At 44.1% G+C, this 72,089-nt stretch overlaps 3 protein-coding genes and 1 long non-coding RNA gene across 5 annotated transcripts; 1 reads left to right on the top strand and 3 right to left on the bottom strand.

The window, feature by feature from the left end:
* Positions 1-17,711: 17,711 nt before the first annotated feature.
* On the bottom strand, positions 17,712-18,476 carry LOC141021977 (uncharacterized). Its single transcript, XM_073497848.1, has 3 exons — positions 18,331-18,476; positions 17,910-18,219; positions 17,712-17,813 (listed from the first exon to the last, which is right to left on the bottom strand). The coding sequence occupies exons 1-3, from the start codon at positions 18,474-18,476 to the stop codon at positions 17,712-17,714; spliced, it is 558 nt and encodes a 185-aa protein (XP_073353949.1).
* Positions 18,477-20,845: 2,369 nt separating this feature from the next.
* On the bottom strand, positions 20,846-21,604 carry LOC141021979 (uncharacterized). Its single transcript, XM_073497849.1, has 3 exons — positions 21,298-21,604; positions 21,036-21,097; positions 20,846-20,938 (listed from the first exon to the last, which is right to left on the bottom strand). The coding sequence occupies exons 1-3, from the start codon at positions 21,602-21,604 to the stop codon at positions 20,846-20,848; spliced, it is 462 nt and encodes a 153-aa protein (XP_073353950.1).
* A 6,592-nt stretch (positions 21,605-28,196) lies between these two features.
* Positions 28,197-29,567, bottom strand: LOC120963104 (uncharacterized). Of its 2 annotated transcripts, XR_012182884.1 has the most exons (3): positions 29,438-29,567; positions 29,012-29,324; positions 28,871-28,920 (listed from the first exon to the last, which is right to left on the bottom strand). It is a non-coding gene; the product is annotated as an uncharacterized lncRNA (long non-coding RNA). The 2 variants fall into 2 exon arrangements; XR_012182883.1 differs by having other exon boundaries at positions 28,197-29,324.
* A 3,407-nt stretch (positions 29,568-32,974) lies between these two features.
* LOC109786023 (probable flavin-containing monooxygenase 1) lies at positions 32,975-36,141 on the top strand. The gene is made up of 5 exons (XM_040387514.3): positions 32,975-33,505; positions 33,616-33,856; positions 34,945-35,123; positions 35,247-35,599; positions 35,684-36,141. The coding sequence occupies exons 1-5, from the start codon at positions 33,029-33,031 to the stop codon at positions 36,012-36,014; spliced, it is 1,581 nt and encodes a 526-aa protein (XP_040243448.1). The 5' UTR covers positions 32,975-33,028; the 3' UTR covers positions 36,015-36,141.
* Positions 36,142-72,089: the final 35,948 nt, after the last annotated feature.

Raw genomic sequence — 72,089 nt, forward strand, 5'->3', positions numbered from 1 at the left:
TTATGCGGAGTAAATAAAAACAGAGGGAGTATACTATGGATGAGGGTCCCCTGATGTGGCCGAACCCATTGAGTAACTGACATGCGGGGCCTAGCAAGCATGGGGTCCGCCAGTAAGTGACCGAAAGGGAGGGTAAGGCAGGGATACCTACGTCAGAGGATCCACTTCCACTATACTACTTTGACCAAATGTTAGAGTAATAATATATGACATGCAACTTACACAAATGTTAGAGTAATAATATATGACATGCAACTTACACAAAGCATACAGGGTCTAATGCGTTTTTCGAGGCTAACTTTGACCAAATGTTAGAGTAATAATATATGACATGCAACTTACATAAAGCATACGGTCAAATTCGTATGTGAAAGGAGTTTCCAATGATATAATTTTCACATTATACATCTCATGTACTATTAATCTTGTCAATAGTTAAATTGGAAACCATCTCGAGTACAAATCTAGGAGTACGTACGAATCTAACAATATTGATTGGGCGTTGTTGAATGTTGATACCTTTTTGATCAAAGTAGAGATACTTTGACTACACATAAAACTTATATGTAAACTAGAAAGGATAGGGGGAGTATACTGAACGTTCAAAAACGAAACGAACATTGAATACCCTTTATATATGATTTGCGGATGCTATGATCACCGGTTCAAAATTTTGAATCCGCCTTAGGTATCACGTGCCCCCACTCGTTCCCTCTCGATTTCATCTTGGGGTCCGGAGATCTATTGAAAGAGGACTAGGGTGGGTACATGCGAATGATACTCGGCGGAATGTTCAAATGAGGCATGCGGGAGGATGCACTCGACTGGAGGGCGACATGATCGATGGAGAAGAGGGTTGGAGAGGAATGAGAAATAAGCAAACGCCACATGATTATACTTGAGCGGCTCAAATAAACAATAAGTTGTCTCGCTTGGCCTACATAGTGAAAGGCCTAATGCGCAACGCGGAGCACTGACGCTCGAATATGGTCGGGAAAACAGGGAAACCGACATGTGGGGCACACCCGTCGGGACGACGTAGCGCAGACTAGTCCAATGGAGGAGCTGGCCCACGACCTCCTCGCCACCGACAACCGTTCATGTGGGTCGTTGGGGCCAACAACGGGGCGCAGCTCCAGCACCGCCTCTGGACACGGCGACCGCGGTGAGCGAGACGCTCATATCGTCGCTAGACACGGTCGGTTTCAGTGTGCCGAGGGTGGCGTTAGTGCTGTGGCATGACCAACGGTATGTTTGGTTTGCGCCCAAGGTTGCCCCATCAAAGCATTGGGTAGCCAAAATTTTGGTTGAGGTATTGGTTGCCCATGATTTGGCCAACATTGGCAAGAAAAATGAACTAGAGTTGGCTAGAGTTCATTGGCATGCCAAAGAAATGGCAACCATCCAAACAAAGACCAATCATTGGGTCATGACCAAAATTTTGGTTGAGGTATTGGTTGCCCATGATTTGGCCGACATTGGCAAGAAAAATGAACTAGGGTTGGCTAGAGTTCATTGGCATGCCAAAAAAATGGCAACCATCCAAACAAAGACCAATCTTTGGGTCATGACCAAAATTTTGGTAAGGTGCACTTTGGCCACAATCCAAACACACCCCAACACCCGGCTCGTCGAGGATACACGGGGTGCCGCGACGCGTCCGCGGAGTGGTGTAGCGCGGCCAACTGCATCCTCTGGACCTGAGACCATGCCGAGTCGTCTTGCTTTTTGAATGACATGCAGGGATCGCATGTGAGCAAAGGGCATCTCCAACGTTGCCACGACCACAGCTGACTACCCTAGCACACCAAAACCCTCGTCCCTCGCGCCGTCGCGCGGTGTGTTCCCAGCCAGCGCCAGCTGCCCGCATTCATGCCATCCGTTCGTATGTCGTCATTAAGAGGCTCGGTGCCCGAGGAACCAACTCCGGCGACTTAATGACGCTCCCGGACGCTTGGCCTCACCGGAATGCGCTACTTAAAGCGGCAACGCCCAGCTAACCTCCACACCATAGCGCATCGTCCTCCTACCTGGCACCACATCCGCCATGACCGCAAGTGCGAACGCTCTGCGGGAGAGCTTGTCTTCGGGGATGAAGCTCGAGGTCGCCGCCCTCGCTCAAGTCGCCTCTCGCGACGCAATAGCGGTGTAGCCAGACGCGGACGCGACCGCCCAGGCGGTGGCCACGCTGGCGGCCGACGACGGGAGCACCGTCAGCCACGCGTCCTACTTGCCGCCGTCCAACGTCCGGCACCGCCGAGGTCGGGGACTCCTCCGAGGATGAGTAGGGCATGGGAGGCGGCAGGGCATGGTGTGCCAACTGGCCGATCCGTATCCCGTGTTCTACTCTTCCTCGCCGGAGACCGCACCTTCACTTCACGGGTCTTGAACCCCGCCCCCGTACATAGAGATCGCAGATGGAGGACGTCGGTCGCTGCCGTAGAATAGGTTTAGGGTCGGGTTTCTTTTATTTTTCTGTCCTATAAAAGTTCGAAATGTAATGAAAATCTGTCGTGTTTGCATTAATCTCGGCCGGTGTATATGAACTTTCACAATAATATACATATTGTAGGAGTACTAGCAAGATGCTCGTCCGTTGCACGGAAGATCAAGATCTTGTGGGAGAAAAGGATGAATGAGGGAAAGCCTTATCTGCAAATGTGGAGAGGAGTGCGGGTAAATTGTCATAGTTTCCTTCCTATCCGTTAGATATAGATCGGACGGCCTATATTGCAGGATGACAGGAACACCATCATCACCAACTCTGCTTTTTATTGAACTGAGACAAATCTAACATGCGAAGTAAAATAAACACATAGGGTCTATACATACACAAATTATCTTAGGCACTCCAATAGTATGTCCACTACACATTCACGCATTTCACATCTTTCTACATCTACGGGAACCTACGAAAGGGTTAACGTAAATTGCCTCTCTCTCTCCTCCCCTGATTTTCATGGTGGTGGGCCCCTCCCTCCCCCCAATCTACAATCAACAGCTCACACGTTTCACATTACGTTAATTACGTAACTGGGATTACGTAGGTGTAGCATTACTCGTCCTAAAAAACCCAACTAAGCCAACCTCCGAGCATATCGCGCGGGAAAAGACCCGGCCGCGCCGTTTTAGTCGGGATTACCGGATTACTAGTAGTAGTATCGATGGATCGCACGAAGCAACAAAAAAATTTTGAGGGGGCGAAGCACCTAGTTTAAAAGGAAAAAAGGCGGTACACTCACAGCACTCCTGTCGCGGTCGCATTGCACCCCACACACGTTCGGTCCTGCACACGGCTCACGCAAACGGAACGCGCTTCGGCTTGCCTCTTCACTGACACGTGGGACTACACTTGGAGAAACCGACCATGCGCCAAACTCCCCCCGCCCACCGCGCGAAAATCCTCCCCCCCCCCACACCCAAAAATTCCCCCCAAATCCGATTCAACCGCCCTTTGGCCAACTAGCCAATAATATTCCCCAAACCCCCCTCCCCCCTGTCCCCCTCCACTCCATTCGCTCCGCCAAAGCCGCCCTCCCCGCCGCGCCGATATGTCGGCGCCGCGGTTCGGCGATCCTCTCGCTCCCACGGTACGCTCTCGTAGACTGCCGTCCTCTAGCCGCGCCGCCACCTCTGGCTACGTTCTTGTGGAGGCGCACGGCGGTCAGCGCCGCCACCGCTGGCGACGTTCGTGTGGAGACGCACGGCGGTCAGCTTCTCCCACGGTACCCGCATTCTAGATTGAGGCCCTGTTCATGTCGGTGTAGCGCTGAATGTTAGCTGATAGACGTTGTTAATCTCACGGTTTGCCGAAGTAGTTTAATGTCAATATGCTCTGCTTAAGAAGCTTCCTTGCCCTGTTCTGCACTCAATCTGCTTAGCTGAGATGGCATGCCAAGGCCGATTAGTTGCTAAAATATCCTGCCATATATTTATTGTGACGTAGATTGCCATGGTCTAGTAGCCAATCTGTTAGATGAAATAGCTCTACACCGTTTTATACTCGATCTTTGTTGCTGCGATAGCCTTCGATAGTTCAACGGCTGTGTGCTCGGCCTCATTGACTGTTGAAACAGCCTGCCATAATTTGGCACTCAAATATGTTTGCTGAATTAGCTTTACATATATTTTTTTACTTAGATCTGCTCGTCCAAATATCTTGCCATAGCTTTAGACATCGACCTAGGTATTTTTTTCTGGACTTCATAAAAAAGCATATATGTTTTTCCTGTAATATCTAGTAGAAGAACTAATTTGTATGTCTAACAGATGGACAGGACTTGGATAACTTCTGCTCGAAGATTCTCCGCTGCATATGTCGAGGGGGTTGAAAACTTCATGAACTTTATCAGAGCTGAGTACGGTGGTCCGAAATCAGATGTGCTCTGCCCGTGTAGCAGTTGTATGAATTCAGTTACAAGACCCCAGTCAACTGTGCAAAATCATCTACACTTGTATGGGATGTCGGTCACATATACTAGGTGGATTCATCATGGTGAACCTGTGAACGTCAATGTTATTGACTACGTGGAAGCAACAGATCACCATCTTGATCTGCCTGATGCTCAGGTGGAAGAGGAGGAGGTGGTGGTGGCGGAGCCAGTGAGTTTGACCAACATTGAAACAATGCTACGAAATGCTCGTGCATTCCGTGAACTTTCACCTGCAGAAGAAAAACGGTGGGCCCGCATGTTGGCACAATGCAATGTTGTTGTCACCCCAGGAAATAAGCTGTCAGTATTCTCAGCTATGGTCACCTTTCTTCAGGTGAAGACATCTGAGCGGATGACCAACAAATCATTCGATGTGATGTTGGCTGCTTTCCGCGAATCTTTCCCAGATGCGTCTGAGCTGCCACACACCTACAGTAAAATGAAGAATTTCCTTCGTGCAGTTGGAATTGGATATGATATGATCCATGTTTGTAAGAATAATTGTGTTCTATTCCAGAAGGATTATGCCAACTTAAGTGAATGCCCGAAATGCAAATCATCAAGATGGAAAGATGGCGATGCTGTGAAGAGGATTCCTCATAATGTTCTGAGACATTTTCCAATTACACCAAGATTGCAGAGGTTGTTTCATGATGCTGAAACAAGAGAAGATGTACTGTGGCATTCTAGGAACCAGGAGTATAGAGATCATAATGTAATGAGCCATCCATCTCATGGTAGTGAGTGGAAAAGCTTCAATGATAAACACAAAGAGTTTGCTGCTGACCCGAGAAACATTAGACTTGGCTTAGCTTCAGATGGATTTAACCCATTTGGCCACCAGAGCGCCACATATAGCATGTGGCCAGTGCTTGTTATCCCTTACAACATGCCTCCAAATGTCTGCACCAAAGAATCAAACTACATGATGGCCTTGCTCATCCCAGGTCCAAAAAGTCCTGGAAAGGATTTCGATTTGTTCATGGAGCCTCTTGTAGAGGAACTTCAACAGCTATGGAAGGGTGTTCTCACTCGAGACCTATATAGCAGCCCACCAGCTGATTTCTTTCTGCGTGATGTTATAATTTGGTGCATCCATGATTATCCGGCTTTGGGCACTATGTCAGGACGAACGACACATGGTTACAATGCATGTGTTCGCTGTGACAGGAATTCGCTGTCATACGCAATACTTAGCAAGATCTGTTACATTGGACACTGCCGTTTCCTTGCCAAGGACAAGCCGCATCCTAGAAAATACCGAAGACATGTGTTCAATGCAAAGCATGAAAACCGTGATGCGCCAAAGAGGCTCACCGCCGATGAGTTGCAAGTGGAATTAGAGAAGGTCAGGCATACTACACCAGGAAACCATCCTGGTAATGGTAGCGGGAAAAGGAAGCGTGGCACGTTAGAAGAGAGATTATTGTTTACCCGCAGGTCCACTTTGTGGGACTTGGAGTACTGGAAAGATTTGGATCTGCGGCATAATCTTGATGTGATGCACATCGAGAAAAATATATGTGACAGCATTATCGGCACACTTCTTAATATTGAAGGCAAGACGAAAGATACCTTAAAATCTAGGATTGATTTGACACACCTGGGTATCAGAAAGGATTTGCAGGTGCAAGATGAAGGTAAACCACGGGATATGGCACCAGCAGTGTACGTCTTGGACAAGGTAAAAAAGAAAAGAATTCTGCGAGGTCCTGTCACGTGTGAGATTCCCACATGGATTTGCTTCCAACCCTGAAAGGAGAGTCAGTGAAGATGGAAACAAGGTACAAGGGTTGAAAACTCATGACTGCCACGTCCTACTTCAAAGGGTTTTACCTGTTATCCTTAGAGGATTGGGCCGCCCTGACTTATACAGAGCAGTTGCAGAGTTGGGACAATTCTTCAGGGAACTCTGCAGTAGGAATATCAGGATAGATGCTTTGGAGCGTCTTAGAGACAAGATACCAACTATCCTATGCGACCTTGAGAAGATATATCCTCCAGCCTTCTTTGATGTGATGGTGCATTTGGCTGTTCATCTACCTGATGAGGCACTACTTAGAGGTCCAGTACAGTATGGCTGGATGTACCCTATTGAAAGGCGGCTAGGCACTTTCAAGGGCTATGTTAGGAACAGAGCTAGACCCGAGGGTTCCATTGCAGAGGCCTACATTGCTACAGAAGCGTTGACATTCTGCTCAAAATACATTGAAACAGCTGATCAGCTTAGCAAAGAGGTGGGTGAAGACAATCCCGGGCTCAATGTTTTCGATTATTCTATTCGAGTTACAGGGAAGAGTCGACAAGAGGACAAACCTAAAGATTTGGACAAAATGGTTTGGTATGTGTTGAATAACTGTCCTGAGATACTACCTTATATCAAGTGCAGTACTGCAGCTTATACATCGTAATCTACTAAACTTGCAGCACATTCTTATATATTTAGATGTTTGACGCGATCACTATGTTGTGCAGCATCTACAATGAGGAGTTACTACCGCAAAATCCAAGAAACATTGACAAACTGGTTATGGCAGGATTTGCGAAATGGTTCAAGAACCATGTAAGCTTTTGAAGTGCACTGTCAGTTTTTTTAATATATTGAGTACATAAGATGATCAGCTTGTCTATTTTCTAACCATAGGTTAAGAAGATGCGGGAGGAGGGCAGGCAGTTGATGATGCCCTTTACTCACTAGCAATGGGTCCTGATACTCGGGTAAGACATTATGAATCTTGCGTTGTTGGAGATGTGCACTACAACACCCTTGCACGAGACGAAGGTAGGAAGACACAAAACAGTGCCATCATGAGCACGGATACGTATGACAAAGAGATAACTGAAATGTATGCTAACATAACAGACATTGTTCAGTTGCAGTATATCTCCAGTTTCGAGGATCATCGGTGTGTGGTTCTATTGTGTTGTTGTTGGTATAACCTGTTTTCCAGGATCGCAAAACCCAGAGCTGATGATTATTTCAAATCCATCAATGTCAAGGCGGCGACCAGACCAACGAGCCTTTTATTTTGGCAAATCAAGCAACACAGATATTTTTCTTGGAAGACACATTTGCACGTAGCGATGACTGGAGAGTATTGCAAAGGTTTGAGTAGAGGAATTCGTTTAATGAAGTTGCACAACAAGATGATGCTTACACTGCTCCTGATGTACAAGATAACACAGATGTTCCTAATATCTTTGAGAACCATCACCTCAATGACGCCGGCGAAAAGATTGCCTGTCATGCTGTGGACATACAAGAGTTGATCAAGAAGAAGCCAACGTTCGAGGACGTTGAGGACGAAGAAGAAGATGACACCATGGGGAATTACGATTCAGACTGATACACATGGCGAAGATGTTGACGCTGCTGCTGCGGATGATGATTACATTGCTTTTGTCGTATTTGCCTGTCAGAAGATGTTTTTTTATCTACTATGTGAAATTGTGTTTGCTATGACAACTGAAACCTGATGAACATGTTGTTTAGTATTTTGCTGTGAGAACATCACTTGTTATGTATGCTGATTTGTGTTTGGTGATTGTATGACAACTAAAACATGATGACATTGTTGTTTAGTTGTACTCATATTTGGCTGTGAAACTTGAATTTGATGACATAGTTTGTTGTTGGAATGCAATTTGCTCGACGTCTTCGAATGAGAACAAAGCTGACCCGACAGGGCCTCTGCTATTTATTTATTTATATGAGCAAAAGGGGATACCCCTGATTTCCGTTAATAGAAATCATTAGATGTTCACAACACTACGCCCAGCCTGCTACACAGGTTTCATTCATTACTAGTTTCAGCAAAGTGCTCATGTCGTAGCCACTGAATACATCACGAGTGCTACATACACTGCAAATAAAGAGACAATCATCCTACAGAGCACATCGATTTTGCCCATTATCTTCACAAGCTCTTTCATCTCCTCATTGCTGTCAAGGCCGTTCAGCAGCTGTTGCTTGGCCATGATCAGAGGAACTGCATCTTTAACCTTCTGCTCTGCATCTTCCTCTTCTGCCATTCCTTCAGTTACTTGTCCAACACCCCAACCTGCTGGTATTGGGATTCCTCGGCTAACCAAATAATCAGCGTAGTTGCATTCCCCCACATCAGCAACTTCCTAGAAATACAAATCACACGAATCTTCCCTTTTCTGCACGAATCAAATTGGAAGATCATCAACCAAACTATTAAAAAAATCAGCAACTGAAAGCAGCAGAACAACACTTAAACATATTATTACCCCATGATTCGGGCATTTGTAGAAGACTCGGCCAGGGTTGTGGATTGTGGTTGAGACGCGACGGATGACTCTGCGTGATTTGCAGCAGTGGCACCACACCAATGGCAGCGGGTTGCGATGAGCAATCGGCTGCAGTGTGCGTGCCGGCGGGGGTGTGAAGAGACCCACAGGCGATGGTACGGGTGGCAACTTGGCGCATATCTGGTTGTTGCCTGCTGAAGAGCAGATGGACGAGCAGCCAGCGGACATGGTTGCTGCGGCCAGAGCTTCTGATGCTAGGCAGAGTAAGTAGAGAAGAGGAGAAGCGAATGTTGGATATGTCAGTTTCATTACTTGCAGAGTAGCATAGCACCATATATAGTCATAGTCTAGGTTTGGATTCGAACCAGCTACAGGAGCACGTCTTTCTTTTTTCTAAAACTCGGCAACGTCTCTTTACTGGTACACTAGCTTGTTCTGTACGCCTTCCCAAGTCTTTGATTTTCTTTCCCTTTTTGCGAGGAAGGAAGAAGGACAAAATTGAGAGTTCCTGGGACTCGAACCCAAGACCTCTCGGATGAAAACCAAGGGTGCTAGTCACTTATGTGGCGAACGTTTCCTGTGAGGACGACGGCAGACGAACGCATTTTCCTCGCAGTTTTCTTCCTATATATAAAAAAGTATGCTACTTGGTGTCCGCTTAGTCAACAAACGATTGTGCCAACCTTGACCGTTGGATTGACATTCAACGTCTGTCGCGTTTCTTCAGTCTCTTCTTCCTCGAGCCGCCAAAGCCAAACCAGCGCCGGCGGGACCGCCTGCTCCCGCCTCCCACGGCTGGCTGTGATCTTCCCCGGCTCCTGTTTGTTCCTGTCCGAGGCCTCACCATCGTCCTCCGCCTTGGTTCGCTCGCCACGGCGCCGCCCTCCAGTGCTGTTAACATGGTCAACAACCGAGAGGAATAAGGAGATGACTATACATGGTGAGGATGACAGTAGGGACCCAGCATCGCGCGCAGTAATTTTGTTTTTTCGGGACGGAGAAGGGTATCAACTGGGTTGTGCGGGACCCGTGGCCCGTCTAGCCCAGGCTTTTATTTCATATGTTTAGCACATGACCAGCCCAATTTGTTTTTTTCCTTTCTGAAAATGGCTAGCCAGCTATTTTGTTTTTTGTAGAATAACCAACGTAGGCCTACTTGCTTTTCTACGCCCTGCTGGGCTGGAAATATTTCAAGACGAGGAGGGATGCATTTTGCGAAAATGGGGCTATAAGTTATAAGAAATGGGCTATAAGTAATAATAAATGGGCTGTAAAATGAAAAAAAATACAGCAAATATGCAATTAGCTCCAAAATACTGTTTTCTTTCGGATTTTGATATTTTAAATTTCATTGTTTTTGTGCGGGTAAAATTTCATTGAATTTAAATTAAGGTATATTTAGATTTAAAATTAATTTGAATCTGGCTAGAAATTTCGGGTTGTATGCTGTTTGGGACAGATTTGGAGGCTGACTTGTGGGTCTACTAGGTTGACGTGTACTTTGGCTTTGTCAACTTAGTCCACAAACGATTCTAGCAGCAGTGACCGTTGGATGTTAATCCAACGTCCGTGCTGCTTCTTCAATATCTGATCTTCTTGCTCCAGCCGCCCAAACTAGCTCCGGTGGGACTGCCTGCTCCCGCCTCCCGTGGCCGGCTGTGCTGCCGTGCAGGCCGCACCGCCCCACCCTACTTCATTGCTGGCCAGGCCATTCCTCTACTCACCCACACCTCCTGTTATTTTCCGGCGACGGCAGCCGGACCAGTAAACCCTCGTACTCCCCACCGTGTGGGCAACCATTGCCGAGTCTTCCCCGGCTCCGTGTCGTTCCCTTCCTAGGCCTCGCCGTCGTCCACCGCCATGGTGCTCTCGGCGCGGCCTGGTCAACATGGTCAACAAACGACATCCATCGGCCGTGGACTGTATGCGCAAAATAATGATTCCTCCACCTGACAGCTGGGACCCACCGGAAGGGCCTCTGTATTTCGCGAAAAAAACGTTCCCCCCGCTGACATGTCAGACCCACCAGCTATATCTTCGCACGCAAGGAAGTGCCTCCTTATTACGCACAAAAAAATGAATACCCCCTGCTAGCTGGGACCCACCATAGTGGGAGGATGACTTGTGGGCCAACTAAGTTGACGGGGACGAGGGCTTTGTCAACTTAGTCAATATGAACGATTCTAGCTCCAGTGACCATACGATGTCCATCCAACGGTCGTAGTGCTTCTTCAACCTCTGGTCTTCTTGCTCCAGCCGCCCAAAGCAGCGCCGGTCGTGCCGCATGCTCCTGCCTCCCGTGGCCGGCTGTGCTGCCGCGCAGGCCTCACCGCCCCCTACTATTCCCACCGCTGGCCAGGCCCTGCGGCGACGGCAGCCTCACACCGCAGCCGAATCAGTGAACCCTCGTACTCCTCTCCGAGCGGGCTTCCACTACCGCGTCTTCCCCGGCTCCGCTTCGTCCCCTTCCTAGGCCTCGCCGTCGTCCACCGCTGTGGTGCTCTCGGCGCGGCCTGGTCAACGTGGTCAAAAACGACTTCCATCGGACGTGGACTGTACGTGGAGAGGCTGACAGCTGGGTCCACGGCCGCAGCAAGGAAGTGCCTCCTTATTACGCGAAAAATAATGATTCCTCCACCTGACAGCTGGGACCCACCGGACGGGCCACTGTATTTCGTGGACAAAAGGTTTCCCCCTGACTGCTGGGACCCACCAGCTTCATCTTCGCATGCAAGGAAGTGCGTCTAGGCAAAAAACGATTCGCCCCCCTGACTGTTGGGACCCACCAGCTACACCTTCGCACGCAAGGAAGTGCGTCCGGGCAAAAAAAACGATTCGCCCCCCTGACTGCTGGGACCCACCGGCTACATCTTCGCACGCAAGGAAGTGCGTCCGGGCAAAAAAAATGATTCGCCCCCTGACTGCTGGGACCCACCAGCTACATCTTCGCATGCAAGGAAGTGTCTGACAGTCGGGACCCACCTGGTCGAAGCGTACGTAGCGTTGTCATTCTGGTCGCGAACGTGTACGTACATACTGGTCGATGTAGAGGCGCGCACGTGTTGTAGTAGAGGCGCGCACGTAGCATGTACACGTACGTACAGCGGCCAGGGTGCAAGAAAGAAAATACGGCCACGTATGTGTACATACGGGCGGGGTCTCGAACACCTACTCACGCATACGTATGGCCAGGGCTCGTGTACATGGCTGGGTCGGAACGGAGAAACAGTGTCGTCATCGTGTTCATGGGGAGGCAACGGAATGCGTCGTGTTCATGGGGAGGCAACGGAATGCGTCGTGTTCATCGGGAGGCAACGGAACGCGTGGGAGCCAACCGGCTGGGTCGGAACGGAATGCGTGGTCCTGTTCATCGGGAGGGCTTGGACGGAACAGGTGATGGAAACGAGGCCTGGCGTACCGCAAAACGGAGGAAACGGACCTCCTACGTTCGGAACGGGGTCCTGTTGATCGGGAGGGGTGTGGCGTACCGCAAAATGGAGGAAACAGACCTCCTACGGTCGAAATGGGGGTCCTGTTGATTGGGAAGGGTGTGGCGTACCGCAAAACGGACGAAACGGACCTCCTCCGGTCGAAACGGGGGTCCTGTTGATCGGGAGGGGTGTGGCTTACCGCAAAACGGACGAAACGGACCTCCTACGGTCGAAACGGGGGTCCTGTTGATCGGGAGGGGTGTGGCGTACCGCAAAACGGACGAAACGGACCTCCTACGGTCGAAACGGGGGTCCTGTTCATCGGGAGGGTGTGGCGTACCGCAAAACGGGACTCCACGGGGTACTGTTCATCTCCACCGTCGACCTCCTCCAGCCTCCACGGGCTCCTGTTCATCCAGCCTCCACCGCGCACTACTCCACCGGCTACTATTCAACCACCCCTCCACGGGCACCCCTCCACTGTCTATTGTTCATCCAGCCCTCCACACCACGGGGTCCTGTTCAACCACCCCTCCACGGGCACCCCTCCACCGTCTACTGTTCATCCAGCCCTCCACACTACGGGGTCATGTTCATCCAGAGGCAATGCCACCGCTCACTGTTCATCCAACCCCCCCCCCCCCCGCAACGCTCACTGTTCATCCAATCGATCGGCTTCAGTTAGCAGCAGTAGCAAAGGAATCGCTCGATCGGGTTCAGTTAACAGCCATCGATCGATCGCTCAGGTTCAGTAACGTGTAGCCTGCAGTGCAATCGCTCGGGTTCAGTAAGAGCCCAACGCCTCGCTCGGGTTCAGTTAGAGCCAATGCCTCACACACACGCGCGTCCGTGTACGAGAGAAATGCGCATCGCTCGGCCCCCGACCTCCCACCGTAACCGGGAACTCCCCGAAATTTTCCTCCCCCTCGCTTCGACCACGGTTTTTTCCGTCATGGACGGCCCAAAGAATGTCATGCAGCTGCGTCTCCGGCCCGCCCAGGACGAAAAGCCCATTTTCTATCATGATTTTTTGTCATAGAAGTAGGAGCCCACCACATCTATGATGATACCGGGTTTTGTCACAATTATCGTCATAGAAGTGTCATATGTATGACAGAAAAAAAATTCGTTCGGCCCAAAATGTCACGGATGTGTCTTTTTTTTGTAGTGAGTAGAAGTCCCCAGTGATTCTGCCAGCGGTTCTGGCTTAGTACTGGACACGGGAAAAGCAATTCCATCCACTAGTGATGCTCCACTGGTTGCTGCACCATCTGTCAATGCAGAAGACAATAGCATTGCAGAAGAACATGAACAGTGTACGAAGCAACCACCTATTGATCCCACAGACAGCGTCCCTATTACCACAAGCGCACAACCGCCAGAACCAGAACCACAAATGGCAGCTCACAAGAGGTCCTTAAAGAAGTTAGAAGATCCAGGTAACAAGAGTACAGCACCTCCTATGAAAAGAGTTGGGATACTGGAGCCTCCACATAATTCAACAGAAACTGCAAACAACCAGTCTCTACAAGCTGACAACCACAGAGGCCTCCTTAATTGTGGATTCATTGATGATGGTCAAATATGGTCTGACCCATCTATCTATGAACAACTTGACAGAGTCATTGAACAAAAAAAGAAACAACCCTTTCATAACCAAGTAGCATCACAACAATGCCAACCTGATATTGTCTCACACTTGGCCAAGAATTCAAGCTCGTCACCTAGATCTTCCCTTTCTAACTATCCAGAGCCACTTATACCCAGCAGATCAGGATCAATGTCAGACGGTAGTCACCTCACACAGGCCTTTGATACGTCATACTCTACAGGTTTAACTCAAACTGTCTTGTCCCAAAGTTTACCAGCAACTCCCTTGTCCCAACACTACAACCAACCAGCTCCTAGTATCAAAAACCACTTCTACAACATCCTGGTGCTCAGAATAACGGCGGTTCAAACAAAAGCCAGCGCTCACCATATGCGATGAGCAACCAAAATCACAAGCAGTACCAGCAACAAACCACTGTCCGTGATGCCCACTACCCCCAACACAATGATGCTCAGAATAATAGCACTACACGGTGCCAACAACGCCAACCTCAAGAGCAGAACAATCAGCAACCACACAGAGGCGGGTCTAATGGGCAAAGTTACAGTGCCTTGCAACAACAGTTCAACAGCATGCAGTATTCCGGCCATCCTCTCCAGCATTTTCCAACAGATATTCCTTCAAGCTCAACCGGTGATCCAACTGTCAGAACATTAGAACTGCGCATGCAGCACCAACCACAACGTCTAATGTTCCAAAGAAACAACAATTATAATGAGGGTCGTCTGCAAATTAGTAATGGTCAATTGAACTCTGGTGGTCATGTCTTCCAGCCTCATCAAATCATTCTGAGCTAGAACAGACTCAATTCACTGACCAAGGGAATGACCATCAAGATCACTGCCAACTTTTGGAAGTAAGAGATTCCACAAACGAGGAGAAAGAAGTGTATGAAACAATCGTCGACAATACGCCAGGTATCAAGCAAAATGCTAGGTAATGAATTCGTTGTTCCTGTTACAGTAAAGTTTTGGTCCCTTCGTTTACTAATGCAATATATTCTGCCTGAAGCTATCATATTCAAGTGTTTCGGCTCGATTCTTCTACTATTGAAATTGAATGCTAATCATTTCCTCTTATGTTAAAAAAGAAAATCTTACGATTTAAAATTCATTTGTTTTTTTTAGACAGCAAGAGGATATTCTCCGTCGATCGACGTTGGGCCGATCATCGAACTTTAGGTTTGTCAATGAAGGTATACGGATATATCAACTCATTCGTGGTCGATGCTTACTCAGCGTTGCTGATGAAAGAACAATTCTACGCAACGCCAGCATTTGTGCACAAGCATATAATGTACATGGACGCTTCTGTAAGTTCTTGCTTCTCATAAATAATAATAACAAACCACATTTACTACTACTACCACACTGAATGACACAGCTTCAATTTTCTGCAGGATAAATTTAAAGTTCTAGGAGCAAGCACAGAACTACTCAAGGAACACATTGTGGAAAAAACTATTGGGTACAGGCTGCCCAACAAATGTAACATCGTGAGTTCACCCTACTCACTCTATCTGCCCAGTGTTCGTCTTTGATTCTATAAGTTTTTCTTGTTACAATGATATTATTCCCTGTTAATTGTTTTAGGTCTTAATACCTGTGAGAAAGGATCCACATTTTATCTACCTCATCATCGTGAATCTTGCAATGCGTCGCTTCGAAATTCTGTGTCCTTATATCAATTGCGACGGTATAAAGGAACACTCGGACATTGTCATCGAAAACTTCAAGAGAGCTTACCATTCTGCTTACAACAACTATCCTCACACCATGGCCTCCTTTCATGTCAAACCTGTGCAGAGTGTAGGTAACTCAGACAGAGAGTAAGTTTCTTTTAACTGTAGCTCTACCTCATTTAAACCATGCATCTTTTTGTTCCACTACACATCCCATACCTACTGCTCACCTTCTAATCACAGACATTAATGCTCTCAATTTTCAGGGATGACAGTGCTATTTACACCATGCATTTGATGCCGCTCATTAGTTTGAATAATAATTCATTTTTTATCAATAATGTAAGTTCACTCTCATTGACAGCACATCAACATACGTTCATCCAAGCCAGCTCAACATTAAGTTTTACAATAAATTTTATTAATTTGCACGGCTATGTGTTTGCAGATCCATGTGAAACCGATGAGAGAACAACTAACTTACAAAATGATAACATCCAACCACAACACAGGCCATGTATTTGAGGCACTGAGCATCGTCCTCGACAAGCACAATATCCGGCGTGAAAGAAGAAGAGTTGGAAGAAGATGACTACTGCTTAAATGTGCCTTAATTTAGCTGGAGCCATCCGAACATTGTTTCAGCCAGCCATATCGACTCATATGTAATCACAACAATGTTTCACCTATTTTTGTGTCCGTCCAAGATATCTGCTATAGATCCCGTTAAACACAGCTGTGCGTTCAAATGGTCAAGTCTTAAATTCCTGAACAGCAAACATTTACAAACAAGAATCATATTTTTTCCAAAAGTTATAAACATGATATTCAACACATCACTTCCTTGCACTAGAACACCACTCACTTCAATAAGACATAATAAAAGAAACAATTGAAACACAGAGGAAAAACACTATCAATTCGTAAGCATCTGACGAAGGAGCTAAATGACTCACCTCCAGTAATCCGGGTCACAGAGGCACTGTCATGCCTCTTATCCACGTAGAACGTGCCTCTCTTACCACGGACAACTAAGCTGACACACACAAGTGCGCCACCAGTTAACACAGGACCGTCCCCTCTCGACAGCTTAACACCGGTTCCTCTCCAAGCTAAATGAGTCATGGAAGCACGACCGTGGCTCAAGTTAACGAAAGAAGAACCATCCTCTGTGATAGACGACTAAACTGAAAAAATACCAAAACAGAAGAACGACCGTGACTTCAACTATAAAAGGTCCGTGACCTCACAAGTTTCAACGACGAGTCTCTCTCAGCAAATAAGTGAAAGCAAACGTTTCGAAAGAAAGGCACGACCATGCCTTTGAGTAACATCATAGACGTGCCTCTCCGTGCGAACGTGTAAGAGAAAGCATTTGCGAACAACAGACAGAACTCTGACTCAACATAACATAGCACATGCCTCCACTGACTAGACAGACGTGACTTCACTAGCAGACTAACTAGAAATATTACAGAACATACAACCATGACAGTGACTCATACTAACATAACGCAGTGCCTCTCCGAATTTAATACCCAAAGGAAGGATAACGCCTCTACCAAACATACGACAATGCATCCAATGCCTTCACGGCCATGCCTTTCAAAATCAAAGTACCACCACAATAATAGAAACACAGAAACGCAACCGTCGATAACACAATACTCCCACAGCAAGTATCGCACTGGATTACCGTGCCTAAAACAAACAACATATACTGAAACAGGCAACATATATTGAAACAGACAGCAAAGTGAGAAAATTTGAAGAATCTTAAACACACTAAAGCTCTGCATAAAAACATTTCAAACACACAACCACAACCATATATTCAATATAAAAACAACCGTGCCAAACACAGTACAAACACAAAGCAAAAGTAAAGCCCCTACCTGTCAGTGAAGAAGCTAGCAAACTAATAAGACCAGAGCGTGCCTTGCCTAAAACAAAAACAATGCCTCCCTGAACAGACGACTGTGCGCTGCCTAGAATCACGAAAGTGCACATCTGAGTGCTCCCCTTAATACATCTCATCTTATACCAACTCGTAGCAAAAAATCATAGAGGAAAATATTCTTGAAGGCACCCAATCAAGAAAAACATAATGGAACAAAAATAAACTTAAATTTCCAAACTAGTCAACTCCATCCGGTTCAAAATAAAACAACCACAATTACAAATTCATCAGTCTATGTAATATTACCCCATACAATAACTATCAAATAACCAATTCATCACACAATCCATCTTGCCAGCACTTCCACCTGGACTACTCCTCAGAAACGTCCTCGCCATCTGAGATCAGGAAGACAGCGACGATGCAGGATGTCCCTCATCGACAGAAACCGGCGGTATAGCTCATAGCTCACATACCCTTCCTAAAGGAAAATCAAATGAAAACATGAATATACAAAAAAACAAGTATTTTTCTAGCAACAAAGGCAGAAACTAACGAAAATGAAATCTTCACTTACAGTAGCTCCATATTTCAGGTGATCAAAAGTAAGTGGCTTCCAATCCCAGTAGTGACGAAGAAGTTCTGGAAAAGATGACTCCAGCTGCGAATAAGATTCGTCAATGATGGCTCCTGCTAACTCCTCCATGGAGTCCCTTTCTTCGCCGCCTTTGATCATAAACTTCTCTTGGATGTCGATGTGGTACCCTTTTGGAATTCTGATGAAATCTTGAAAAAGAGCATCTCTAATATTCCTGACGCCCACACTAGAGAAAGTTATACCTCTATTCTCAAGGAAATCCTTCAGGGCAGGGCACTCCGTCCTGGCCCTGCAGAAATGATAGAGCAAAACATGATTCCGCATAGCCAGTTGCATGACAGCGACTTTTCTACGCCCGTAACAATCCTTTCGCGTGAACTCCATGCCGAGACCAACAAACTTGTGCTTCTCCTCGCGCAACCAGTCCTCGTATAAGCCAATGATCTCCTCCACCTTGCTAGGCTCGTTGGTGTACCACACGTCGAGCTTCATGTTACCATCGGCAACTATAGGATGGTACTCAGTGGTGTTCAAAAAGTCGTCCATGGCAACGAGCAGCAAGGTGCCAATGGAGATTCCTAAGACCCTGCGACAAGGTTGGGGAGTGGTGAGGAGGGTGGGAACTGACTGATGTTCTGTGGTTACAATACGACGTGAAGACCTCACAAACACGGCCAGTATTTAACCTTGGCGAGGGACCTTTGAGTTACAATGTGCATTAACGTGTGAACTAGGAACAGCGAATAGACGGTTGTGCTTCCGAAGCTCATAAAACCATGCACTTCGTAAAGTCACGGGTGTGCACAAAAATTTGATGCCGTGGAGAAATCGAGGAGCCTCTAACTTTATTTTACGGTAACTGACACACTGAATAGTCACATCGAACAGCCGGCACATCGGTCATCAATTCCTCCTTTGAACAAAGACCACCAATGGAAGAATCCAATGAAGCAAACAAACAGCCAGCCGTACACCTTAGATCCGAAGGCCAAAACTCATCCGTGCCTCATCTAGCTAGATTCACAGCATCTGTCCCTCGATAGTCAAGGCTGGTTTCAGGTGAGGCCCGGGTATGCAGGCACAAGACGCACATACGTGTCTATCAGGCATGGGTATGCATGCACACGACGCACATACATGTCTATTCCACATGCACGGGTATCACCACAGGCATGTAGAGATACAGGCAGCAACTCGCCGGAAACACGTGAATGCAGGCAACAAAGGCACGGAAACGTAGCCTCTACAGGCACGTGCTTCGGCTTGGCAAGGCACGAATACGGCCTTGCAATTAACATTCTCGAGCCACGGCTAGACACCCTCTGCGTACAGACATGGAATTGCAGCTTCTCCAATGCACAAGCACGGTTTTCAAATTGGCATTCTCGAGGCACAGATACAAATCCTCTGCATAAAAATCCTCTGGATGCAAAAATGAGAGGTTGCAGAGCCATCAGTAAGAACACTCTGTTCGAGAGGCACGATTGCAAACTCTCAAGAGGGACAGCCATGTGACACCGCAGACACATAGACACGTGATGTGTATCACATGAGGATACATCAAATACAAGCAGCGAATCAACGGTAGAAGTGAAAGAGCCACAGATTTAAAGTGTCTAGAGGCACGGGCGTGTAGAAGCACAGGCACGACGAGTCACAGCCACCGCATCCCCTCACGGACAGGCATCTCGCACCACAGGCACGTAGAGTCACAGCCAGCGTGTCTCCTGAGACAAGCGAATGCAGGTACAGGACGCACGGAACTGCAGCGTATACAGGCATGGAATTGCGACTTTTGTCGCACAGGTACGGCTTTCGAATTGGCTTTCTCGAGGCACGAGTACAAACCACCTGGACGCACAAAAGAGTGGTGGCAGAGGCACGGTTGTGTAGTCTGAAGAGAAACTGCCGTGTGACACCACCACATAGAGACATCGCGTGTGTCACGTGAGGTACATGAATAGCGGAAAAGAAGCCACGGAAGTGAAGCCTCCACAGACACGGATGCGGGCTTCTAGAGGCACAGTCCCGAAGAACACAAAGACAGGAAACTGAAAATGTTGCCTCGTACGTTACCAGACGTGCCTCTCTTGTGCGAATGTGTAAAACACAACAATACAAACACAAACAAACAGCGGTGAATATAAGCCAAACAAAAAACACGCTTCTCCCAAACAATACATATGCGTCCCCTCACAGACGGGCGTCTGGCACCAAAGGCACGTAGAGTCACAGCCAGCATGACGCCTGAGACACGCAATTGCACGTACAGGAGAAACCGAATTAAAGCGTATACAGGCACGGAATTGCGGCTTCTCATAGTTATCGAAGCACGGGTACAAACAACCTGGACGCGCAAAAGAGTGGTGGCAAAGGCACGGTTGTGTAGTGTCAAGAGGAACTGCCGTGTGAAACCAGCACGTTACAGACATGGCGTGTGTCACGGATGTACATGCATAGACGGAAAGAAGCCACGGAAGTGAAGCCTGAACATACAGGGATGCCCGGATTCTCTAGGCACGGTCCTAAAGCACACAAAGACACGAAACTAAAATGTTGCCTCGTACGTTAGCAGACGTGCCTCTCTTGTGCGAACGTGTAAAAGACAACAATACAAACACAAACAAACGGCACTGAATAAAAGCCAAACACAAAACGCGCTTCTCCCAAACAATACATATGCGCCACTTCAACAGGTTCTCTAAATATACATGAACTCGCGCAAACGTCAACAATGAACTTGTAACATGAAAAAACATAAGAAATTATATTCACATAACATGAGACGGTACTCCATAGGATTGAACTAAAAGTACTCATTAATTATACACAAAAAGAAATGAAAGTCTTCCAGGAGTCCATTCTGCTCAAACCACCGGGACCATTCTACTCAATTGGAGTTCTGCTCAAAAGCATCAACGGCGTCCGGGGTCGGGAAGACAACGAGGATGCATCATGTCCTTCATAGACAGAACTCGGCGGTAGAGCTCGTAGCTGACATACCCATCCTAAAATAAAAAGCGAATGAGGATGAAGATATACGTAAAGGGGAAAAGTACTATTGTTGCAATAAAACGAAAATATAAAGACAAAATTTTCACTTACAATTGCCGCATATTTCAGGTGTTCAAGGGAAAGCAGCTTCCATTCCCAGTAGTCATGCAGACCTTGTGGAAAAGACGACTTCATACTCAAGTAAGATTTGTTTATGACGGCTCCTGCCAAATCTGCCATTGAATCCCTTAGATTGCCTCCTTTGATCATGAGCTCCTCTTGAAGGTCGATGTGACACTCTCTTGGGATTTTGAGGTAACTGTTTGCGAGAACATCCCTATCTTCCTGACGTCGACACTAGCGAAAATTATACCTTTGTTCCGAAGGAAATCCTTCAGAGCAGCGCACTCCGTCCTGGCCTTGCACAAGTGATAAACAAGAACATGCTTGCGCATCGCCAGTTGCATAACGGCAACTTTTCTACTACGATCAAAATAATCCTCTCGTGTGTACTCCAGATCAAGACCAACAAACTTGTACCTGTCCTCACGCAGCCATTCCTCATAGAGAGTAAGAATCTCCTCCACCTTGTGGGGCTCATTGGTGTACAACACATCGAGCTTGGTATTACCATCAGCATCTATAAAGAGACGCTCAGTAGTGTTCCTGAATTCGTCCATGGAACCGAGGCTGAGACGACAATGGAGTTTGACTGTGCTTCTCGTACGAGGCGAGGATGACGGGAGCTACCTGCACTTCTCTGGAGGGAATAAGACGCGATAACCTCCAGGAATAGACCACTACTTAACCTTTGGGGAGAGACGACTCAGTTACCATGCGGCCATTTAATTGCTAAGGAAACGGTGAATGGACGATTGTGCTTCTGCAGCTCGTGAAACCATGCACTTCAAAAGTCATGACTGCCACGCTGTAATCGAGGAGCCTCTAGGTTAACTCTAGCACGGTATCTGGCACAATAAATACTAACAATAAATAGCCATCCCATCGGTCACCAGCACATCTTTTGACCGACAGAACAATGCGAAGAGGCAAACAAGATGACCCTGTCGTACAAATACTACATTGGGAGTGAACAAAAATAGAAGCACGGTTCGCCAGAACAAAAGCCACACGCGTGCATCCACTTTGGTTAAAGACAAACCTCACTAACATCAACGCACCATGTCTGCGTACCACCAGAAACATTGACAAAACAAAAGCACGTCCATGCTTCTCACATACATATAACCGTGGGCTATCATACATATTCCCGCCTGAAGCCAGCGTACATAAAAACAGTGACTCCACTAGGTCAACGACTGCCTGAAAAAAAATTGCAATACCAAAGTCACGAACCGTGACTCGATTTCATATGCAAACGTGCCTCTCATTAGCAACCATCATGCCTCCCATCAATTTGCATCCCCCGACATATCGACCATGCATCTCCTGTTACAACGACCGTGCATCTAATAACATCATCACCGGTCCTCTCCTAAAGAAACACCCAACCATATCTGATTAAACATGTGATTAAAAAAACACAGAAGCACGAGCATGCTTTTCAGCATGTATAACCGTGCCTCACAGAAAGTATGTGAGGCAGGATAGGCACGTAAAAGACTCCACTCAGAGGCAGCACAGCTGGACAACTATAATGGGAGGCAGCTGGACGAGTCAAACATCTCGTATCCCCATAACACCTCGGAATGCACGCACACCATCTACAACCAGCATTCATTCCATTTCGCAGAATAAAAAATAAAACAAGAAGCACTCATTACTACTCTTGCTCCCTCCCGTCTCCTTTATATTTCAATAAGCTCCGACTCCCTCAGCCACAGCACAACTCATTTGCCTTCTCCGTCGCCTGCTTCTAGGGTTCGTGCTTCTTCTCCGTCTCCTGCTTCTAGGGTTCGTGCTTCTAACCCGCACACAATCGATTAATTTCTAAGCCATACTTCTCTCGTAGATTGCTGGCCGAGGGTGCTTGCCCTAACCTTCCCATCACAAACCCATCTGCCTTATCCGTCCGCCTATTTCTGGGGTTCGTGCTTCTTCCCCGCACACAGTCTCATTTCAAACAAGTTATTGTAGAGTTTTTATTGGGTCTCTTGATTAACTTCCAAGCCGTGCTTCTCTCGTAGATTTTGCTAGCCGTGTGCGCTTTCCCTAAGCTTCCCTACCCAAATCTCCGTTCGTCAACCCTCGTTCTTCTTCTGTCCCAGGTAAAAAGCATATGCGTAAGCAGCATGCTCCGATCCGTATTTACGTTTTACGTTTAGCTTTTTCATTTGATAGTTATTGAAGCATCAGATCCGGTACAACGACTTCATTCTCTAAAGGAATATAAAAACCATTTGAAAATCTAAACAAGTGTTATAAACTCTGTCATGCTGCTTTTCTCGAAGGAGTAGATGAGAAGATTTATGGTAAATTTGTAGTTGTTGCCTACCTTCAATATGGCTAACATATTTGAAGCTAGTTGTTGTCTACCTTCCACGTTGAAGCTTGTTTTTAAATTGTTATGATATTCTTGTTTTCTTAACATAGTTTTTCTGAATTATTTAGGTATGATTTGCCCTACCTGCCGCCAACCAGGCGGCCCTTGCGAACCACACCCTGAAGTTCTCCAGGAGTTTGAGGTTATTCTTGATGAAAATTGCTGGAGCCGCATGGTTAGTAAGCATCACTAACAAATTAGTTGCTTACAACACAGTAAAAATCGTCACTGTCACTCATACCCCCTTGCACCTACACTAGGTTCCCCTGTTGCCACTTCTTCGCAAATGCCTTGTGTTTTCATTTTCCATTAGTTTGCTTGCCTATGCCCTGATTAATATAGACCATTAGTTTTGCCTGCCTATGCCTTGATTACTATAATGCATCTTCAGTTCTAATTAAAATTAGTCAACATATGCCAAAAATCTGTGTCCATTAATTTATAATGCAATTATGTTATCTGTAATTCTTATCAAAAATTCATATCCAATTTAAGAAAACTTTTAACATTAATAGTACGCGAGTTCAAATTTATACTTACAGGTTGTTATTTGCACTATTTTTTCCAGTATGTACCTTGTAATGTCAGAGCTTTTCTCGCTGAATACATTGAAGAGAAGAAGAAAGAAGCAAGAAAATTGCATAAACAGCAGGTAGAGCCAGCCCTTCTTACACATGAAGGGAGGTCTTACAATGCTTTGTTTAAGCATAGGGCGAACTACACAAATTTCTGCGGTGGTGAGTGGAACATCTTTGCGGCTGATTATGAACTTCGTGCTGGAGACCGAATAGAATTTGAACTACCAGACGAGGGTGTCAATCTCGAAATAGAAACATATCGAGATAACAAAAGGCTGCTTCCATTACCCCGCGTTGGTAGGTATTTAATATTACAAACATTACAAACTTATCTTCTTTCGTTATATTTTTATATTACAAACTTATCTTCTTTCGCTGTAATTTTATATGCATGAATCGAACTGAATAATATTAACCCCGTGTTGGATATAACTTTATCTAACTTTAAAAGCTTTTTCTTTTTCTAGCTCTCGACGATCTTTCTTCTGACGATTTCGACCATGTTCACTGCTGTGTCTACTCTAAGGATATTGAGCTTACCTACGACCAGACACGATTCTTTCTACAACGCCTTTTCGGAGATGCTTTCATCCATTGCCGTCCATTTGTCCATGTCTTGACTCACACTAACACCAAAGACTACATCATGGTTGGTTACAATTGTCCTTGTTAAAATACCAAACGTATTTTGCTCATATGTAATATAAACAATACTGACGTAATATTGCTTATATGTAAAATTATAAAGAACCTATTTATTCAAACCTAAAACAACAAAACTTCCGTTGTTCTCTTAATATGTTGTTTTACCTGTTTGCACACAAACCTGAACATGCCAGGGACTATATTACTTCCAATATGGAATTTCTTAATGTTTGTGCACTCACCATATTCAGACATTCTTTTATTTATTGTCCAAGTGACAAATCAACGGTTTTAATTTCTATTTAATTTCGATTTTCTTCTAGAAAATTCCGAGGAGCGTTGTCTCAACACTGAAGAGATGGGTGGACATGCCAACCAATGGCAGGGTAACCCTTGAAGCTCCTAATGAACCTACACATGTCATCACTCCTTCATCGTACTACATCTCCAAAAACGACGGCAGGATGGTAATAGAAAAGTCTTCTTTCAGAGACTTCATATCAGCTGCATCCTTCGTTGAAAAGAACGTTGTTCTAATCACTTTCAAAGAGCGCCATGACCGTTCTGTGTCCATCATCATTCAGCGCATTATGTAGATTCCGTCGGAACCAGCACCTAAAATGGAAGCAAACAGTGTATCTCCTAGAATGTTCAACGCTCGTTTCATGATGATGCCTCCAGGAGCAAAACACTCATTACTATAAGTTTGTTAGTTAGGATGGTAGAGTAATTTAATTATTATGGAGCTTGAACTATCGGAATGATCTTTTGCAACTTATGTAGCTCTTACGGACACTCAACTTGCTGTTTCAACCATCGGAATGATCCTTTGAAACAAATGTTGTTTGAACTATCGAAATGATTCATTCGAAAAAATGTAGTTCTTATCCTTTGAAAAGTTCACAATTCAAAAAACCAAAAAACAAAAAGATTCATTTTCAAAAATCAAACGAAACAAGAATCAATTTGTGATTCAAAACCTCTACCAATGCCATGTTATCAAACTTATTCAAACCATCTAGTGAAACATATCTCAATTAAAAACCAAACAGGACTCCGTTTTCAAGTCCAGACTATATTTACTTCAACTTTTCCTAAACACACACTTGTGCACCGAATAACATAAAAACCGTGCCTCCCTAACCAAGGAAGATTATAAATTGAAAAAAACGTTTTCACAACAAAGGCACGACCATGCATCTGCTGAGTGTTCTACCGTTTACACGACTACTTTCACAGCCAAAGATGGATCACGCAGGCAGCACGTAACGAATAAAAAAATTCAATGAACAAGACAAGTGAAAATCTTAAAAAAAAACAGATAAAACAAACCCCTGTTTCCGAAATTCTACGCCTCGAACCGCCGCGTGACTAGCAACTGCTCTTTGGCGGTTTCCTTTTTTTCACGACAAAATAACCCTTTCACTTTTCCGACTCCATTTCATCCTCTTCCTCGAAAGTTTCTCGCCGGCCGCAGTTCACCACCGCACACCTCCAGCCATGGATGACGGGAAACTAACAACACTCACCGAACACATCACTACCCACGGTACAACCGTGCTCGAGGTGGTGTACACCAACAACCAAAGGACCGTGGAGCGGATCATCAAAAAGTACGAAGAATGGCTAAAGGAGGATAAGAACAAGTTCGTCGGCCTCGACCTCGAGTACACACGTTAAGAGCAGTTACATACGACAAGGGATCGCCGTCGTCCAACTTGCCATGCGCGAGCATGTCCTTGTATACCACTACTTCAGATCCGAGCGCTCCCAGGCGTTAGTTGACTTCCTGCAACGGAAAGCGGTAACTTTCACTAGCGTCGACACCAGGAACGACAAGACCATGCTTGCCCGTGCATGCATCAAAATTCCAGACGAGCACCACGTCGACATCTAGAGGCTATTCTGCATCAAGGGTGGTGGAGAAAGGGACTCCATGGCTGACCTTGCAGCGGCCATCATCGACCCCTCATACAAGAACATGAAGAAATCATTCCCAAAGGAGAAGCACCAGTTCTGGGAGTGGAAGCCACTTTCACCGATACACCTTGAGTACGCGGCAAAGGACGGGTATGTTAGCTACGAGTTGTACTATAGAATCCTAATCATCAAGAACGGGCTACGTCACCTGCACCAACAACCAATGAAAGAAAGACTCCGCCCACATAAGAGCAATGACGAGGGATCTTCAAGCGGCTGGAAGCGCCGGAAGGGAAACAGTGGTTGGTAAATTGCGAGAAAATGGATGTCTACATTAAACTAGTAGGAACTACTATTATCATAATTTAGATTGTATGAACCTATGTTGTAAATATGTTTGTTGTTGCTCAAAGATGTTGTGTGTATTGTATTACTATTTTACGTTTGAACTTTGAACACAGTGGTGTGCTCATGTACAAATGCATACTACGTTTTGCATGTCTAAATGCAATTAGTAAGTTATGTCCCAGTACTGAGCAAGCATATATTGTATCCATGATTATAGAACGAGAGATATCTCGCACGATATTGTATTATAATTTTCATACTCAACCTTTACAAGATGCATCGTGCATTTACAAGAATATGTGATGATATCGTTGTAAACTTTCAGTACAATGCTTATTAAACATTGGCGTGAACAATTCATAAATATTGCAGAAGATCATTCGGTACACAGTCACAAATGACGAGAACTTTGTTACTTTAACCACATTGAAAAAAAATCCTTGCCTCCATTTCACATCAAACACCGCTCCGTCCATTCAGAACATCCTTGCTATTGCACACAGGTTCCTCTCCGTACACCAGTTATGCACGATGCCACAAGACTACACTACTGTGTGCAACTGACCTATGTACAAGCGTGACTCACTAAGTGTCTATTCAATCCATTCCTGTGGTGCCACGCACCCGTGACCCTAGAGACTACACACCTGTGCATCATTAACCGAGCCCCTCTAACCAGATATTCGGACCGATGCCTCTATTGCCGTACATCTGTGCCTCTAGAATCTTGACAGCAGCAAGAGGGTTCAAAACCATGCCTCCACACAACCGTGCTTGTACTGACTGCACTTCCGTGCATCTGTTTGCTTGATCAACGTGCCTCACATGAAACCCACAGTAACTCTACGTGCTCCGCACGCGTGATCGCAAATGCAACTTTGGTGCTGCACAGACGCGTCTCTCAGCATACCCGTACCTCCACAATCGTGCTTGTACTGACTATAATTCCATGCCTCCGTTTTGCTCGATCCACGTGCCTCGCATAAAACCAACAGTAACTCTACGTACTACACACACACATGCCTCTCGCATGAAACCCATAGTATCTCGCCCGTACAACTTTGGCGCCGCACACACGTACCTCTCAGTATACCCGTGCCTCCTCACGACCGTGCCTGCACTGATTTCAATTCCGTGCCTTCATTTGCTTAATCCACGCGCCTCACATAAAAGAGATGCACAGCCGTGCCTCAGAGTAAACAACACACGTGCCTCTACTGTATTGATAACTATGACCCCAATTAAATAACATCCGTCCAAAAAAAAACATATTTAAAAGAGATGCACAGCCATACCTCTTCTACAAACATACAACAGCAATGAACACTTAGGTTCATATCGTTTCATGTATCTAGACAACATTAAACCGTAGCATAGATTTTTAAACAAAACCCGTTTATGTTCAAAGGCTATAACTAACATCACTGCGGCAGAAGATTGAAGATAACAACAAGCCTCCCATCATGCTCTTTGAAAGTTATCAGCACCAAGTTGTTTACTTCAATAGACGATGCCTGGAGAAAATCACTGAAACCTTCCTGTTTGAACACCATTCTACTACCCAAGCCAATGAAGTAGGAGCAAGGAGTGCTCACATATATATCATCATCACCAGATTCCAAAGTAACTTCAAGGGTTAAAACGTCAGTCCTAGGAAAAGTCACAAACTCCTTCAAACTCCTCACAACAATACCAGGAATAACCTCACAAAAAACATCAAGCTATCAGAAATAGAACAAAAATTCAAAACTATAAATAGAAGAGATAATAAAAATAAATAAATAAACAGAAACAAAGAAAAAACAGTGGAAAAAATCTGACCATATGATGACCATTAACATTCATGGAATAATCCTGTGAACAAAAGGACAACACGGTATGTAGACATCATCAAAGAGTTGACACCTCATGAAATACATCTGCTGATAATTAAGAAAAACACCATGGGTGTAATAACAACTCCCAACAAGTTCCATCTCGGAGTCGCTCAAACCATCAAGAGCTACAAAATATAATTACACAGGCTCAAGGGAACAGAAAAATCATCATGTGCAATAAAACAAGCTAAAAACTTCCTTAAAAATAAACCTTACCAACAGACGGTAAAGGAGACAACGCATCTCCACGACCAACACGATAAAAATCAATACCAATCCATGTTCCATAATGTTCAAGCCTAATGGTCATTATATCACGAGGACGAACACCATAATCACTGACCAATCGTTCCCAGGAAGGACCATGGAATTTGCTCCTCAACCGACCATGACTAAACAGAACACCATACAAATAACCCTCATTGCACTGAAAAGCAAGATCAGTATCTTCGTCACCCCTCCTTATGGCTAAAGCCCTACACTCCTCGATGTAACGAGCAAGATGAACTCTAACACTGCACGGAACATACTGCACAACAAATCAAAACAAGGATCATAATCAAAACCTAAACAGCATGAGCAGCACCAAAAGAAATAAGCGTGTGTGCCAAAAATTGAACAATTATAAAATGATATTCTTACAACACGCCTCCAACAACGCCGATCCAGGACCACACTGAACCCATCTACAGAAGAATCAACAGAAGAACACGGGCCACCAGGCATACGGCAAAAAGGACAAGCCATAACTGCAAGGAACACAATGATTATCAAGAGCTAATCCCACAAAACCCAGTTGAAACTTGACATCTGATAGTGTTGGTAGTCCCCACCCGTAACTACCCCATAAATCTCCATATCCCGAAAATATAATGGGAACAAAAAGAGAAATGAGAAAGGGAAATAGGGAACCCACGAAGGCAACCGGTAGGGAACGGCGATCACGCGAACGGGGAAGCGCGGTCGACACTAAAGAAGGACCACCGTAAGAGCAGGCAACAAGCGCGGCGGCCGGGACAGGGGTCGCCGTAACCACGCGACAAGAGCGGCGGCCGCGACGGGCGGAGACGACAGCAAAGAATGAACAGTGCTCCACGACGGTTCGCCCACACCAGAGAGAAACAGATCTCAAAACAGATCAAAAGGTTTTACAAAACATTAAAAGTACAAGGACTAAAGTGAAAAAAAAACCAGAAAGGGAAACCGGAAACCGGAAAACACGGGAGACGCCGTGCGCGCGCCAAGTGTCGCGCGTGGAGCGCCTCGGAAAAGTCTCCCGACCGCTCCGCGCGTGACACTTGGCGTGCGGGGAGCGCTCCCCGACTAATCGTTGCGAGGAGCGCTCCTCAATTAGTGATTTCGCCGGAAGGCGATTCCCAGACTGGGCAGGCCAATGCATGTGGGAGGCCACAACCTCATTTTTCTGCTTTCCCACATTTTTTTAATTTTGTTTTTTGCTTCAGTTTTTTTACTTTTCATTATAATTTAAAATAATAAGTATATGTATCAAAAAATGTACATAAAACATTTGAAAAATGTTAATCAAGCATTTAAAATATTATATGAGTACATAAAACATTTAAAATGTTAATCAAGTATTTGAAAATGTTAATCAAGCACTTTGAAATTTTAAATGAGTAAAGAAAAATGTTTCCCATGTATATGAAAAAAGCATACAACAAAATATACAATGTGTATGAACCAAATGTTGATAATGTATGTTTTTAAATGTGTATATAAATTTTGATCATGTATTTAAAAATTGTTAATGTGTATAATCAAACATTGATCATGTGTTCACATTTTTTATGGCACTAAACTTTTTTTCAGACACAATGTACATTTCGTATACATGAGGAACATTTTTGTATACATGTTTAATATTTGTTAAATACATAATTAACTTTTAATTCTTATTGTGTCTACTTTTATTTGATTTATGTTGTACATTTTTATGTACAGGTTTAACAAGATCCATATTTTTTTCATATGAACAAAAGAAAAAAAAAAGAAAACCAAAAAAGAAACAAAGGAAATAAACTAAAGAATTGAAAGAAAAGGGCTAGAGAAAACCATTTCAAAAAGCATGGAAAGCAGCGAAAACCGAAAAGAAACAAAGAAAACCGATGAATACAAGAAAGATAAAAAACAAAACACCAGTCAAAACCAAGAAAGAAACATAAATAAATCAAAGGAAAAACAAAGGAAGCCCGATAAAGAAAATAAGAAAACTGGTGAAAAACAAGAGAAAAACAAAGAAAACCGACAAAGGAACAAAGAAACCGAAAAGAGGAAAAATACAAATAAACCCACATTCGAACCAGCGAAGTGATCATGAGCAAGCGAGCAACAAAAAAGGGAGAACACGGCCCTGTTGCTATGTGAAAGAGCTATTCCTTCGGGCGAGAGAAGCTGCCGGCTCACGTGAAACGAAAAATAGCTCTCGTGTTCCTCGTCGATGTTCTTCTTCTCTGCTTGACCGCTACCGTAGAGGGTTAGGAGTGGGCTGTACCCCAGGCCAAAAAAAACTGATGGGTTGGTTAATTTTCCCCAAGCCATTGTCTTGGCTGCCTACGCCCCAGCTTCGCCTTTGTGTCGTCGTGGCACTAGCCTATTGGAAAAAGGAGGGTGAGGTGGACCCACATTCTGAAATTCAAGGGGGTAAGAGCAGGTTTAGTAAGTTGGAAGGGGCCCGTCGGACCCCCCCTAATCAAGCATAGGTCTAGTATATTTGATCCGCGACCCCTATGGTTATTTCGGTAGTTGTATGTGTCCGGTGTCACACTCCCCTATGAATCAGATCGGCAGGCCCACCACACCCACGCCGGCAGTGCACCCGGTCTTTCACCCCGGCAGCCTCCTCGGTTTTGCTTATAGGTTGGAGTTTACGGGGCTGTTTGGTTCTAGGCCTAGGAGTGCCACATGTTGCCACACATTTCTTGCCACACTTGCCTAAGGTTAGTTCTTCAAAATGAGAGCCACAAGTTGGCAAGCCACACTTTTTGAGTATATGTCATGTGGGGCCCTAGTGTGGCAAAAAGTATATTGCCTAAGGTAAGGCTTGAACTAAACACCCTCCTAAGTTGGTCAAAGTTGCCTAACCTTAGGTGTGGCAACATGTGGCAACCATAGTCATAAACCAAACAGCCCCTACATCTATGGACATAATAAATATACAGGGTGTGCATTTTTTTAATCGTATGTACTCTTTTATAGCAACGTTTAAACGGTTTTAGGTGATGCGTGTGCACTCGTGCTGACTTTTGATGGTGGCATATATAATTCAGGCGGATGATAACTTATCAAAGCGCTCAATTTACTAGTTACCTTGTTGCACTACTTAACGTTGTCAAGATCTTGAAGACCATGGCACCAAGCCGCTAAAGCAGGAATACCATGACAGCGCGGCGTCCCCGTTGATAAATGTATATCGACAACTCTTTTTTTGCGAAAAGTATATCGACAACTCTACCAAAAAGGAAATTAGGTCGAATTAGGAGCTGCATTTTTTTGAGGTTGTAGATCAAAACATTGATGTGTGTATACAAATTTTTTTTAAGAATGTTTGAACATTTTTCTTCCAAAAAAATCAATCTCATTCATCTCACCTAATATAAGATCTCACACAAGTTTTCCCTTTTTGTGCTGACTCCTGAGCGCTTTGGCACACTACCCTAAGCCGGGACTACGTCGAGTGCCGAGTGGAGGGAGCCTGCCGTTGGGCCACTGACAGGTGGGCCAAGTTTTAGTCGGGCCCACGAGTCAGTGACGGAACGGCACCCTGCCGCACAGCAGGGGATCCTCGTCCGTGCCGAGTGCCCGCATGCATGCAATGGAGAGAAATACTACTACCTCACGTGAATGCCTCGTCTCATGCAGATTCCTATGGCGTGGGCAGAGAACAAGGCGCCGCATCGCTCAACCAGTAGATGCCGCTGCATGGTATCCATGAGTCTGATCATGCATCCATGCCTAGTCTGTACGCCCCTGGTCTAGCGAAGGTGTGATCATGACTTTGCGTTGGGACTCTAATTTCTGTCACGGCCGGTGTAGCAGCATGCATGCTATGCAGGGGTCTTACTTCCTTTATGCAAAGCAAAATCCCTATAAATACCCTCAAGCCTTCTTCTTATTGACACCAACAAGCAGTTCTCTCTTGCACACACATCAATCGATCACAAGTTCACCACACACAACCAGAGCTCCATCCATCACCTCGAGTCGTCCACGGCCATGGCGCAAGGACAAGCAGCACGGGCCACGAGGGAGGCCGTGCCTCCGGTGTCCCGTGTGGCCATCATCGGCAGCGGGATCAGCGGGCTCGCGGCCGCCAAGCAGATGGCGGCCTACGACCCCGTGGTGTTCGAGGCGACGCCGTCCGTGGGCGGGGTGTGGAAGCACTGCGTGTACCGCACCACGCGGCTCCAGACGCCACGCGCGAACTACGAGTTCTCCGACTACTCATGGCGCAACCGTGACGACCCGGCGTTCCCGACCCACACCGAGGTCGTCGACTACCTCGAGGGCTACGCCGACGAGTTCGATCTCTGGCGCTACATCTCGTTCGGGTCCAAGGTGGTGGACATCAAGTTCCTCGGCGGCGCCGAGGCCGGGTTCACCGAGCTGTGGAGCGGCACCGGCAAGAATCCTCTCCGTGGCAAGCCCATGTGGGAGGTCGGCATCGTCACCGGCGACTCCAACACCGTACAGGTACCATATATACTTTGACATGTCTTGCATGCTTGTTTCGAGATACTTAGCACCGTGTTCAGATCAATTCAATTGATCTCACGTGCATATTTTGCCACGGGAATGTGCAGTATTACAAGTTCGAGTTCGTGGTGATGTGCACGGGGAAGTACGGCGACGTGCGGCGGATGCCGGTGTTCCCGCCGGGGAAGGGGCCGGAGGTGTTCAAGGGGACGGTGATGCACTCGCTGGACTACTGCAAGCTGAGCAAGGAGGAGACCGTTGAGCTGATGAGAGGAAAGAAGGCTGTGGTGGTTGGGTACAAGAAGAGCGCTATCGATCTAGCCAACGAATGTGTTCAGGCAAACCAAGGTGCGTAAAAGCATACTCCCATAGTTAGCTAGCTTCTACTGTGTGTCCAAATTCTCCCAAGAGGAAGTGCATTTTGTTTTCCCTCAACTTATGACAATTCTCCTAAGAGTAAATTTTGTCCAAATTCTCCTAAGATTAAACCAGGTTTTGGTCGAGGAATCTACTATTCGATATTAAGTGTTGGGGCAGGAAGGTTGCACTAAGATGTGGCCAAAACTGTGCCACATCAAGTTAAAATCACGTTTGACCAAGGAAAGTCTGTCAAAGACTTGAGAGTTGGGAGGTTGCACTAAAAAAATCAGGGACAAAAACCACATTTCTAAGTTGAGGGTTGAAAATGCACTTTACTCATCTCCTAAAACATGGATCGGTCGATTAACCGATTGTGTTTGCTTTGCTTTTTTTGTTGGGGCCAACTATAAGTTAGGTACCTGAAAATAAAAGTCCATCAGTCATTTTCAACCAGAGCCGTTAGGTCTTCATCCAATGATCAAAAATAGATTGCGCATTGTTCATCTTCTACCTCCCTCTCTTCTTCCTCGTGACACCGCCGGCCTGCCTCGTGCTAACCGTCAGCCTCCATCACCCGGGCCGGTTGGCGCTACCGCGCACAACCTCTCCGCCCCCGCCATCCATCTAGGCCTCGCCGCAACAGAGAACAACCCCGGCAATCCCCTGCACCCCCCCCCCCCCCACCACCACCACCCCCCCTAACGTCGGATAATGGGCCATGGCTTCGCCCCACCCCTAACGATAGATAGTGGGGTTGTCTTCTCCAGCGACTTCTCTGGCCAGGTCCGGTGTGAAGGAAGAAAGGGGGGAAGGAGGAAGGTGACTGCATGCAAGATAAAATTTCAGGTAGCTGATAAATAGCAAAGGGTGTGGCTAGGTCTAAGTCGACTGAGACTTAACCAAGTCTCGGTCAAGTGATATAGTATGTAAGAATAAAAAAAACTGAAAATAAATTTTTTGTACGAATTTCCATGCAAAATCAAAGGAAGATAGCATCAACTGAGACATAACAAAAGTCTCAGTCAACTTAGACTAAGCAAAACTGAATAGCAAAACCTTGTTTTCTTTGTTTGAAGGCGACGGCGGCCAGGCGTGCACGATGCTGGTGCGGACCCTGCATTGGATGGTGCCGTCATACTCCATCTGGGGCTTGCCATTCTTCCTGTTTTACTCGACACGCTTCTCCCAACTCTTCTACGAGCGGCCCAACCAGGGCTTCTTCAGATCCCTCCTCTGCCGCCTCATGAGCCCACTGGTATGTATGTGTACGTCATAATTCGCAGGCGTGAAGAACATTACTTATTGCACAAACCATGCTTGCACAACTTTGTCATGACAGCACCAACCATGCATGCATGCATGAATTTTGGTGGTGCAGCGGGCAGGGGTGTCGAAGTTCATCGAGTCATACCTGTCATGGAAGCTGCCGCTGGGAAAGTACGGTCTGACGCCGGACCACCCCTTCGTCGAGGACTACGCCAGCTGCCAACTGGCCTTCCTCCCGGAGGGCTTCTTCGACATGGCGGACCGCGGCCTGGTGCGCTTCAAGAGGGCCCCCGACGGGTGGTGGCTCTCGGAGAACGGCGTCGTCCTCGAAGACGGCACGGAGGTGGAGGCCGACCTCGTCTTCCTCGCCACCGGCTTCGAGGGCACGGACAAGCTCCGGGAGGTCCTCCCCAAGCCCTTCCGCGGCCTCCTCGTCAACAAGTCCTCCATGATACCGCTCTACCAGTACGTGTATAGTACAAGTATGTCGTCTAGCTACACGTGCATGTAACCAGTGGCCACTGGCTGATGACTGATGTGTTTGTGCAGCGGCACGATCCACCCGCTGATCCCGAACATGGCGTTCGTGGGGTTCGTGGAGAGCGCGTCGAACCTGCGCACATCCGAGCTGCGATGCCGATGGCTGGCGGGGCTGCTGGAGGGACGGTTCGAGCTGCCGACGGTGAAGGCCATGATGGGGCACGTCGCCGGCGAGGCCGACGCCATGCGCCGCACCACGCGGTTCTACCGCCGCCACTGCATCTCCACCTACAGCATCCACGACGGCGACGGCATGTGCGCTGACCTGAGCTCCGCCACGCACCGCAAGGCCAACTGGATCGCCGAGCTCTTCGCGCCAAACAACAAGCGGGACTACTAGGAACAATAACTACATTTACTCGACCGCATCAACAGACGAGCGGTCGACCGCATCTATAGCTAATAATATCGCTAATAAGAATTTCTATAGACGTACTCTACTTAATATGCTGAACTACTGCACTTTATTTCGACCTCCGTGCTGCGGGTGGGATGGGGGTGTGGAGCCTGACCAGGAGAAATCCATGGCCGGCCATGGCTGGCCGCGTCGGCAGCGTGCTCAGCCTCCCTCCACCCACCATCATCTAGCCTCCCGGGTGAAAGCCCTACCCTTGGTGGGCGGCGGCGGTGCTCTTGGTGCCGTTCTTCTTTTTGAAGGCGCCGTCTTTGAGAGTTGTTTGGTTGGTGAGCGTTGTTGAGGTGCGTTTGGTGGCGGCCATGGTGTGCCCTCTTTGTCCAAGCATGATGCTATCCCTCTTCTGCGGCCGAGCCGTGGGCAATTCTGCTTGAGGGAAGCTTTGGCGGCTCGTCGGCTGTGCGTGGATCCTCTCTATGTGGCCATCTTCCGGCTGCAACCATTGTTGTTCTAGGTGAAACATCTCCATCTTTCGACAGTGCGGCGCTTATCGAGCTAGGCGAGGCCACGAGGAGGTTGTGTCTTCCGTGCCGAGTTTCGTAGTTGTTTGGTGATCACATTCCCTGTTGATGTCGGCCATCCCTTCTCCTCTGTGCCAGCATGGTCCTAGTTCCCTGGTGCTTCGTTCTTGGAGGAGAGCCTCGATGTCTTCAGCTACGTGCTTCTCTGATTTATCCTTCTAGTTTGTAGCGTTTGAGATTATATTAGCTGATTTCTAATGCATATGTATCTTACCGGGTTGTATTTCCTTTCGTCGGTTCCGTGTGATCTGTAATTCTAGCCGGTTGATGGCTTTGTTAATTCAAATCGAGCTAGGCTCGATTCCCATTTCAGGCTGGCTGATGCATTTTCTCTAAAAAACGTACGTAATATGCTTCATCGGTATTGTACCGTGCTGCAAGTTGTTATATTATGGGAAACATTTTCGTCCTGCTTTATAAATAAAGCTACTAGCAAGTTGTTACGTTGCGAGGTGCTGGCCTTCTGCGCGTGCGGGGGCCGACTGGTGGTGCTACGGCCCACGTCTTGGTGGTGATGATTCAGATTTGATCGCGCAAAAGGTGGTGACTGTAAACTGTACTGTAGCGACTTCCTACGGATCCACGACGGCGGTGGTCATCAAGAGGTTTACGGGAGGATTCATCTCTCCAGATCCGGTGGTTGACTTAGAAGGTGAGATACAAATTATGGACGACGGCTTGGCGAAGAGGGGTGGTGTCGCATCGTGAATAGTTGTTGGGATCGCAAAAAAATGGCGGCGACAACACATGAGTGACCACGATGGTGGTGCTATCGAGCACTCGGTCTCGAGTTCTAGGACGAAAGCGATGGCAATGGTTTCCTTACTTAGTTAGTCGTTCTCTTGTTGAAGGCATTGCTCAGACAATTTCTTGAGGATGAAAACTTAGATTATGGCCTTGTGGCTGGATCCGGTGATGGCGGCGCTTGAGTGTCTTCGTTCTTGAAAGCGTTGTTGTTGAAAAACCACATCTTTCATGTAGTGTTATGAGATGGTTGGTGCGTATATGGTCATTATTGTAGTTTGCCGATTGCATATCTGATTGTTTTTGGGAAAAAAATCTCCACGCCTAAGCATAGCATTGATCTTATATAACTTTGCTAGTTGTCGTTAGGTTTTCGCGTTTGTGAGTGTGTGTTGATTGTGTGTATCCTACCTATGCAGAGGCACAGTGTGTGCTTATCATATTATATATCATCTTGATGCTTCATTTTAAACCAATAAATCGAGAAAAATAGACGAGATGGAGAATAATAATCAAGTAGTACCAGGTCATGCATAACCACTATATCGAGTCAAGTGTCGTCTGTGAACCAAGGAAGCATTCGGTTAAGGTCGATCGATCTCAGAGGAATATTTCAGCTGGATCGGGACGATGTGGATGGTGGAGCACGTAGACTATTGTAGGTCGTTGCGTTATACTCCACTGTACGATTCATCTTGTACAGTGTTTCTTTGGTCCATGTAACTGTAGTGGTTTTATGAGCATGCAATGAAATTCATCATATCGTTTAATGTTCAGCAGCAACTTACACTCCGGTTGACGGTTGTTTGCTTGCTGCATGGGGGAGGGGTCGTTAAGTCCAACATATTGAAAATTGGCTACTTCTCTTAAAAGAGCTTTTACTTGTTAAAAATATACTAAAAATTCATCATCCAAAAAACAAGTCGGAGTTTTCAAATTGGAAGCCTAAATGTTGACCAGACCAAGTCAACCTCGTCAAGAATAGTCGATATTTGGGACTTCTTCCGTGTCAAAATATAAGACATTTTTTATATAAAGGTGATACAGAGGTAGTGCCAAGTAAGTAAGAACATCTACAACCGGGCCCCTCATTTTCGCCCCAAACGCCCGGGCAGGTTGCCCGGTCTGTGTCCGAACAAGAAATAGCCACCCAACCGGCTCCCCACACCTAGCCTGATGCCCAGGCTGTCCGCCAACCAAACACACCGCAAAAGAAGATTACATCGAATAGATCTCCACGAGAGAGGTGGAGAACATTGTATTGAGATCCAAAAAGAAAGAAGAAGCCATCTAGCTAATAACTATGGACCCAAAGGTCTGAGGTAAACTACTCACACTTCATTGGAGGGGCTATGGTGTTGATGTAGAAGCCCTCCGTGATCGATGCCCCCTCCGGCGGAGCTCCGGAACAGGCCCCAAGATGGGATCTCACAGGTACAGAAGGTTGCGGCGGTGGAATTAGGTTTTTGGCTCCGTATCTGATCGTTTGGGGGTACGTAGGTATATATAGGAGGAAGGAGTACGTCGGTGGAGCAACGTGGGGCCCACGAGGGTGGAGGGCGCGCCCCCTACCTCGTGGCTTCCTGGTAGCTTTCTTGACGTAGGGTCCAAGTCCTCTGGATCATGTTCGTTCCGAAAATCACATTCCCGAAGGTTTCATTCCGTTTGGACTCCGTTTGATATTCTTTTTCTGCGAAACTCTGAAATAGGCAAAAACGGCAATTCTGGGCTGGGCCTCCGGTTAATAGGTTAGTCCCAAAAATAATATAAAAGTGTATAATAAAGCCCAATAATGTCCAAAACAGAAGATAATATAGCATGGAGCAATCAAAAATTATAGATACGTTGGAGACGTATCAAGCATCCCCAAGCTTAATTCCTGCTCGTCCTCGAGTAGGTAAATGATAAAAACAGAATTTTTGATGTGGAATGCTACTTGGCATAATTTCAATGTAATTCTTCTTAATTATGGTATGAATATTCAGATCCGAAAGATTCAAGATAAAAGTTCAATATTGACATAAAAATAATAATACTTCAAGCATACTAACTAAGCAATTATGTCCTCTCAAAATAACATGGCCAAAGAAAGTTCATCCCTACAAAATAATATAGTTTAGTCATGCTCCATTTTCGTCACACAAGAATGCTCTCATCATGCACAACCCCGATGACAAGCCAAGCAATTGTTTCATACTTTAGTAATCTCAAACTTTTTCAACCTTCACGCAATACATGAGCGTGAGCCATGGATATAGCACTATGGGTGGAATAGAATATAATGATGGGGGTTATGTGGAGAAGACAAAAAGGGAGAAAGTCTCACATCAACGAGGCTAATCAATGAGCTATGGAGATGCCCATCGATTGATGTTAATGCAAGGAGTAGGGATTGCCATGCAACGGATGCACTAGAGCTATAAATATATGAAAGCTCAACAAAAGAAACTAAGTGGGTGTGCATCCAACTTGCTTGCTCACGAAGACCTAGGGCACTTGAGGAGGCCCATTGTTGGAATATACAAGCCAAGTTCTATAATGAAAAATTCCCACTAGTATATGAAAGTGACAAAACAAGAGACTCTCTATCATGAAGATTATGGTGCTACTTTGAAGCACAAGTGTGGTAAAAGGATAGTAACATTGTCCCTTCTCTCTTTTTCTCTCATTTTTTTGGGGCCTTCTCTTTTTTATGGCCTCTCTCTCTTTTTTTTATTCCTCACTTGGGACAATGCTCTAGAAAATGATGATCATCACACTTCTATTTATTTACAACTCAATGATTACAACTCGATACTAGAACAAAGTATGACTCTATATGAATGCCTCCGGCGGTGTACCGGGATATGCAATGAACCAAGAGTGACATGTATGAAAGAATTATGAACGGTGGCTTTGCCACAAATACTATGTCAACTACATGATCATGCAAAGCAATATGACAATGATGAACGTGTCATGATAAACGGAACGGTGGAAAGTTGCATGGCAATATATCTCGGAATGGCTATGGAAATGCCATAATAGGTAGGTATGGTGGCTATTTTGAGGAAGATATAAGGAGGTTTATGTGTGAAAGAGCGTATCATATCACGGGGTTTGGATGCACCGGCAAAGTTTGCACCAACTCTCAATGTGAGAAAGGGCAATGCACGGTACCGAAGAGGCTAGCAATGATGGAAAGGTAAGAGTGCGTATAATCCATGGACTCAACATTAGTCATAAAGAACTCACATACTTATTGCAAAAATCTACAAGTCATCAAAAACCAAGCATTACGCGCATGCTCCTAGGGGGATAGATTGGTAGGAAAAGACCATCGCTCGTCCCCGACCGCCACTCATAAGGAGGACAATCAAAGAACACCTCATGTTTCAAATTTGTTACATAACGTTTACCATACGTGCATGCTACGGGACTTGCAAACTTCAACACAAGTATTTCTCAAATTCACAACTACTCAAGTAGCACAACTTTAATATCACTACCTCCATGTCTCAAAACAATCATCAAGCATCAAACTTCTCTTAGTATTCAAAACACTGATAAGAAAGTTTTTTACTAATCTTGAATACCTAGCATATTAGGATTATTTAAGAAAATTACCATGCTATTTAAGACTCTCAAAATAATCTAAGTGAAGCATGAAGATCAATAGTTTCTATAAAACAAATCCACCACCGTGCTCTAAAAGATATAAGTGAAGTACTAGAGCAAAAACTATATAACTCAAAAGATATAAGTGAAGCACATAGAGTATTCTAATAATTTCCAAATCATGTGTGTCTCTCTCAAAAGGTGTGTACAGCAAAGATGATTGTGGTAAACTAAAAAGCAAAGACTCAAATCATACAAGACACTCCAAGCAAAACACATATCATGTGGTGAATAACAATATAGCTCCAAGTAAAGTTACCGATGGAAGTACACGAAAGAGGGGATGCCTTCCGGGGCATCCCCAAGCTTTGGCTTTTAGGTTTCCTTAGATTATCTTGGGGGTGCCATGGGCATCCCCAAGCTTAGTCTCTTGCCACTCCTTGTTCCATAATCCATCAAATCTTTCACCCAAAACTTGAAAACTTCACAACACAAAACTCAGCAGAAAATCTCGTGAGCTCCGTTAGCGAAAGAAAACAAAAGACCACTTCAAGGTACTGTAATGAACTCATTATTTATTTATATTGGTGTTAAACCTACTGTATTCAAACTTATATATGGTTTATAAACTCTTTTACTAGCCATAGATTCATCAAAATAGGCAAGCAACACATGAAAAATAGAATCTGTCAAAAACAGAACAGTCTGTAGTAATCTGTAACTAACGCAAACTTCTGAAACTCCAAAACATCAGCCAAAATAGGAAGACCTAGAAAATTTGTTTATTGATCAGCATCAATTGGAATCAATATTTTATCACGTTCTGGTGGTTTTTCACAATTATTTTCGTGAACAGAAAGTTTCTGGAATTTTCTGCAAGATCAAATAACTATCATCCAAGAAGATCCTATAGGTTTAACTTGGCACAAACACTAATTAAAACATAAAAACACATCTAACCAGAGGCTAGAACATATATTTATTCCTAAACAGAAGCAAAAAGCAACAAACTAAAAATAAAATTGGGTTGCCTCCCAACAAGCGCTATCGTTTAACGGCCCTAGCTAGGCATAAAAGCAAGGATAGATCTAGGTAGTGCCATAGTAATAGGATAGATCATTAAAACTCATTTCATATTCTCTACGTTCAGCAGCAAGTTTCCTTTGAGGCAAGAAAAAGTAATCAAAAGGGCTAAATTTAATGGGACAAAAGTCCCCAAGATCAATTTTAGGAGGTATAGGTTCCTCCTTCGGCCCTTCATATTGCACAACCAATTCATCATTATAAGCATTCTTTTGACAGAACTTTGTGAGCCTATACTCGAGAGAATATCCGAGCTCGTTATTTCGAATAGCCAAATCATCATTAAGTTCAGAAATTCTATCAACTAGAACATTGGTAGGGTCCTTTTTTCTAAGGTTTTCATTGAAAGCAACATAGTCTAGAGATTGAGATCGCATTATTTCTTCTTGATCAAAGAGGATAGCCTCTATGGGAGGACAGCCAGCGTCCACCCTATAATGCGCAAAGATTTCCTTGGCCTCTTTTATTATATATCTGAACTCATGAGCCAAAAAGATAGTAGCGGCACGCTTAACAGAAGAATGCTCTATATTAGAAAATTCTAGGAAAATCCTTTGTATGCAAGGGTGCAAGTGCATAAATTGCCTTTCAAGTTCAACTATAAGCATGGCAATAGCGTCAGCAAGACTACTAGTTCTGTGAAGAATGGAACTGCTCATAGAAGGCAAAGCACCGGCACAAGTAAAGAAATCTTGAATAACCCCTTTTCCAATAATATTACCACTACCAATTCGAAATTTTTTTGTATGCAAGGTAGGGGGTTCTTCAGTAGGAGCATCAGAATTTTCCATGATATTATTATTGTCCATATCGACAATAATTTCCCCAATTTCAGACATAACGGCAGAAAGAGCGAGGGGCAAAAAGGAAAGAAGAAGGTGAACGGAAAAGAGGGGGCGAATAAAACGGCAAGGGTGAAGTGGGGGAGAGGAAAACGAGAGGCAAATGGCAAATAATGTAATGTGGGAGATAAGGGTTTGTGATGGGTACTTGGTATGTTGACTTTTGCGTAGACCTCCCCGGCAACGGTGCCAGAAATCCTTCTTGCTACCTCTTGAGCACTGCGTTGGTTTTCCCTTGAAGAGGAAAGGGTGATGCAGCAAAGTAGCGTATGTATTTCCCTCAGTTTTTGAGAACCAAGGTATCAATCCAGTAGGAGGCTACACACGAGTCCCTCGCACCTACACAAACAAATAAATCCTCGCAACCAACGCGATAAGGGGTTGTCAATCCCTACACGGTCACTTACGAGAGTGAGATCTGATAGATATGATAAGATAATATTTTTGGTATTTTTATGATAAAGATGCAAAGTAAAACAAAGGTAATAAAAATAGCTAAGTGTTGGAAGATTAATATGATGGAAAATAGACCCGGGGGCCATAGGTTTCACTAGTGGCTTCTCTCGAGAGCATAAGTATTTACGGTGGGTGAACAAATTACTGTTGAGCAATTGAAAGAATTGAGCATAGTTATGAGAATATCTAGGCATGATCATGTATATAGGCATCACGTCCGAAACAAGTAGACCGACTCCAGCGAGCATCTACTACTATTACTCCACACATCGACCGCTATCCAGCATGCATCTAGAGTCTTAAGTTCATAAGAACAGAGTAACGCTTTAAGCAAGATGACATGATGTAGAGGGATAAACTCATGCAATATGATATAAACCCCATCTTGTTATCCTCGATGGCAACAATACAATACGTGCCTTGCTGCCCCTACTGTCACTGGGAAAGGACACCGCAAGATTGAACCCAAAGGTAAGCACTTCTCCCATTGCAAGAAAGATCAATCTAGTAGGCCAAACCAAACTGATAATTCGAAGAGACTTGCAAAGATAACCAATCATACATAAAAGAATTCAGAAGATTCAAATATTGTTCATAGATAAACTTGATCATAAACCCACAATTCATCGGTCTCAACAAACACACCGCAAAAGAAGATTACATCGAATAGATCTCCATGAGAGAGGGGGAGAACATTGTATTGAGATCCAAAAAGAAAGAAGAAGCCATCTAGCTAATAACTATGGACCCGAAGGTCTGAGGTAAACTACTCACACTTCATCGGAGGGGCTATGGTGTTGATGTAGAAGCCCTCCGTGATTGATGCCCCCTCCGGCGGAGCTCCGGAACAGGCCCCAAGATGGGATCTCACGGGTACAGAAGGTTGCGGCGGTGGCATTAGGTTTTTGGCTCCGTATCTGATCGTTTCGGGGTACGTAGGTATATATAGGACGAAGGAGTACGTCGGTGGAGCAACGTGGGGCTCACGAGGGTGGAGGGCGCGCCCAGGGGGGTAGGCGCGCCCCCTACCTTGTGGCTTCCTGGTAGCTTTCTTGACGTAGGGTCCAAGTCCTCTGGATCATGTTCGTTCCGAAAATCACGTTCCCGAAGGTTTCATTCCGTTTGGACTCCGTTTGATATTCTTTTTCTGCGAAACTCTGAAATAGGCAAAACAACAGCAATTCTGGGCTGGGCCTCCGGTTAATAGGTTAGTCCCAAAAATAATATAAAAGTGTATAATAAAGCCCAATAATGTCCAAAACAGAAGATAATATAGCATGGAGCAATCAAAAATTATAGATACGTTGGAGAAGTATCAAGGCCTCGGCATCCGAACAGTCGACAATTTGGTTCTTTTTAGTTAGGAACCGAGTCCAGAATTTCCTGGCTGATTCCCCTGGCTGTTAGGTTATGTGACTCAAGTCATCGGCATCCGGTGGTCGCACATAAGTGCCCTGGAAGTTGTCAAGGAATGCGTCCTCCAAATTCTCCCAACTGCCAATGGAGTTTGTCGGCAGGCTATTGAGCCAATGCCGAGCGGGTCCTTTGAGTTTTAACGGGAGGTACTTGATGGCATGTAGATCGTCACCGCGGGCCATGTGGATGTGGAGAGGAAATCTTCAATCCATACCGCGGGGTCTGTTGTAGCATCATATGATTCAATGTTCACGGGTTTAAAACCTTCCGGGAATTCGTGATCCATTACTTCATCAGTGAAGCATAGGGGGTGTGCGGCGCCTCTGTGCCGGGCTATATCACGACGCAGTTCATACGAGTATTGTCTGCTGTATTCGGCCCGGCCGGATTTGCTTTTAGTATATCCGGCGTGACGGTCGTCGTCACGCGTTGGGGCGCGCCCCCGTGATCCGTAGATCGATCTTGCATGTCCTGCTTTGTTTTCCAATACGTCTCACAGGTCCTGCGTGTTACCCCGGGCCTTGGTATATTTGTTTAACTGGCGACGGGGTGCGGGCTAGACTTCGGCCTGACATGCCGCTTTGTCTCGGCCACGAGGTGGCCGGTCAGCCGCATCATACGCTGGAAGTGTAGGCTTTAATGCTTCTTCCTCGAGTTGGGGTAGCAACCTGCACTTTGGGTAACTTTTGGTTGGGCGCCCGAGTTCGTATTCCTCGGTCGCCAGGACCTCAGTCCATCTATCCGCTAGCAGATCTTGGTCAGCTTGAAGCTGTTGTTGCTTTTTCTTCAGGCTTTTTGCTGTGGCTATAAGCCGGCGCTTGAAGCACTCCTGTTCGACGGGATCCTCAGGCACGATAAATTCTTCGTCGCCGAGGCTCACCTCGTCTTCGGAGAGAGGCATGTAATTGTCATCCTCTGATTCTCCGTCTGCTGCCTGTTCCTTAGGGCTAGCTTGCCCATACTCCCGCTCGAGGCCTGGCTGGAGGGGATTGTCTTCATCTTCGGCACTATCTGCAACGTTATTGTCTCTTGTGCCGGTATCACCGCTTTTGCTATGGCGGGGCTTAGAGCGGCGCCGTTGACGCCGGTGCTTGGATTGCTTCTCAAGGGGATTATCCTCTGTTGCCTTATTGCCATCGCTTTCTTTGGGGGTGTCCACCATGTATATATCATACGATGAGGTGGCAGTCCAGCGCCCTGTGGGCGGTGGTTCATGTTCTTCTCCTACATCGTCGTCCATACCGTCGATGTCTTCGAAGACGAAATCAAGCATGTCGGTTAAGTCATCGACATTGGCTATTAAGTGGGTGGTGGGTGGGGAACGAATTTCCTCGCCGTCCGTTTCCCACTCAAGCCGGACATAGTTCGGCCAAGGGCCTTCTGACAAGGAGAGAGACCTTAATGAATTCAGCACGTCGCCCAGGGGCGAGTGCTGAAAGATATCCGCGGAGGAAAACTCCATAATCGGCGCCCAATCAGATTCGATAGGCACGGACGCAGGCGGTTCGGAGCCCGTGGCCGGGGACGAATCCAAGGGTCCGGCAACACAGGTCTCGTAGGAGGTGAAGTCAGTATTCGGCTCTATCGCCGCTGAGTGTGTGGCCTCCATGGCGGGGTCCATCCACCCATCCTCGGACGGTGCGATCTGCTCCGGATCGAGGGCCAGAGTTGCCACAGGGGTGATCTCCCGAACACTGTCCGGCGGCAGAGCTAAGTCATGCTCGTCGTGACTGTGCGCCGCACCTGACACGGGCTCGAATCCGTTGAAGATCAAGTCTCCGCGGATGTCGGCAATATAGTTTAAGTTTCCAAACCTGACCTGACGGCCAGGGGCGTAGCTCTCGATCTGCTCCAGATGGGCAAGCGAGTTGGCCCGCGGTGCGAAGCCGCCGAATATGAAGATCTGTCCGGGGGGAAAAACCTCACCCTGGATCGCATCGTTGTCGATGATCGAAGGAGCCATCAAGCCTTATGGTGACGGCATAGTGCAACTCTCAATGAAAGCACCAATGTCGGTGTCAAAACCGGCGGATCTCGGGTAGGGGGTCCCGAACTGTGCGTCTAAGGCGGATGGTAACAGGAGGCGGGGGACACAATGTTTACCCAGGTTCGGGCCCTCTCGATGGAGGTAATACCCTACTTCTTGCTTGATTGATCTTGATGATATGAGTATTACAAGAGTTGATCTACCACGAGATCGTAGAGGCTAAACCCTAGAAGCTAGCCTATGATTATGATTGTTCTTGTCCTACGGACTAAACCCTCCGGTTTATATAGACACCGGAGGGGGCTAGGTTTACACACAGTCGGTTACAAGGGAGGAGATCTACATATCCGAATTGCCAAGCTTGCCTTCCACGCAAAGGAGAGTCCCATTCGGACACGGGACGAAGTCTTCAATCTTGTATCTTCATAGTCCAACAGTCTGACCAAAGCATATAGTCCGGCTGTCCGAGAACCCCCTAATCCAGGACTCCCTCAGACGTCACTGGAGGAGGCGCGGAAGACGGGCTCCGACTCCTCGGATTCAGATGAGGAATGGGACACCGGCGACGAGCTCCGCATCCAGGCCCTGGAGCGCACCATGTTGGAGCAGCCTCTCGACTACGATTCCCATGTTCAGGTACTACGGTCCGCCGCATTCTCTCTAGATTATATGTCTGCACCAATGTCAGCAAGCATATGTTGCCTCGCTGCCATTGCTCTTTTGCGTATGAGCGTTGGGAGAGTCCCTGATATATGGATATAGATGATCAAAAAGAGTCCAGAGAAGTCATCTCAATTCTTTCAGAAAATTAAAATTAATCTTGCCACTTGAAACTTGGTTAGAGTGATATTTCTAACTTTGCCATCTGCACGTATGTATGATTATGGTATCCCATAATTAGCACCATGGAGTGGAGCTTCCTCTGTCTGGGACGCCGGTGATGTGCTCATCAAGGTCCGCTGATCCTTTCGCCTCCAGTCCCATTCCCAGTCCCAGGATAAGCAACATCATCAAGGTCCTATCCTCTCTCTTTTTATCCTGGTACTGTATCTCATTGGACTTGTTCATGTGTCAGACTATTGTACTCGTCAGCATGCAATTACTTGCAATGAGACTCGGCATAATTACACATACATAACCCATCTTGAGCAATTGAGGGTACTAAAACACAGTCAGGCCATTTCTTTGTAACAACAGAAAATCTTTGATTTCAGTGATGTTGGATTCTAGAAGCAAGCTAGACAATATGTTCGATCAACTGATGTTTGTGTAGGTTCGTGGTAGAACTGATGGCCACTCACACTGATAGTACAGGGTTGCAAGCCTCTGAAAGGCAGCAAGTAATCTGGTTCGCACTCCCATCCTATGTAGGTCGATGGTGAAAGTACATGTAGTCCCCATGTGTGGTTTTGGTAATTAACTAATGACAATCCTTATGGACTAATGTTTGCATTGAGATATGCATTTGAAGGTTAGTCCCAATGGAAAATGATTGAAGAATAATGGAAGACAACTCCTTTGAACCAACAATTACATCGAGATGATCAAAATGAAGTTCATTGGAGTATCTTAAGGGTTGCCATGCTTAGGGCTATGGTTTGAGCCATAATGGATCAAGAACTTAAAATGATGATTTGAATGATGAATTCTAGGAGTGGCTCAAAGATATGATCATAGTGGACTCATGTGTTGAGTCATGATTGATCAAGTATTCAAGCAAGCTATTCAAGTGAAGAATTCAATATACCCTTCCAGACGTCAAGATTGAGCATGGAGTAGAGATATCGGTTGACCAAGATGAAGCTCTAAGATTGAACTCTAAATGGTCAACACACGAGCGCAAATGATGCACCACATAAGATCTTGTGGGTTAGGTGATTCTCATGGGCTCACATCGAGACAGAGATTTCAAGTGTCTATGAGAGGATGACATCAAGTGTTGGTGATCATGGTTGATATGGCAATTTCAAGATAACCATCCCGAGGGATTACATGCTTGAAGCTTGTGGATGATCACATGATGGACAAGTGAAGATAAATACAAAGCAAAACTTCCCATCTTGTGTATGGGGGAGCTACTTGAAGACTTCACCAATGTCTTGCCTTCAACTTGAGCCAAGAAGGAACATCAACATCAAGCTCAAGTGAAAGGCTTGAGTCAAAGGTATTAGTTCCTTTGGCGTTAGTGTTGTGGAGAGATGACCACCGAAGAAACATATACACTCAAGAATGGATTCTCGATAGATATGTAGTATAGCTCTTTTATGTTTCTTGAGTTATAGGGATCCCGCACTATTAAGAGGGTATCAAAGGGGTTAGTGATAGATTTGCTCACGTCAACATCCTCTATTTCTACTTCCTCACATCATATTCCAACATAGGCATATTTCACTCCTATCCAATACAAATACAATATGCCTATACATCTACCAAAGTAAATCCATAGCCAAATAGGTTCCCCAAAGTATATGATCTTACCTTTCCATACTTTGCACCCTCCATTTTGGTTTATCTTGGGTGGTTCTCTATGTGAGGACCTGGATCTTTTCCATAGCTTCAAAACGTGCCCAAGATCATCAAAATCGGAGTCCGAATGTGAAAGTTATGCATGTTTTACTTTTGGGGCGGCTGCAGTTTTTGTGTTGGCTGGATGTCCGGGCTTTTCCCCGGATGTCTGGCCACTGCTATCCAGAGGGCGTCTGATTTGTGTGAAATCGCCGGATGTCCGGCTCCTGGCTCGGATGTCCGGCCGTAGATGTCCAGAAACCTTACCGAAATGTTGTTTGTATACGCCGGATGTCCGACACTTGGACGGATGTCCGGGGCCCCAAGTTTGGCCAGATGTCCGGGCCCTATAACCTGTTTTTCTGCATTCGTGTGTGCACACTTCACAGCGGCCGGATATCCGGCCCCAGGCCCGGATGTCCGGCCCGGCACAACCACTTACACTCCAACGGCCATATTTGCACTACCACTATATACATCCCTCTACCCATCCGGTAGAGGGTTGACCACTTCATCCCAAATCGCCCCAAGAACGCAAGTGGCTCCCTCTCACTCTTCCACACCAAATCCTAGATCCCGGAAGCATTTGTGAGAGTTCTTGAGAGTTGTTCCAATCAAAAGATAGATCCACTGCCTCTCCCTCTTGTGACCAAAGGAATTCGTGATTTGAGCAAGTCTTGAGCATTTCCCCCTTTGTTCTTGTTACTCTTGGAGGTTGGAGACTCCTAGGCGGTAGGAGTGCTCCGGTGAGGAATCAACTTGTGATTTGTCCCCCGAAAAGTTTGTAATGGTTTGGAGGCCGCCTCAAGGTCTACCACTAGTGGTTGGGAATCGCCTTCGTGGTGATATCTCAAGGGGAGAATAGGGTGAGCCTTTGTGGCATTGGTGTGCCTTTGTGGTAACATCCATCCCTCCAACGGTGACTAGCTTCTCTCTAAGGAAGTGAAAATCGGGATACATCCTCCTCTCCGTGTCTTCGGTTATTTCTAACCCTAGCCACTACTTGTGGTTTACTTTGGTCTCTTGACCTTGCATTCACTATATCTTGTTGTCCTCATTATATTGTGTTGGTTACCATATCGTAGAGATCATTTAGGCAAACACTTTATAGTCTGCAATTCATACTTGCTACTATTGTTCTATCTTGTGCTTAGTGTGAATTGCTAGCTTGTAACATTCATTTCCATATCTTGTGACATAATTTGTGTAAGCTTGTATTGCTTACTTGTGGTTGTGTGTATTATTCATTTACATATCTTGTGATATACATTGAGTAAGTTTGTGTAACTTACTTGTGCTTACTCATAGCCTCGTTGTTCTCATCTTGTTTATCCTAAGTTGTTGGTGCACTTAGTGAGCCTAGTATATTTAGGATTTGTGCTTCAAAAGTATCCGCTTAATTTATTTCCGCATTAGGATATAGCCAAATCCGTAAAAGATTTTAGGCAACATCATGGTCCTTTCAATTGGTATCAGAGCCCGGTCTCTCCTTATTAGGCTTCACCGCCTAGAGAGTAACGATGTCGACTAGTGAACTAGTGCACGATGACACATTTTGTTTTAATGGCACAAATTACATTATGTGGAGATTACGCATGCTTTGTCACTTTCGGGCCATGGGTCCAAATGCTTTGCGGATTGTTGTTGTAGGGGATTCAAATCTAAAGGATGGACAATCTCCATCACTTGAGGATATGCATCTTGATAGTCAAGTTTTGAGTGCCATTCACCAAGCTATATCCTTCGAAGTGTTTAAGGAAATCTTGACTTGCAAGTCGGATCATGAGGCTTGGACCAAACTTGAAGATATACATGGTGGGTCCAATCTTGATGAAGACAATATTCTTTTCGGGGAGTTAATGGAGGAGTTCTCCACATTTTTAAATCATTAAGAACTCTCTATTCCACCTCCAATTACTTGGACACTTCAATATCTTCCACTTCACCATCATGTTGCATGCCACAAGGTAATGACATGGTGAGTGAAGAAATATCTTGTGATGATGGTGGTAAGCTCATTTCTGATGATATGCTTGATCTCCCATGTTGCCATGATAGAAATGCCTTGGTTTCCTCTAGTTGTTCTATGACTAACCATGTAGAGGAAATCAAGAAAGATGAGGCATGCTTGATTGATGAAGAACCCTCTTCTCCAAAAGAATCATCATCAACCCCCTTTGTTCACATGTGCCTCATGGCAAGAGGTAATGACGAGGTATCATCTTCTCTTAGTGATAATGATGATAGTTGTAATGAGGATGATGATGATGACTTGACTCAAAATCTCTATGAGATTGGGAAAACTCTTCATAGAGCTAAAAATAACACTTATAAAAGGTTCCAAGATGTTCTTGCTTGCTTTGAAAAACGTAATGACTTATTTCTTAACGAGCAAGCGAAAAGTGAACATCTTGAACATGAACTTTCTAAGGCTCATCAATGTCTTAGTGACATGAGGTCTTTAAAAGAAGATATTGAAGTTACTCATTGTATACTTAAAGAGGATTTTGAGTACCTTGACTACAAGAATGTCAAAGGAGTGCTCACCAAACTCTCTAAGTCTCATGAAGAACTTCAAGCTACTCATGAGGAGTCTCTAGTTTCTACATGCTCCTCTCATATTGATAATGATGCTTGTGCTACTAACTCTATCTTGTGTGAAGCATCGATATTGAAAGAAAATGTTGATCTAAGGACTCTACTTGATTTTCTAACTAGCAATTATGGGAACTGGAAGAAAGTCATAAAAAGCTCTCAAGCACTCATAAGGATCTTCTAATCTCTCATGATGGGTTAAAGTTATCTCATAAGGCTATGGTCACCAAGGTAAAATCATGTGAGTCTCATGTGGATATTAGCACATCTTCTACTCGAAATGCCTTATTGCCATGTGCTAGTCCTTGCAATTCCTATATACATGATATTGGTACACCTATGATGAATTGCTCACCATGCCTTGTTGCTCTAACAATGAAGCATCTACTTCCTCTAGTTCTTTTGTTAATACTAACCTTATTGAGGAAAATAAAGATCTCAAGGCCCAAGTCACTGGTTCGAAGAAAGACTTGGAAAAATGTTGTGGTAATATATTCAGTGTGCAAAAGAACCCTCAAGACAAAATAGGACTTGATTTCATCTCCAATAAGAAGAAGTCCAAGAACAAGAAGAAGAGACAAGATCAAGTCAAGAATTCGGCCAACATTACTTGCTTCAAGTGCAAGAATGTTGGACACCATGTGAGATCTTGTCCATTGAAGAAGAAGGCTTCAAGTGTGAAGCATCAAGGGAAGTGGCCTCAAGTTCAATCTCAAGATAATGAAAGGCCTCTTCCCATGCCTAACCAAGATAATGTTCTCCAAGTTGAAAAGATAAAGAAGAAGAGAAAGGGGAGCACATATTGCTATATTTGCCGTAAGAAGGGACACATAGCTTCATCATGCCCTAACGGTAATATCTCTAAGCCTCCAATTATCAATGATCATTATTCACTTAGGAAGGATATTGATGTCAATATGTTTGCCAAGTATGTTGGTGCCCAAAGTGGTTTGAAAGTGGATAAGACCATTTGGGTTGCCAAGCCTGTTGTTACTAACTTCTTAGGACCCAACGTGGTTGGGGACCATCAAGCTCAAACTTGATCAATAGGTGTGTGGAGGGCATTAGAGACTTGGCTAGTTCATGAAGAAAAATGATTCTCACCATTCATTATGGTTCAAACCAAGTCAAGTGAATTATCATCATATTTGTTATTCCAATGCTCCTCGTGGCGGTAACTTGTATTTATGTTGTCTACATTGAAAGTTACTAGCCCCATGTATGTTTAGGTTTTGTACCTAGCATGTGTTTGTATATGTTGTGTCTCCTAACATGCTTGATCTAGCATGTGTAGGTTGCAATGCACGTCATATATTTGTGTGTGTAGTCTCGAGCCTTCATTGCTTTTTAGTTGCATCTTATTGGGCTCTTGCAAGATATTAATGGATCACCACATTATGGGGGAGTGATATGCGTTGTGCATATCACAATCCTTGTTAAATGTTGACAATTATGGGATGCCACTTAGAATATATTTGAGAGTATCCTATATCTCTGTGGCATGCAATGCCTTGTTTACATATGGCATTCTTGTGCGGTTTTGCCCATGGTTATCTTCAAAATCATATTTGGAAAATCGTTTGATTAAATTTATTCCAATTGTTGCTTTGCATGATGAGCTATCTAATTGGAATGTTAATAATATACTATCCAGGCATTGTGTTTATTTCTAAACTCTCATGTTATGCTTGTGTTAGTATAGATGATCATGTACTTATTTGGTTTCTACACCGAATGATAACCCAAAATACCATGTTGTTCAAATTCATCTTATTGGTTTGTATGGAGTTATGGAAGTTTGCTATCTCATTGTTTATAGTGTTCTACATCTACTTGAGTGAGATATTCCTATGAGTATGTGTGCAATGCATATCCTATATGCTCATTGGTTTTTCCTTGGTTCATATGGTGAACTTTGTGTGCTATCATATGTTGATTTGTCACTTTGTTTCATTTTGGAGAACATGAATGTCTAGTGATGTTATTGGAAGTATTAACGGTTATGTGTTCATTTGTCCAATTTGTATCTCCCTAGATTTTGGTAGGCTTGTTCATGCATATTTACTATGTGTAAATTTGCATGCCTTGTTTGCTTTATTTGATCCCATACATATATATGGTAAATCCATAAAATTCTTAATATCTAAGATGTGCATGAAATTCAAATTCATATCGATATGCACATACTTAAGTGGTTTTACCCTATGTGTTGTAGTTATGCTAACTACTTCGGACCCAATAAGTTTGGGGACCATATTGTACTTAAAACAGTTTAGGTACATTTGAGAAGCATTGGGTGCTTGGCTTATTCATGAAGGTGGTGGCACTATGAGGAAATTAGAGCCAAGCTTGGACATTTTATTGATCTACGACTTCATACCAATGCTATCTCGGTAATAAGTATTTACTTCATGCATATCTATAGAAATGGGGTCAACCTTGTGTAGGTTGCACCATGGCATGAAAATCTTGACTCGTTCCTGTGATACTTGTTTCCTTTCTCAAAGCATCCCAACAATGATCTCTTGTTGCTAGTTGTGATGTCTTTGATGGTTGTGTGTTTGGAGTTCATTAATATACAATAAGATTATATTGAGCCATGTGCTATGCTTTCAAGCAAAGATCTCATTGGTATATTTTATGACTCCCTTTTGGATATCTTATTATTTCCTTTAGTAACTATTTCATGTGTACATCCTTCTTTGTGGATATCATCTACCTAGAATCTTATACACATGAGAGAAGTTACATCTCTAGTTGATATCCCTATTCTTTCATGTCCACCGTTTTATTCTCTTTTATATGTTTAGTGGCTCCGAGGAAGCATTTGTTGTATGAGTGCGTGTCTTACCTCTTTGCATCTTAGTCCACTCATGTTTGGTGAATATTATTGTCCTCGTGCTTGTCTTGACAAGCCTATTATTTCCTATCTTCATCATGGGTTGTCACAAGCTTTGATTTTTAATTTGCTATTAGTGAGCTTTGTGAACCCATTTGCTTGATGTGTGTATGACTTTCTTAACATCGTGTGAGTGGGAAGGACATGTCTTGCACCTTGTATCTCATTTACTCAAGACTATGTTGATGCTTAATTCTCATCCTTATAATAGTCTTCTCAAGTGCTTTGACGTGACTCACACACATCATTTTGGTTGTGCCTATTCATAGGTTGCCTCATGTACATGTTGCTCAACCATATGTTTGTTGCAAATGCTAGGCTTATTTTCTTATCTATGTTTGCTTGCAATTGTTGTGTGTTCCTATTGATTTTGGGGGAGTGATGATCCTATTTTGTGCACTTGTATCCAAATAAAAAAATCTAAATAGTGCACAAATCATGGGGAGCTTCTCTATTTTCCTTAGAACACTCCTTTTCCCAAATCATAATATTCTTTTATCTTTCTGGCTCGTCAGATCTTTTGATTGCTTGCGTCACTTTGTGTTATGCAAATGAGATCAATTTGTGCCATGTGCCTTGCTCTTATGCTAGGCTCAAAGTTGTATAATAGTGGATTCACTTGTGGATATCACGTTCTTATCAATTACAACCTTTGTTTTGTGTATACGGGTTTCTTTGTGGATACATATCATGATTATTATTGGACACTTAGAAATTTTTATACATAAGAAAGTTCATATCTTTCCTTGATATCATTTATTCCTTGCTGGCCACTTTGTGTGTTCCTTTTATTCGTATAGTGGCTTCGGTAAGAGGTTGTGTCGTGAGTGCTTGTATGCATTGCATATATCCTTGCGCACTCATGTGCTTTGGATGTATTTTGGACCCATACTTGACATGATGATCACATTGGATATTCCTATTTTATATTGTCCAAAATATGTTCATTGGATCTTTTGAATGTTTTCCTCCCATGTTTAATCTTATTTTCATATCATACTATCTTGTTGCATTCTAGATCCTAAATATGGGTTGAGCTCCTCAAATTTTTCATCATTGAATATGTGCATTTGATTTCACTCACATTTTCGCGATATGCACACATTAAGGAGGAACTCATACTATATTAGTCTTCTAGATTTTTCCATCCATTTTGGCATTTGTTGCCAATGGGGGAGAAGTTTAGAGGGTTTAAGATAAGTATTTTTGTAGTGCTTGTAGTTACTCATGCAGATCTACCCTTGTTATATATTCTTGTTGCATGGATAAGTATTGTATATAGAGAAATCTTCTCCTAGTTTATGTCAACCAATATATGCAATGACATTCAAAAAGTTCATTCACACATGCATGTATTGTGGGGGAGTTTGCTCTATATACTATGGGTGTACTATCATCAAATGCTTGTGTAGTGTCTTGATGATAGTACAACTGTCCCAAGTATACAGTTCATCCTCGGATAAATTGCATGCTTGTTTAAAAATTCATTATATAAACCCTCTTGTTGAGATTGTCATCAATTACCAAAATGGGGGAGATTGAAAGTACATGTACTCCCCATGTGGTTTTGGTAATTAACTAATGACAATCCTTATGGACTAATGTTTGCATTGAGATATGCATTTGAAGGTTAGTCCCATTGGAAAATGATTGAAGAATAATGGAAGACAACTCCTTTGAACCAACAATTACATCGAGATGATCAAAATGAAGTTCATTGTAGTATCTTAAGGGTTGCCATGCTTTGGGCTATGGTTTGAGCCATAATGGATCAAGAACTTAAAATGATGATTTGAATGATGAATTCTAGGAGTGGCTCAAAGATATGATCATAGTGGACTCATGTGTTGAGTCATGGTTGATCAAGTATTCAAGCAAGCTATTCAAGTGAAGAATTCAATATACCCTTCAAGACGTCTTGATTGAACATGGAGTAGAGATATCGGTTGACCAAGATGAAGCTCGAAGATCGAACTCTAAATGGTCAACACACGAGCGCAAATGATGTACCACATAAGATCTTGTGGGTTAGGTGATTCTCATGGGCTCGCATCGAGAGAGAGAGAGAGAGAGAGAGAGAGAGAGAGAGAGAGATTTCAAGTGTCTATGAGAGGATGACATCAAGTGTTGGTGATCATGGTTGATAAGGGCAAGTTCAAGATAACCATCCTGAGGACAAGTGAAGATGAATACAAAGCAAAGCTTCCCATATTGTGTATGGGGGAGCTACTTGAAGACTTCACCAATGTATTGCCTTCAACTTGAGCCAAGAAGGAACATCAACATCAAGCTCAAGTGAAAGGCTTGAGTCAAAGGTATTAGTTCCTTTGGCTTTAGTGTTCTGGAGATATGACCACCGAAGAAACATATACACTCAAGAATGGATTCTCGATAGCTATGTAGTATAGCTCTTTTATGTTTCTTGAGTTATAGGGATCCTGCATTATTAAGAGGGGATCAAAGGGGTTAGTGATAGATTTGCTCAAGTCAACATCTTCTATTTCTAGTTCCTCACATCATATTCCGACATACGCATATTTCACTCCTATCCAATACAAATACAATATGCCTATACATCTACCAAAGTAAATCCATAGCCAAATAGGTTCCCCAAAGTATATGATCTTACCTTTCCATACTTTGCACCCTCCATTTTGGTTTATCTTGGGTGGTTCTCTATGTGAGGACCTGGAGCTTTTCCATAGCTTCAAAACGAGTGCAAGATCATCAAAATCGGAGTCCGGATGTGAAAGTTATGCATGTTTACTTTTGGGGCGGCTGCAGTTTTTGTGTTGGCCGGATGTCCGGGCTTTTCCCCGGATGTCCGGCCACTGCTATCCAGAGGGCGGCTGATTTGTGTGAAATCGCCGGATGTCCGGCCCCTGGCCCGGATGTCCGACCGTAGATGTCCAGAAACCTTACCGAAATGTTGTTTGTATATGCCGGATGTCCGGCTCTTGGCCGGATGTCCGGGGCCCCAAGTTTGGCCAGATATCCGGGCTTCGGCCAGATGTTCGGGCCCTGTAACCTGTTTTTCTACATTCGTGTGTGCACACTTCACAGCGGCCGGATGTCCGGCCCGGCACAGCCACTTACATTCCAACGGCCATATTTGCACTACCACTTCCCTCTACCCATCCGGTACAGGGTTGACCACGTCATCCCAAATCGCCCCAAGAACACAAGTGGCTCCCTCTCACTCTTCCACACCAAACCCTAGATCCCGGAAGCATTTGTGAGAGTTCTTGAGAGTTGTTCCAATCAAAAGATAGATCCACTGCCTCTCCCTCTTGTGACCAAAGGAATTCGTGATTTGAGCAAGTCTTGAGCATTTCCCCCTTTGTTCTTGTTACTCTTGGAGGTTGGAGACTCCTAGGTGGTAGGAGTGCTCCGGTGAGGAATCAACTTGTGATTTGTCCCCCGGAAAGTTTGTTAAGGTTTGGAGGCCGCCTCAAGGTCTACCACTAGTGGTTGGGAATCGCCTTCGTGGTGATATCTCAAGGGGATAATAGGGTGAGCCTTCGTGGCGTTGGTGTGCCTTTGTGGTAACATCCATCCCTCCAACGGTGACTAGCTTCCCTCCAAGGAAGTGAACATCAGGATACATTCTCGTCTCCGTGTCTTCGGTTATTTCTAACCCTAGTAGCCACTACTTGTGGTTTACTTTGGTCTCTTGACCTTGCATTCACTATATCTTGTTGTCCTCATTATATTGTGTTGGTTACCATATCGTAGAGATCATTTAGGCAAGCACTTTATAGTCCGCAATTCATACTTGCTACTATTGTTCTATCTTGTGCTTAGTGTGAATTGCTAGCTTGTAACATTCATTTCCATATCTTGTGACATAATTTGTGTAAGCTTGTATTGCTTACTTGTGCTTGTGTGTATTATTCATTTACATATCTTGTGATATACATTGAGTAAGTTTGTGTAACTTACTTGTGCTTACTCATATCCTCGTTGTTCTCATCTTGTTTATCCTAAGTTGTTGGTGCACTTAGTGAGTCTAGTATATTTAGATTTGTGCTTGAAAAGTATCCGCTTAGTTTATTTCCGCATTAGGATATAGCCAAATCCGTAAAAGATTTTAAAACGCCTATTCACCCCCTTCTAGGCGACATCGTGGTCCTTTCGGATGGTACTACTGACCAAACAGTGTTATTATTTTCTCAAATTGTGTTAACCTTTGTCAAGAATTGATGTGGGCAAGCTTTTACTGTTTCTTTTGCAGCCAGCTAGCTGCAGTTAGTGAAGAACAAGATAGCTTATAGAAGGACCATGCTATATTGCTACTTTGACTAAATAAAAATTCATGGATGCAGATGCTAGAGACATACAAGGTAAGTAGGTTTCATAATCCTCGAGAGTGGTTATTTTGCTTTCTTGAACGAGATTAAATGGGTTCTATTAGTTTATACTATAACGAGTACTCTCAAATTGGATTTTGTGTTCACTATAGAATCTTGAAAGAAGAGGTCTTAGAAAAACAAAAGGGTCAATTTAACATATCTGAACAGGCACATGACCCATTCCATTAGTTACATTCAACGTCTCGCTTGTTGCACTCTTATTCTCTTTACCTCTGCTTTTCTATCTAGCTTCACGTAGCATTTTATTCTAACGCACAATCTATACTGTGACTGTTCAAGCATGATTGTCTCCTACATAACCATACTACATTCCATGCTTTTACAAAATTGAACCAAAAGAAACTACCTTTGTTTAACAATTTGTTTTCACAATGACTAGAAACTTCTAATTCCGAGAATTTCAATTTCATCCACTGCACTGTATCTTTGTCTTGCATCTTACTGTTAAATTCATCCACTGCAGTATTGCCTAATTTCTCTTACCACAGGACTACATTTCTTCAAACTCTGCTGGTTTTTAGTCCTTAAGCTACTCCAAACAGTAGATCCACGAACTTTGTAAACCTTAAAAATGTGAATAATATATCAAGGAAGTGCCTGCTCCAGTGCTGACTACTTGGAAAATTAGATAGAGCTTTGATACTCCTATTTATGTTCCCACCACGAACTCTACAACACTAAGGCCAAATTTTATATTGATCCTTTGCGTATTTTTTCTTCATGTATAATTTCCAGTGCTGACAGCAGAAACTAATCTGATCCATCAAGCAATTATAAAATATCATGGGAATATTTCATCAGGCACCACCAAACTAACAATTCTTCACTTGACACTTTCAGAGCTTGTCATTGAGTGTATGACCGTTTTATAACTGAATAAGATTTGCTTTTCATCCACTGCATTATATGATAATCCTGTAATCTACAACCTAAATTCTATTATTATTTGCTTTACTTTCAACTTCCATCATTTACTTTAACATCTCGCTTAGTGCAATCTTCTTTTCTTTAGCTCTGCTTTTCCATTTAACTTCACTAACATTTTATTCTGACCATGCAAATTGAGAGCATCCTCCTCTGTTTAGCTCGGTGGGGCCAACGCCACCATCCTCACCGACGTCCAGCAAGCGCCATGCAACTAATGGTGTTGCTGCCATGACGACGCCCGCCTCCATGCTGATCGAGCTTTTCGACCTGCCCGGAATGGACAAGGTCATTTGGGCATCTGTTTTTTATGTGCTATTTGCTCTCTTTTTATAAGGAGTGTAGCTACATGATCAAATTTGTACGCGCACTGTAGTTCTATGTTGTATCTTTCTTTCTGAAGAAGCGACAACATGCTCTTGTTAGTGTCATTTTATTGCTATCCATTGCCATGTGCTACCAGATCAGAAAAGAGAAGTGAAAAATGTGTATGTGCATGCACCAAAGCTAAGAAATTGAGCTGTTTTCGTTAGTTTCAGCAACTGTTTCCCAGTACATATGTTGCGCTGCCCTGACCACAAAAGCAAGTGAAAGGTGCAGCCACCTACCAGGCACCGCCGAACTTCCTCTCAGTACTACTATAAAACTTATTGGGCAATCATATTTAATTGTCGAATGTGTATAATCTGGTTGGGAATAATCCACCACCTAAGCAGATCAAAGTCTCTAAAATATTGTTGTTTGTTTTGTTATCAGTTGTAAATTCTATTGCAAATTTCTTGCTTATATGTGCATGTTTGTAAACAATTAGACAATAAAAGGGGTGAAAGGGTCGTTTGTCAATCTGGCACCGCATAAAATTCCTCTTAGGAGGCGCCACCGGGTGGCGCCCCAACACCTAGTATCAAGTCAAGTGTCGTTTGTGAACCAAGGAAGCATTCGGTTAAGATCGATCGATCTCAGAGGAATATTTCAGCTGGATCGGGACGATGTGGATGGTGGAGCACGTAGACTATTGTAGGTCGTTGCGTTATACTCCACTGTATGATTCATCCTGTACAGTGTTTCTTTGGTCCATGTAACTGTGGTGGTTTTATGAGCACGCAATGAAAATTCATTATATCGTTTAATGTTCGGCAGCAACTTACACTCCGGTTGACGGTTGTTTGGTTGCTGCATGGGGGAGGGTCGTTAAGTCCAACATATTGAAAATTGGCTACTTCTCTGAAAAGTGCTTTTACTTGTTAAAAATATACTAAAAATTCATCATCCGAAAAGCAAGTCGGAGTTTTCAAATTGGAAGCCTAAATGTTGACCAGACCAAGTCAAACTCGTCAAGAATAGTCGATATTTGGGACTTCTTCCGTGTCAAAATATAAGACATTTTTTATATAAAAGTGATACAGAGGTAGTGCCAAGTAAGTACGAACATCTACAACCGGACCCCTCATTTTCACCCCAAACGCCCGGGCAGGTTGCCCGGTCTGTGTCCGAACGAGAAATAGCCACCCAACCGGCTCCCCACACCTAGCCTGATGCCCGGGCTGTCCATCAACCCCCATATCCAGTCCATATGTGGGGCAGCTATGGGGACACCGCCGCCACGTCGGACCGGCCCGCTATGGCCCACATGGGAGAGGTTGCAGTTGTCTGTCGGCATGATCAAAGAAAATTCTTAGGATCTTCGTCGATCACTTGGTCGGGGCTTTCAAACCTGACAACTTTGGAAGCCTTGGCCATTGGGGAAGCATTGGTTCTAGCAGAGGCTCAAGATTTTGGCATCTTCTGATTATATTTCTCTCTCGGATTTTTGTTGTATGCAATCGATTTTTTGTTTTTCGGTTTTGTTTCTCTTTTGCATTTTCATTTTCTTTTCTTTTCCATATTATTTTTCCTTTATTTTTTCAACCCTTTCTTTATAAAATTCATGATATTTTTGTTTGGTCAATATATTTCAATTCATGAACATTTTTTAAAATTTGTTACTCCCTTCGTTCCAAAATACTATTGTAGTTTTAGTTCAACCATTCCAAAATATTGGTGTGGTTTTACAAAAAGTATTTTGGAATGGTTGAACTAAAACCACAACAGTATTCTGGAACGGAGGGAGTGTTTTTTTTAAGTTCATGATTTTTTTTAATTCATGATATTTTCAAATTCTTGAACACTTTTGTAAATTCATGAAAATTATAACATTTTTATAGTTCATGAATAATTTTCAAATTCTTGAACACCTATTGAAATTCATGAACACTATTCAAATCAAGGGTATGTTCAAATTCGTGAATAATTTCCAATCGTGAACACTTTATAAATTTGAGAGCATTTTTCTTATTCATGAACATGTTTAGAACTTGCGAATATTTATTCCTATTTATGAAAAATTTCTAAATTTGTGAACTTTTTTAATTCATGAGCGCTTTTTCAAATTCAGTAAAAATAAAAAAAATCATGAATATCTTTGAAAAATGAACTTTGTCCAAATTCACAGACATCTTTCATATTTGATTTTTTGTGTTTTATCATTTATGCCATTGTGTCCTACTACTCAATTTTGCCATTAGAAGTTACAACTGCTCAAAAATATCATTGTTTCGTGACATACTCAAAAATGCCATTAGATATCTCAAAAAATACCATCATTCCATTAGATGTTTGCTCAGAAATGCCATTAGACATTGTTATTCTCAGGTCAAACCCGTTAACCATGTCATATGGCAAAAATACTCCTAGACCCACATGTCGGTTTTCTCTATCTCATAATGATAAGTGTGGGCCCCGCTTGCCAGGAGTAGGCAAGTGAATAATTTTACAGGAAAATAAAAACGATGTTGGGATCAAGTGTGACCCGCACTTTATTGTAGTGAGATAGAGGGAGAGCTGACATGTTGGTCCATAGATATTTATGTAATTATAACATAGCAAACAAGATTTGAGCTGATAGTAATGGTGTCGAGTGACAATTTTGAGCATGTGTGTAACAAAGCGTTGACATTTTTGAGCAGTTGAAATTTCTAATTGCAAAACTGAGTAGTGAAACACAACTAGTGGCATAAATGATAAAAACCCTAAAAGGAAGAAGAAAATGAAAACATAATAGAACCATGCAAAGAATGGAAACCGAGAAAACCGGGAAATAAACGAAGGAAAATGGAAAAAGAAACAAAAGCAAAAAAAATAGCACAAATCGAGAAAGAAACAAAGAAAAGAGAAATCAGTGAAAACCATGATAGAAATGAAGAAAACCGATGAAAACATAGAAAGCCGATGAAAACAGGTGAAGAACTTGAGAAAACAAAACGAACGAGCGAAGCCAACCCAACCAAGACACCTATCGCGAGCGAGCGAAAACCGCACGAAAATGGGTCGGGCTGTTAGTGCAGCAAGCACAGCAAAGCTTTAGGGGAGACGGTAGATAGTATAGTTCGCGGGGACCTCCTATATGTCACTTATTGCGGCACACAGTCGACAGTTCACACAGGGGAAAGCTGATGTGGGCCGGCCCATTTGCGGTTGCACACGATGCAAAAATAACAGAAAGCACATGAGGTTGGAATCGAACCCACGACGTGCAGCAGCCAAGCTACAGCTCCTAGCCAATGCAATAGGGTTCCTTTGGAAGTTTGACAGCAGGACACTTAAAGAAACAAACAGCAGCGGAATACTTAAATAACAGCTCGCAAAAAATGTGCGTGAGTAGGATCAATAAACTGTAGTACATTAATTTTGTGGTCTAAATTTGGCAGTTCAGTTTGTATAAACTGTATGCAACGAATGATTTAATCTTTTTTTAAAACTTTGAACATAATTTTTCTTTTTAACAAAAGACATACTTTTAAAAACCGAATAAAATTTGTAAACACTAGAACATTTTTTGGGAATCTCAAAAAAATGAAAAAAACGAACAAAAATGAAAACGAGTACATTTTTTGAAACTACAAACAATTATTTCAAAATGCGAACATTTTATGAAATTACCTGAACGTTTTTTAAATTCGTGGTCAAATTATGGAAACATGAACATATTTGAATTTGTGAACAAATTTAGGAAACAAGAACATTTTTCGGAAAACACGAACTTTTTTAAATTCCCCAAAACATTTTCAAATCAGCGAAAAAATTGAAATCATGATTTGTTTTTTGAATTTGTGAACTAAATTTTAAAAAAGGAACATTTTCTAAAATTCATGAACATTTTTCGAATTTTCAATGGACACTAATTGAATTTTTTGGAATATACTAATTTTTTGGAATTTTCAAACATTTTTTAAAATAACTAAATAAGTGAACAAATTTGGGAGTACTATTTTTTTTTGAAATTTCTGAACAAAATTTGAAAACAAAAACATTTTTTGGAAAAATGAACAATTTTTAAATATTGCAAACGTTTTGGAAATTTCAGGACATTTCTTGAAAAAAATAAAAATATAATCGAAAAATAAAAATGATAAAATAAAGAAATTATAAAAGGAAAAATCTGAAACCAGAAAATAAAAAAGGAGATAAAGGAACAGTAAAAATAGAAAAAACAAAGAGAGAAAACAAAACAGGGAAAAACGGCTTGGGAACATCCTAGAAAGTTCCAAAACCGAAAAAAATAACTGGGAATGACCTTGAAGGTTCCCAAAACTGTAAATCGCTCAAACCTTTAACGGGCCGGCCCATCGTAAACGATCCTGGATCTCCCATTCGTCGCCCTGATAACTTGCCGCAGCGAGCGGCAAATAGGGATTTCCTAGTTCGCGTGTCATGTCGTTAATCACACCTTTTTTTTAGAATCTCACAAAGCTTTAATACTGCGTCACAATGTTGGTAGTGACGAACAAAAGCTCCCCGGTCTGGCCTAACCAAAAATGGCGGCCAAAACCTAGGATAAAACATACTTTGCGAGATTATGGGCCTCAACATTCGAGGTCCTATACTCATGGCTAAAAATGCAAGAAGAAAAATTATTTGCTCTAGCTAAAATTTCCTTGACTATTGCTCCGAAAAAAAAGCAGAGCTCCCCTCCCTGATTGCATCAATGGCCACCTTGCAGTCAGACGCAATAGACATTTTGTTTACATAAAGATCCTCTGCCAGGGCCTACGCCTCTCTGATCGCTATCGTTAATCACACCTAACCGGCGCACTAGTCTAATTGGGCTGATGACCTAGTACCTGTCGGTCTCGTTTCTACACAACATTTTTTTTGTTGCTTTGTCTTTTGGTTTATTATCATTTATGTCACTAGTTGTATTCCACTACTCAGGTTTGCCACTAGAAGTTACAACTACTCAATAATACCACCATTCTGTATGATTCTTGCCCAAAACTGCCATTAGATACTTAAAAATGTCATCTTTTCATTAGATGTTTGCTCAAAAATACCAGCAAACGCCGTTACTATCTGGTCAAATTCGTTGACCGTGTTATGTGACCAAAATACCCTTCAACCCACATGTTAGCTCTCTTTATCTCACAATGATAAGTGTGGGCCTCACTTGTCAAGAGTAAGCAAGCAGATAATCTAGAAGAAAATCCGAACATTGTTGGGGATCGAGTGGGATCCATACCTTATCGTAGTGAGATAGAGGGGGAGCTGACATGTTAATCCACGGGTATTTTGGTCATTTTTTAGTAATGGTGTCTAGTGGCATTTCTACCCATGCACTGAGCGGAGAGATGTCATTTTTAGTAGTGAAATTCGTAGTGGCAAAACTAAGTAGTGGGACACAACTAGTGGCACAAATGATAAAAACCCTTTCTTTTATTTCCTTTTTATTTTGGATTTCTTTGTTTCTTTGTAGATTTTCATTGGTTTGTTCTTATTGAACATGTCAACCTTTTACGTTACATCAGAAACATTTATTATGGACATGCTTAACATTTTGTCATATATGATTAAGATTTTTTGAAAACTAATATTTTTATGCCTACTTTGTTCATACATATTGTACATTTTTGGTATATATCTATTACATTATTTAATACAAGTTTAATTTTTTTAATACATGGTCAATATTTTTCAATACACGATGGTGGGCATTTTTCTAATGGCCATAAAAAAATCAAACACAACAAACATTTTTCATATACATCAGGAACATTTAAATAGACATGGTTAACAACTTTTAAATACATAATCAACTTTTCAAAAGATATGTTTTTTATGTCCCCTTAATTAATGTTGGTTGTACATTTTCGCGTACAATAGGAACAATTTGTTCAATATTTTTCATGCAAATTGTTTTTTTATACATGATAAACATTTTTTATGTACACATTTGGCATTTCACGATTGCTTGATTAACATTTTTAATACATAATAAAAAATATTAAACACATTGTATATTTTTGTATGCATTTTTCGTAGAGAAACATTTTCACTTTATAAATTTAACATTTTCCATATGCTTGATTATAAAAAAAATTCAAATATTCTATTAAAATGTTTTTTTAATATATTTAGACCATTAATTTTAAAGGGAAAAACAGAAGAACAAACGTGCAAAAAACAAAGAAACAAAAACAAGACAATGGACTGTGACCTCTCGCGCATTGGTCCCTCCATTTTTAGGGAGGTGCCTGAAGTGATCGTACCCTACGTGTCTCGCTATAAGCGAGATATAGGCGCGTCCCGTATTTGTTGGTCGCTGCGGCAAATAGTCGGGCTTTTGCTCAGGGAAGTCATCAACTAGGCCAACACAGCATAGCTGAAGCAAAAAGGTATAATGCCTGTAATCCAATACTTACAAGCGCTCACGAGGATCGTGGGGTTGAGTAAGCCAAACTGTGGTAATAAAGCTTTGTTCAACGCTCAAAAAAAAAGAACAAGCCGCACGAGCTTCATAAGCTTTAAACGAACAGAAGTCAATCATTTCTTTTTACTCGCTAAGCTTAATGAGTTAAACCTTAACAAGCATGAACTTTTTTTTTGAAAAACTTTTGACCTATTCATCTCCAATCATGACAATACAAAGAAGAACAAAAATAATAATAATTACATCTAAATTCATAGACCACTTAGCGACGACTACAATAACTGAAGCGAGCTAAAGGCGCGCCGCCGCCATCACCCCTTCCTCGTCGGAGCCGGCCAAAACTTGTAGTAGACAGTCGAAAAGCCGTCATGCTAAGGCCCCATAGGAACAGTTCACCAGAACAGCAACCGTCGTCGATGAAGAGTAGCATAGATCGGAAAGATCCAACCTGAAGACACAAGAAAAGAACGTAGACAAACGACGAACAGATGCGAGCAGATCCACCAAAGATTGATCCACTGGAGACACATCTCCACACGACCACCGATGGTGCTAGACGCACCACTGGAACGGGGGCTAGGCGGGGAGAACCTTATTCCATCTTCAGTGAGCCGTCTCGTCTTCCTGAAAATGACACAAACCCTAACAAAACACAAAGTAACTCTAAAAACAAAGTCCGCCACGGGCAAGGGCCGGGATCCACCGCGCCTCGACATAGGAAAAAATCCTAAGGATTTCAGAATTCCTATAAAATTTCTTTGAATCAAAGGAGCTCTAAGTTTTGGACCAGGAGGCTAACAAGCATGAACCCTTTTTTTTGAGGAAAAGCATGAACTTAACTTTTTTTTGCGGAGTAACTTTTCAATCCACCCTACGCGCGAGCTCTCGCGCTGCGCCTCACCCCAAAAAGGTATATTACGAGCTTAATAAGCTTTAAACGAACATAGTCAATCATTTCTTTTTACTCCCTCCGTTCCAAAATACTTGACTTTCATTTGTCTAAAAATGGATATACCTATATATACTAAAACATGTTTAGATACTTCTTAATCCACCCTTGGAAGGCTTGTATTGTGGAACGGAGGGAGTACACGTTAAGCTTAATGAGTCGAACTTTAACAAGCACAAGTTTAACAAGCAGAGTAACTTCTTCATCCACCCCTGCGTGCCACCTCTCGCGCTTCACCCCAAAACGACTGATCCGTCCGTCCGGGCGACTGCAACCGCACCCTAAAGGGACAGCTCCTTTGTTCATCGTTATCCTCCTTTTCGGTCGATCTCCCCAAAGCTGTCACACTGGATGGATAATAACCAGGCGTGCTGACTCGTCCTGAGGTGAGGTCCGATCTTCTTGAGGTAAGCGAAACCCGGACGTGACCGGCGCCGGGCACAACCGGACAGGCCGCGGCCGCCGCGCGCGACTCCCGCCGGGCGGAACCCCTCTCCTGCACTGTCACGTCGGTGAGTGAGGCCGCACGCTCTTGATATGATCACGTCTATACGTACGTCCAAATGTTTTATGCGACGTAGGAGTAAGATAAGACGCATCCATCGGCGTGGGTGCACCTGGTCGCCTCGCTCGTCCACGTGAACAGTCGAAATCCCGATCGATCGACCTATCGGTAAATTCCACGCATCATGTGGAGTATACGTCGTTAGATTTTTAGCTGCATGGGAGGCAGTAATGACGATGCTTATCGGATCATTTACTGCAGACCCGCCGTCCCTCTCGTAGATATATCTCCAGATCTCATGATGCTATATGCTGTATTTTCGGCGAATGCAACCTTCTTTTTCCTTTTCGAGTGCGTACGGCGTTGTTAGAATTTAAATCGTCCACTCCACATTCCCTCGAAAATATCTTTCCACTCTACATCAACTCGGCCCCGTGTATCTGCTGCTGTAATATACAGTGCGGCGTAAGCTAAATAAATCTGAGATGGTGCAACAATGAGTTTGGGGAATCTCCAAAGCGGACCCTCAACCTTCCCGCATGCGTCCGGATCAAGCTGTTAGTTTGACATCTACTCATCGATCCACCGACAAGTCCGGATATCCGTTTTACCATAAACTGAAACCAAACTCGAGAGCTTTGCGGGGGTATGAACATCCGTTTGGCCAATCAAAAGGCACCATGTATCTCTTTGTCCGTGCAGAATGGCGGAAGGACGCTGGTCGGATGGAGAGCAATTAGCCGCCGGCAGCTGCCGTGGTAGTAGTGGTCAACTATTTGGCGGAAAGCTTGCTAGGTGACTGTTGCTATTCGACGGAAGGCTTGCGTTGTTATTTTTTAAAGTTTTTTTTTAAGTTAAACAAAGAGACATTTGAGGTACAACAGTGGATGCCCTGTTCCCGCATCACTGTCTGTGGCCTGATCCTTACCGGTCCGTAGACGGATACTGCGTCTGATTTGTAGGTTTGAGGGTGGGCGCCGAAGATGCAAGGACGGTGCTGACAGACATGCATTTGAGACACATGCTTCCGTACGCACTCCACTTCTGTTCTTTCTTAGGCGGGCAACAGCCCGCTTCTTCTTTTGTTCTAGAACCCGTGCATAACTCATGCTAGTAGAATATGATTACTTGGCTCTCTGGCAGGCGGCAGCTAATGACAACTGTAAGCAACACGATCTTGGAGATAAGTTCCGTACGTGCAAAAACAATCCCGGGAGAGCATCGCATTCGCACCCATGGGAAACGATCGTCTAAGTAATAATCTAATCTAAACATCTAATCGTATTACGTAATCAATCAAGCACATGAGGGCACGTACTCGCCGTCAACTTGATCGCCACGATCCAGCGCGGCCCCTCTGGCGGCTCCCCGTTGGCCCGCCCGCCCCACGCCAAGTCAGCATTCCATCCCTCCAGCCTCCAGAGAGAACCCGTCGTCCCCACCGCCGGTTGGAGTGCTGAAGAGAACTGGCCGGTGCGCGTCGTCGTCGCGTCCTCTAACTGGGCGCGCGCCATTATTCTATGTGACTGGCTGACTCACACCCATCGGACGGGACAAACGCGGGGCCGATTAGGTTAAGCGCTAAACCGGTGGCGATCAGGCCTGATCCCCGGCGGCCTGGGGAACCTGATGCATGCTGATGACGGAGCGACGCACTGCCAGTGCCACGCGGGTTGCGTCCAAGAAACGGTTTGCTCCGACGTGGAATTTTGGTGGGGTATCGGTCGCGAGAGCCGTGTGGATCTCCCACGGGTTCGGCGAGGCGACGGCCCGACGGAACGGGCAACCGCATCGGCCGGTCGTCGTCGTGCCAGCTCGGTTGGCCGTGGCCAGCGCGCTGGATGTGCGTTGCTTCAGTGGGATATTCTCTCGAATGCATGTGACCTGATCAAACTAAATCTTTCTTGGCAAAGGTAGATAGCTGGAGAAGAGATGTTCCAGGAAATCTCAACATATGTTTGTGGCACGCCTAGTTCTCACGTGGTTTCGATGTTAGCCTAAAGTAATTATGTTGAGGCAGAGGGTTGATAGTGATGCAGTTTTTCAGGCCCTGCATATGTATGTCCCTTGTGGAGTGGTATGTTCCAAAAAGAAAAAAAGGAAAAAAAAATCACACCCATTGAACGGAACATATTTGTACCTAGCATGACCCATTTAGATAGAGCTGACACGTTGCATAAGATGGTATAAATTGTACATAATTGGCTGCTTGAACGCATATGGATGAATCAATGGAGTATCTTTATTTTTCGAATGGTCAATGGAATGTATGTAAAAAGAGTTCCATACCTTTCTTCCCCCACTCGCAAGACGATTAAGCCAAAGCCTTCCTCCCCTCAATCTCCGCCGACGAGCCTCTGGATGGCCTCTCCTCTGTCTACCGCTTCCGTGGCTGATGACAGGGAGGGGTATACTGGTGTCTCCGCTCCGGCTAGTAGATAGGCTAGGGTTCTAATCCTTACAGGGGCAGCGCTCAGACGGATGTTGACGCTTCTTGTTCGAGTTAGTCTTCTGAATTTCATCCTCCTCAAGTTCGTCCGTCGGGACGGATTAGACTAAGCTCCGGCGTAGATTCCTGCTAGCTCCTAGGGATGGCGAGGTTAGGGTCTCTCATCGTGCATGCGTGACAGCAAGATTTGTTGTCATGTTCTTCTAATTGATTCAAGGGTTTAACCGGAGGAAATATGCCCTAGAGGCAATAATAAAGTTGTTATTTATATGTCCTAATTTCATGAAAATGTTTATTATTCATGCTAGAATTGTATTAACCGGAAACTTAGTACATGTGTGAATACATAGACAAAACTGAGTGTCCCTAGTATGCCTCTACTTAACTAGCTCGTTAATCAAAGATGGTTAAGTTTCCTGACCATAGACATGTGTTGTCATTTGAGAACGGGATCACATCATTAGAGAATGATGTGATCGACAAGACCCATCCGTTAGCTTAGCATTATGATCGTTTTGTTTTATTGCTATTGCTTTCTTCATGACTTATACATATTCCTCTGACTATGAGATTATGCAACTCCCGAATACCGGAGGAACACCTTGTATGCTATCAAACGTCGCAACGTAACTGGGTGATTATAAAGATGCTCTACAGGTGTCTCTGAAGGTGTTTGTTGGGTTGGCATAGATCAAGATTAGGATTTGTCACTCCGTGTATCGGAGAGGTATCTCTGGCCCTCTCGGTAATGCACATCACTATAAGCCTTGCAAGCAATGTGACTAATGAGTTAGTTGCGGGATGATGCATTACGGAACGAGTAAAGAGACTTGCCAGTAACGAGATTGAACTAGGTATGATGATACCGACGATCGAATCTCGGGCAAGTAACATACCGATGACAAAGGGAATGACGTATGTTGTTATGCGGTTTGACCGATAAAGATCTTCGTAGATTATGTAGGAACCAATATGAGCATCCAGGTTCTGCTATTGGTTATTGACCGTAGATGTGTCTCGATCATGTCTACATAGTTCTCGAACCCGTAGGGTCCGTATGCTTAACCTTCGATGACGATTTGTATTATGAGTTATGTGTTTTGGTGACCGAAGTTTGTTCGGAGTCCCGGATGAGATCACGGACATGACTAGGAGACTCGAAATGGTCGAGAGGTAAAGATTCATATATTGGAAGGTTATATATGGACACCGGAATGGTTCCGAAGAAGATCGGGGATTTTTCGGAGTATTGGGAGGTTACCGGAACCCCCCGGGAAAGTTAATGGGCCTCATGGGCCATGGTGGAGAAGAGGCGGCAGGCCACGGGAGGTGGCGCGCGCCTCCCCCTTGCCCAATCCGAATTGGACAAGGGGTGGGGGCGCCCCCCCCCCCCCTTTCCTTCTCCTTCTCCCC

The sequence above is a fragment of the Aegilops tauschii genome, chromosome 4 (assembly GCF_002575655.3).
Source record: "Aegilops tauschii subsp. strangulata cultivar AL8/78 chromosome 4, Aet v6.0, whole genome shotgun sequence".
In the NCBI taxonomy this organism is placed as follows: Eukaryota; Viridiplantae; Streptophyta; class Magnoliopsida; order Poales; family Poaceae; genus Aegilops; species Aegilops tauschii.

Excerpts from the sequence above, each read along its gene's own strand:
- LOC141021979 (XM_073497849.1), bottom strand. The coding sequence starts at position 21,604 with ATGGACGAATTCAGGAACACTACTGAGCGTCTCTTTATAGATGCTGAT. Across the intron at positions 21,098-21,297 it reads GGATTTCCTTCGGAACAAAG|GTCTGCATGACTACTGGGAA; the intron begins GTATAATTTTCG and ends CTTTTCCACAAG. Across the intron at positions 20,939-21,035 it reads ACCTGAAATATGCGGCAATT|GATGGGTATGTCAGCTACGA; the intron begins GTAAGTGAAAAT and ends TTTTTATTTTAG.
- LOC141021977 (XM_073497848.1), bottom strand. The coding sequence starts at position 18,476 with ATGGACGACTTTTTGAACACCACTGAGTACCATCCTATAGTTGCCGAT. Across the intron at positions 18,220-18,330 it reads TTGCGCGAGGAGAAGCACAA|GGCCAGGACGGAGTGCCCTG; the intron begins GTTTGTTGGTCT and ends TCATTTCTGCAG. Across the intron at positions 17,814-17,909 it reads ACCTGAAATATGGAGCTACT|GAAGGGTATGTGAGCTATGA; the intron begins GTAAGTGAAGAT and ends ATTTTCCTTTAG.
- LOC109786023 (XM_040387514.3), top strand. The coding sequence starts at position 33,029 with ATGGCGCAAGGACAAGCAGCACGGGCCACGAGGGAGGCCGTGCCTCCG. Across the intron at positions 33,506-33,615 it reads GCGACTCCAACACCGTACAG|TATTACAAGTTCGAGTTCGT; the intron begins GTACCATATATA and ends GGGAATGTGCAG. Across the intron at positions 35,600-35,683 it reads TCCATGATACCGCTCTACCA|CGGCACGATCCACCCGCTGA; the intron begins GTACGTGTATAG and ends GTGTTTGTGCAG.